This window comes from Equus asinus, chromosome 25 (genome assembly GCF_041296235.1).
Source record: "Equus asinus isolate D_3611 breed Donkey chromosome 25, EquAss-T2T_v2, whole genome shotgun sequence".
In the NCBI taxonomy this organism is placed as follows: domain Eukaryota; kingdom Metazoa; phylum Chordata; class Mammalia; order Perissodactyla; family Equidae; genus Equus; species Equus asinus.
This window is the reverse complement of record NC_091814.1, coordinates 21,710,760-21,782,848: the sequence shown is the minus strand read 5'-3', so window position 1 is coordinate 21,782,848 and position 72,089 is coordinate 21,710,760. Positions and strand designations below refer to the sequence as shown.

At 38.4% G+C, this 72,089-nt stretch overlaps 1 protein-coding gene across 4 annotated transcripts; it reads left to right on the top strand.

Annotated features, from left to right (window-relative positions):
• Positions 1–14,950: 14,950 nt before the first annotated feature.
• On the top strand, positions 14,951–70,044 carry LOC106835730 (interferon-inducible protein AIM2). 4 transcript variants are annotated; one of them, XR_011498088.1, is made up of 7 exons: positions 14,952–15,403; positions 55,580–55,861; positions 60,981–61,064; positions 61,260–61,402; positions 63,504–63,926; positions 66,382–66,590; positions 67,335–69,065. XR_011498088.1 is itself a non-coding variant. In XM_044758429.2 (7 exons), exons 2-7 carry the CDS (start codon positions 55,600–55,602, stop codon positions 67,359–67,361), a joined length of 1,128 nt encoding a protein of 375 aa, XP_044614364.1. In that variant the 5' UTR covers positions 14,952–15,403; positions 55,580–55,599; the 3' UTR covers positions 67,362–70,044. The 4 variants fall into 4 exon arrangements, 3 of the variants coding, with proteins under 3 accessions (XP_014703793.1, XP_044614364.1, XP_070353257.1); XM_044758429.2 differs by having other exon boundaries at positions 66,402–66,590; positions 67,335–70,044; XM_070497156.1 differs by lacking the exon at positions 14,952–15,403 and adding an exon at positions 23,791–23,812 and having other exon boundaries at positions 66,402–66,590; positions 67,335–70,044.
• Positions 70,045–72,089: the final 2,045 nt, after the last annotated feature.

The following is a 72,089-nucleotide window of genomic DNA, read 5'->3' as shown; positions in this document are numbered from 1 at the left end:
GGCCTGTAGAGTTTCTGCTGATAGCCTGATGGGGGTTCCCTTGTAGATTATTGTTCTTTTTCCCTGGTTGCCTTTAATATTCTTCCTTTGTCATTGACTTTTAACAGTTTTATTATCATATGTCTTAGAGAACTTCTTTTTGTGTTAAGATAATTGGATATTCTAGCTTCATGAATTTGTATACCAGTTCCTTCCACAGAATTGGGAAGTTCTCAGTTCTTATTTCTTTAACTAAGCTCTCTGCTCACTTCCCTCTCTCTTCTTGTGGGATACCCATTATCCTTATGTTGTTCTTTCTAATGGAGTTGGATAATTCTCATAGAATTTCTACATTGTTTTGAATCTTAGTTCTCTCTCCTCTTCTACCTGCATCATTTCTAGGTTTCTATCTTTGAGCTTGTTGATTCTCTCTTTTATATGGTCTGCTCTATTTCCAATGCTTTCTAATGCATTCTTCATCTCATTTATTGAGTCCTTCAGCTCCAGAATTTCTGCTTGGTTCTTTTTTAGAGTTTTAATCTCTTTGGTAAAATATTCCTACTGTTCATTAATTGTACTCCTGAGCTGACTGAACTGCCTCTCTGAGTTTTCTTGTAGCTCATTGAGTCTTTCCATGACAGCTGTTTTGAATTTTTTAGCAGTTAAATCACAATCTTCCATGACTTCATGTTTGGTTTCTTGAGGATTTCTATTTTCTTTTTGTGATGCAATGTTACTGTAGCTTTTTGTGGTGCTTGATGAGTCATTCCTCTGCTGGAGCATTTGTCATAGCAAATGCTTTTCTTATTTGGGCATAGCTTTGTTTGTTTTGATTCTAACTGTTGAACTCGTTCATTTTTAGAGGCTTTTCTTTTTGCAGTAGGTGGTCCAATAGCACCAGTTTTTGGTTTCTCTCACTTGTGCTGCCTCTGGTTTTATCTGAGGATAGACACTTTCTACCCTCTACTGCCTCTATCTTGGGAGTCACTGGGACTCTTGTCATCACCACCTGTGCCTCTGGGGGTCACTGATGTCTTGCTGTTGCTAGTGTTGCTGTGGTCACTGGCTTTACCACTGGGGGCACAGGGATGATAGATGCCTCCGCTGCATCCAAGAATCACCTTGGTAGCAAGCATTGCTGCCAGGCAGAAGAGGGAGAGGAGGAAAATGGGGAGGGAGCCAGGTTCACAAGACACTACCTCCTCTGTTGCCTGATTCCTTGTGGCTACAGGCATGGCTGCAGTAGGAAAGCCATAGTTGTGTGGATGCCTTCACTGCTGCTACCAGGTTCTGAGTCTTGACCTTGGGGTTGATATCACAGGGCTCCACCTCTGCCATTTCTTGGGTCCCTGTGGCCATAGGCACCACTGTGGTCAGGAAGTTGGTGTTCTGTGTACACCTCCACTGCTTCTACCAGCCTCTGAGCCACAGCTAGGGGTTGGGATCATGGGACTCTACTCCTTGTTGCTCTATTCCCTGTGGCTGCAGATGCCATCATGGCTGGGAGGCCAGAGTTGTGTGCCTGCCTCTGCTGATGCAACTGGCTTTTCTGGGGCTAAGGGCAGCTGGCATAGCCACCACAGCTGGGGGCCAGGATTGTGGGCACCATGTCTGCTGTTGCCTGGTTCACCTCTTCTGTGTGCTCCAGTCCACCCACCTTCATATGTACCAATGTGTAGGTCTCTCCAGCATCCTGGCATGTTGGGCAATGTAGCCTTGGCTGAGTTATGGATGTTTTACTTGTTGTAGATTGAAAGAGAGTGACCAAGTGAGCCTCTCACACTGCCGTGATGATGACATCACTCTTCCAGAAAAAGGGAGAAGTAGGAGATTCAGAAAAGGAAAGGGATAAAGTAAGTCTTGAAGTTCTCTAGAATTTAAGAAAACATGGAGTCCAGAACCCAGGGAAAGGATGAGCTTTGATGGAAGGAGTTTTCTCTTCCCTGTTGTCACAGAAGGAAGAAGGATATGATGAGTGAACACAAGAAGGGGGGTTTGTAGGTAAGAAGATGTGGGGCTTCACATCCAGGAGCTTCTATTTTCTCACTGAAGAGTGAAATGAAGCCATTAACTATGAATGAGTGAAAAAGTCGTTCCACCTGTTCTGCTCCTAATGACAGTGAAACTAATTTTGCTCATTACTGAGATAATCAACACCTCTCTTATTTGTTAGTGCTCCTTGCATTTTTACTCCTTTTTGGCATGGACGGATTCCTATCCATCTGTGTTTTTTCTTTTCTGAAAGTAGTTTGTTATGGTAGTCAGTAGTTTTTTGATGATATTCAAAATTCTATATGAATAACCTTCAAATCATGCTTTGGGGACAAGAGCTGGCCAGAGTGGTTGACTGTGTGAGGTGGGAAGAATTAATCATTGTGGTTTATAGAGCAGCTTCTTAAAGACTTTGGGGGAGACAGATATATGAGAAAGAGAGAGCATGTGTAAAGCAATGTAGGAAAAAAGGAACGATGGAGATGATTAAAGGGAAATTTTTAGTTTTACCATATGCTGAACAATATATAACACTCGTTTCTGTCTTCAGCACAACTTTTAATAAAATTTATTTTCCTAGTCAAGGCTGACACTGGTGCTCTTACTGGGTTCCAGATAGTGTGGAGTGATGCAGAGGCTACCCAAAGGGCCCCATGCATATTTGGGTTACATTAGTTTTTTTATTGTGAAATAAATTATTCATACTCAAGGGTGTACGTGATATATATGAATAGTTTAAAAAGCATAATTGCACTCATAAAATAAACACTCAAGTTCCAAGCAGCCAGATTAAAATGAGAATACTTCCAGTTCCTTTGCAGACTCTTGGGTGAGCCTCCTCAATTGCATCCTCCTCCCAGCCCCCAGAGGTAATCAGTCATCCCCTTAGCTTGTTTTTATAGTTTTATCTCACATACAACTATCCTTAAATAATATGTTCCCAGTTTTGCTTATTTTTAAACTTTATATAAATGGAAACATATTTTATGTTATTTTTGTTTCCTCCTCATTATATTTTTTGATATTTATCCATGTTTTTAGATGTACAACAGTTTATTTACATTCATCGATGTATAGTGCTCCATGGTGTGGATATGCCACAATTTATTAATACATCCTGCCTTTGATGGACATGTGGTTTGTTTATAGTAATTTTTTCTATTATAAACAATGCCAATAGAATATTTTTGTATCTCATGGTGCAAAAGTTTTTAGATTATATATTTGGAAATAAAATTGCTAAGTCATAGATTATATTCCTGTTCAACTTCAGGGTATACGATATTACTCTCTAAAGTGATTCTACCAGTTTTAGGTTATGTTTTAATTACTAATAATACCAGAGACTTTGCGAACTTGGAGGTAGAGATATTACTTGGTCACTTTTATAGAGATAGCTACAGTGCAGGAAATGGGTGGAAACTTCCAGGCCAGTGCAATTTTGGTTGTGTATTTCACTCTTTGGTTCATTTATTCCTTCCCTAGCCCCCATTTTGAGACAGGAATATCTCTTACCATGTGATGTATTCAGAAGGTGTCTAGGAAGTGAGAATGTCAGAAAAGAAGAGATTCAAAGTTAGAGGCAGAAAAGGAAGGGTACATTGCCTGGCACACATTTTCGAGGGTCTGGAATGCCCATCGAGCACTAGAGAGGAGAGAGTTGACTTGCAAATGTTTTGCTGAGAATTCCTGGCCCCAGAGTTGAAATGCTTTCTGTGGCTAGGAATTCTATAGTCGCTGTAGGATAGATTGTAAGAACTATGTTTTGTGATCTTTTATCCCCAAAAAGAAATGAAATGCAGATTTAACTGCCTGAAATTCTGGTGTCCTGGCACACCACGCCCCATGCTTCCTGGCGTAGGAGTGCCTGATACCTACACACCTTCCGCTCTCTGTCCTCTTTCCCTCTAGAAGGTCAGCCATGAGCCAATCACATTAGAAAAAGAACGTCTAATCCTCACAAGATCCTTGAAAAGTAGGTATTGTCCCAACTTTAGAGATGAGAAAACTGAGGCTCAGAGAGGTACCTTGCCCAAAACTAGATGGTTTCCAGCAGGCAGATTATGAGAGTCGGAGTCACAACTGTGTAATTTCATCTCCTTGTATCTCTCCTTGTTCTTCTGCTCTTTGTCTTGTCCTTTATAACCATGTGGCCCTGAACAAGTGTCTCCTCCTGTCTGAGTTTAGATTACAAAGTAACAGCTCACATAGGTTTAATAAACATTTATTGAAAATTGAAAATCACTATATGGATTTCTTACGTTCGAGTAAGAATGACATTCTGGGCCGGTAAAGAGTTTTTCTCTCTTGATATTATTATTGTTGTTATTGTTTTTATATTTGTTTCTTAAATCTACCCTCACAGCCTCTGGCTAAACTTGCAAGTTTAGCTTGTTCTACAGCTAGTAGTTGCCTACAGTTAGGTAGGTCTTGACTATAAAGCTTGCTCCAGTGTATTGTTGGTTGTCTGTTATTCTGCTTTCATCCTATTTTGCTGGCAGAGAGCATATTTTCCCTCATGATGGTCAGGGTTTTTACTGAAGGCTTTGTCAGAATGTACTGCTACAGACTCACACACACTCTGGCTCTGATATTTGTCTCAGAGAAGCGGTGAGGCATGGCAGCACACCAGCATGCCATTCCCTCAGTCCCTGGGGACACTGCAATCATGGCCTCCCAGGCTCTTTACTTCTCCAGTTACACCTCACCTTGCCAGCAGAGGAGTCAGGAGCAGAGCAAGGAGGCCTCATTCAAATGTGTCGTTCAAATATTGAAATCTGTCTCTATCTTGGAATGGCTTAGGGAGATTCAGTTGCTACCACCTAGGATACACTGGGATCATGAATTGTTCAAACCTTTCTCCTGCACAAACTTCCTGCTGCCTCGCATGCCAGTGCCACCTCACCTGTTTCTTGCTTACTCTCCTGGGCTGGAGAGAAGGGGGTGTTGGCTTTCCAGTGGACTCCTGATACATTGGGAATGTAAAGGCTGTGACCTAAGGCGTTGTTCTCTATGACCAAAAATACTCTAATCCAAAACAACAAATTGAAATAAAAAGAAATCCTAAACTCTTCTCATAATGGTCATGCCACATGAAGAAAAATATTAGGACCTTAGGTTCCAGTTCTTTTGTGGCTGGTTGCCCTGTAATCCTGTGTCTTCTACTTTAAAGCTGGGGAGAGAATCTCAAAGAATAACAAAGATGACTGAAGATGGCAATAGACAAGAGACCAGAAATATTTTGTAGTCTGGAACAGGGGCTGGCAAATTTTTTTCTGTAAAGGGACAGAGTGTAAGTATTTTAGGCTTTGTGGGCCTTCTGTCTCTGTGGAATCTTTATTTTGATTTACAATCCTTTAGAAATGTAAAATCTGTTCTTAGTTTGGGATCCTTACAAGGATAGACCACAGGTGGGTCTTGGCCTGTCGTTTGCCAACTCCAGTTCTATAAATTCATCCTCAATTTTAGAGCAACAAAATATCATAGAAAAAACTTCTAGAGATATAATATGGTAAATGTTGAGAGGAAGCAACGAGCAGGAATATCACGATCAAGCTTGAATAACTAGGAAAGAATTTCTGGGAACAAAATGAGCAAAGAAAAGGAAAGGAAGGACAGAGATGGTGAGAAACTTATTTAAAGAATTAGGGATGTGGGAAAGAGGCAGGGATATGGGATGAGGATTGAATGGAGAATCTTGAACAAAGTAGAGAATCTGGGAAAATGGAGTAAATGAGGTAGATTTTCTCCTAAGCATAGTTACTGGCAAATACACACAAGCCCTGCTGTGTAACAGACCAGATAAGCATGGGAATTTGAGAAGGAATTCCTCTCTATGGCTTATAACTACAGACCCCTTTGAGTCATATGTATCAGATCATAGGCCCTCACTTGCTTTCCTGCCATGTTGCAATCCTGTTGGTTTAGTGCTTGTTTAGTAAGCTTTCATGATTAAAAAAAAAAATGAGGGTAAGAGTGAATCATTGCTCTGGGGTGTAGGTTGGCAGGCGTGAACGGGAAGCACGGCAGTAATTGTGGAAAGCTTTCTGCAGATTGAGAAGTAATCAGTACCTTAAATGCAGTAACGTCAGCCATGTAACTTTAATCAAAAGATGAACCTTTTTTCCCCCAGATAATTGACCATCTGAAAATATTCAAGATAGAGAAAGAAGAAAATCAGAATGTGAACTGAGAGGTAATACATCTGTCAAAGAGACAATAAGGTAATGAATCTTAAATGTAAGACCAGTTTGGAAAACAAACAGGCTACTTATTGCTAAAAGATACTTTGAAAGACAGAGACTTCTAAAAGCGCTAGAAATATTGGACATCACAAGAAAGAACCAATTTCCCCAGAATTATGAAAGAGCACTGAACCAGGAGTCAAACTATTGTGGCTTTAGTCTTTAGTCTGGTCCTTTCTAGACTTGTGACTTCTAATGATTTGACTTCATGGTGGTAGCCCAGGAGCTGGATGGGAGCCAAGGACAGATATTTGTAGGCAGTGGACTCAAACTCCTGTGCTGGATGTAAGAAAGGTATAGACAGTAAAGGCCATATGTCTCAATGACGTGATTTTAAATTGAGAGCCAAGAGGAAGAGTGCTTTCTTACCACTTTACAGCATGGAATTTGTTTCTTTTTCATTTCTTACTTTCCATTTGGCAGAGTGCCCTTGAAATGTAAGATTTGTCGGTGGAGCACCCTGTGGTCATTACCTGCTTTGTAAAATTGCCACAGGAAGATCAGAGAGTTTCTACCTAAAACCACACTGTGTGCCTGGAGCCCAGGTTTCAATACTTGGATAGGAGAGAAACTGAGAGCCCAAGTGTTGAAGGAGGGTAAAGTTACACATACAAAGTAACTGAAAATGTAGAAAATAAAGACAAACCAAAAATAGGCGCTTACAAAAGCACACAGCCTGGTCTCTGAGATCTCATAATTTTCCCACTTATACAGACTGTGCTCACAGGGCACTCACAATATGATTGAGTAGAGTTTGTGCTTGTCACAGCCTGTTGAGTAGTAGAGTTGGGTAAGACTGTGGTTTCTAAACAAGAAAATTACTCCTCAGTCACTTGGGGATTAAGTGTCTTAACTGGAATTGACAACATGGCTTGAGGCCTCCCTCAAGAGTTTATATCACTTTATACAGGCAGTAGAGAATCTCACTTATCTTGAATAATCCTTTAACTTTCCACTGAGTATGTGGCTCTTGGAGGAAGAGGTTCTTATGATGTGCTGGATTCTGGATGAGACTCTCTGGTTTGAATCCTGACTCTGCCCCTTACTATCTCTGTGACTTTGGGTAGGTTACAAAACGTCTCTCTGCCTCAGTTTCCCCATCAGTACAATGGGGATAATCATAGGACCTGCTGCATGGAGTTGCTAGAAGGATTAAATGAGTGAATAGAAGTAAATCATTAGAACAGTACTGCTAAATAAGAATCAGTTGTTGCCGTCGTCGTTTTTCTGTTGTGCAGTTCCTCCTGTTTGAGCTTTTGTTGGACTAGAACACAGTTGTTCATGTTCTCAGACATTTTAAGGTCTTGACTCACGTTCCTGCCGCTTTATTTGTAGCATATTCACAGCACTAGTGTCCATAACTAGCCTTTCCCTTCCAACAGTCACAGCTACATTCCAGCCTTTTCTCTTAAGCTGGAGCTCTTTCCCTTCACCTTCTGTCCATTGATTCTTTCTTTTCTTCCCTGCAATCATGCCCTCATCTCACTGGCAATTTTGCACATTAGTCTGATCTTCTAGATCTGGCTCAAGAGTTACAGTGATGTATGGCATGTGCAGTAATGTATAGCATGGTGACTAGTTAATGCTATATTGTATATCTGAAAGTTGCTAAGAGACTAGATCTTAGAAGTTCTCATCACAGGAAAAAAAAATGATTTGTAATTATGTGTGGTGATGGATGTTAACTAGATGCATTGCATTGTGCCTTTTGCAATATGTATAAATATTGGCTCATGAAAAAAAAAAGAGTTATAATGATGAAGATTTTTTTTAAATTGGTGTAGGGATATTAAATACCTAACACTTTTCACAGCCAGCAACGTGGCAGGAGAGGACAGTTTGGTTTAGGATCAAAAGACAGAATAATATCTCTGACAACAACACAGGCAGTTAGAGAGGGGAGGAGAGGTGACAGAGCAAGAGGCTCTAGGATCCTTGTGTAAGAGAAAATGCATATATCTTGTCTTCCCAACAGAAACTGTAACAAACTAACTGAATTGCATATCTAATAGAGAACTTATAAGTACACAGTAAAAGGAATTATTTTAACTATCTTTTGCACACAGAACTCTGTACATCTTTTGGTAGCATGTTTTCTAAGGACAAAAAATAACTCAAGGAAATCTTAAACTTCACTCAGCAGTTTTATTGTTGATGTAATTTTGAAATTATTGTATGTGTATTGTAGAATAAAGCAAATAAGCAAAATTGTTGATGATATGAGGATCCAAGGTTTTCAGTGTATGAGAAAAGAGAAAAAATAGAGAAACAAAGTTACTTGGGGGCAACCCTATAATATCAAATACGAGTTGGAAATATCAATATGAGCATCAGGTTATATATAATATAATCTACACATAATATATATAAAATATCACGTGTTATATACAGTATGATCTATTTAATCTATATGTGCATATAATCTATGCAGATTATAAATGTATTTATATAATATTTTATGTAGTATAATTTTATGTAATATAAATCTATATTATATATACACACAATACATATATACATTTACATATATGTGTGTGTGTAGAGAGAGGCAGAGAGAGAGAGAGAAAATGCAAGAATATGCTCTGTCCAATGGAAGAGCTTAGAAACCATTATGCTCTGGTAGCAGTGAGCACACCTGACATTCAGGTATGGTTTTCTAAAATACCATTCTCACTAAAAGTAACTAGGCTCCTTAGAGAAATGGCAAGTTCTAGGTTTGAGGCAGGGAAAATTTAAAGTGAGCTTAAGATCTCTTATTGTAGCAGAATGCAAGGAAATGCTGAAGACTAATTGAGGTCTTGTTAAAAGGATCCAGATGAAGGGGCTCTCACTGGCTAAGTTTGGGACAATATGAGCATCAAAAAGAATGATGTTTGTGAATGATCATATCAATAGTAATATCTGAGTCCATAACGATACTAAAAAAAAAAAACGAAAAACAAAAACAAAAAAAGGAGAAACTGAAAATAAAAGCATATTTGCTACAATGAAGATTCTTAGTACACAATTCCTTATTCTGAAAATTAATAGTTAAAAGGAAATAATTAAACTTACCTTGTTTGTATTAGTCTGGATGGGTAGGTTATACTATAATAACAACTTCAAAATCTTAGTGGCTTAAAACAAGAGAGTTTCTTTTTCACTTTCACTATATGTCTGTCGTGGGTTAGCAGGTGTTCTGATCCTCATCATCCTCACCTAGGGATGCAAAGTGATAGAGACTGGATAATTTAGAATATCGCTGGTCTCTGTGGCAGTGGAAAGGAGGTGCTGGAATGTACATCACGTGTCTGTTTATATTTCACTGGCCCAAGCAAGTGATGTGACCATGTCCAAATTTAGGAGAGTGGAAAGTTCAATCTGGCTATGGCAGATTGTATTATTATTTTAGGAAATAATTTGCTCCTGTCCTCTACCCCAGGAACAGAGTAAACCTCTCCCACCCCTGATTTTGTGACTTGCTTAAGCTGATGCAATGTGGGTGGAAGTGACAGCATCCTGGTCCAAGGCAGAGGCTTTAAGAGGAATCTCCTGCTTTCACTCTCTCTTTTGCCCTCATACCATCCAGCAATTGAAGAGCAGGCCCTCATCATCCATTACTTCTTCATTCAGACTCTGTGTTTGAGAGACATGTGATACTGATCTAGAGCCTGGAGCAAAATCCAGTGGAGCCCCTGCTGAGCCAAGACAAATCTCAGACCTCTGAGTAAGAAGTGCTTGTTGTTATAAGCCACTAAGATTTCAGATTGTTTGTAACTGAAGCAAAAGCTAATACACTCCATCATGTACTCAGAAGGAAGAAAAGACCAGAATATTGGTGACTAGTCTTGCCTTTTAAAGAAGGAAGTGTTGTGAGTATTGCAGAAGACTACCAGCTAATAAATATAGAAGGAATGATACCGCTAGAAATCTCATTTTGTTATCCTGAAATAATTGATTCACGTAAAAATTATCAATGAATTTTGGAGCCATTAGATGAAAGTTTGTTAGGAAATAGAATATTTGGATGAGGTCTAAGTATCACCCTACGGATTTCTTGTTCTTTCAAAAAGTTAAATGTACCTTTAAAACAGAGCTGTTCTTATCAAACTCTGCCTCACTGATAGTGGACAACTTGCTATTGTGTGCCTCCTGGTGTAATGCAATATGCGGTAACTGCACTGCCTTTGAAATACCCTTGTCTAAAACGTTTCATCTGTATTCAATCAAGACTTTACTCTAGACTCCCAGTATATAGGGAACAGAGGACACATAGAAACATGTTAAACACCACTGTGAGAAACAACTCATCAGGACTTCGTAATTTTCTAAGATGATTGTTCGAGACTCTTCAAAAATGCACGTCATGGGGATAAAAAAGCATTGTGTGTGTGTGTGTGCCTGTTCTGGTTTAAAAGCAGCACAAGATATAAAATGAAGGTAGTGCATAAGCCTTGATTGGATTCTAGTTTGAAAAAACTAACTTAACTGTGAAAGCATCTGTTGCTCAGTTTGGGAAATTTGACTGTGGCTTGGATAGTGGATGATAACGGTATTTTTGATAATATTCCTAGGTGTGATAATGGTATCACAGCTATTTGGAGATTTTTTTCTTATTATAGGAGACGTATGCTGAAATATTTAGTGGCTAAATATCATGATATTTAATGTACTTTCAAATGGGTCAGCAATAAATTGTACAGATAAACACAAACCCATATCATATTTGTAATTCAGGCAAATGTTAATATTTTTTGAATCTAAGCGATGGTTATACATGTGTTCATTATCTTATTAATTCAAATTTACATTTGAATTTTTTCATAATAGAAAAGCTGGAAACAAAACAAAGCAAGACATTCTGGGTGAAATTCAGATTTGTACTCAAAATTTCTACTTCTGTCATCCTGATCCAGAGGTCGAGCAAGGTAAATGTGGCTTTAATTTCTTTTCTTTTCCTTGCTTCCGAGCCATTTTATTTCGAGGATTCTGAGCCTGAATGGTTGCTCTTGACCTTCTGCATTCTCCTTCTTTTTTCCTTGTACAAAGAATCATCCATTGATTTAGGGAAGGAGATCAATAATTACACTTTACTTGACTTACAGCCGACCTGGAGAAACCATATCTTACTGGCGAGCCTGATGTTTCTCAGTTTTAGAAGAAACATTGTAAATACAAAATGCATGTGCTTGGCCTTGCTGTGTTCTTATTTTTCCTATATTGCCACCACTCCTGCCTCATAGGATGAGGCATTTCTATTCTTCCTTAAGGTAAGTTTCATCTTTGCTCCAGAGCACATCCTTTCATGATGCCTTCAAGATCCCAATATGACCTTCTGTTACCCTCACTTTTCACATAATTTCTTTTGACCCTTGGCCTTCAGCCTAACACATACACATATACACCCTCACACATGCATATGTCTGTCACCTCCATTTTTAAAAATAATTCATTTTTCTGCCACCTATGAAGCCTCTCAAGATGTATTGACCTATCTCTGTTCTTCTTTGACTGCAAAATTTCTAACGACAGTCTGTGTAAGCCATTACCATTTTCTAGGCACTTATACATTATTCTTATTTATTTCTGAAGCAACTCTTGCTAAAGTCACAAAAAAAGCAACTTGATATTCAAATCCAATTTTCTATTTCTGTACTCATCTATATTTCTCTTTCTGCAACTTTCTAAAAAAGTATTCAGCACCTCTTCTATGTTAAATTTTTTTCTGTAGTGTCCAGGGGACCTTACTACAGTTTCAGAAGAGCAGTTAATGCCAGGTGACTGTAGAAGACCTGAGGTGCACAGACCTTTTCTGAGCAGGACCGGTAACTTTATTGGACTCTTTCCTAGCAAACCCAAGGCCACAGGGATTCTCTTAAATCAGACTGCTGTCTTCTTCCAGCCTCAATTTCCCTCTCTCCACTTTAAACCCTTTGTGCTCCTGTGTGTTTTTCTCTTTTCCTCATTCTGTTGTCTTATACCTGGACTCTTTCTCAGCATGGTCTTTCATTCTGACTCTCTGTTTGGGATGTTCTCTTAGCTTTGACTGGAGTTCCTCCCATCGTACTGTCTCTTGGGTCTCTCTATCTCAGATTCATGTGTAACATCCTGAGGTCCATTGGTGTTTCACCCTTGTGTTGTATTCAGGTTCCTGGAACACTGCACTTTAGACAGGGCCAAGTGTAGTGGACACCCACCTTTCTGATAAAAGGGAATCATACCCAACTGTGGTTTTACCTCATAAATGTAGTTCTTATGGCTTCTGGTGCCTCGCCGGTGGCCTCCATGGCCAATACAGAGGTCAAGCCTAGAATTGCTTATCTTGTGCCTGCAGACCCACTTCTGCAATTCTAGGGAGAGGGTATGACTCCTAAGTCATCTTTGAATGTCAGTGAAGGTACAGGCACTGACATTTTGAGGAGAAGTTTAAAGATGGCATTTCTTTTGTCCTGCCTGAAAGAGGAGACTAAAAAGTATATTATACTCCTGCACGAGAAGCTGGATAGAAAGGTCAAACTATGCAGAATCCTGGCTGCCTCATGTGAACTTTATGAAACCACTTTCCCAGTCAGACATGGTGAGCACGACCCTTCTCAGGGACCACTGGAAGAGAATGATCAGGCATCTACTATAACATTGATTTGTCTGTTCTAAGATTTGACATGAAATTATATTTCCTCTGCAAAGAAATCTGAAAAAATAATCTCAGGAGCCATGAAGATCCAATGGGCTAATATTGTAAACTGATGAAGATCGTCTTTGTCCCAACAACCTGGGTTCATGATAATCCTCAAGACCACACCTTTCGTGTCCCAGACAGCTTCACCTGGGCCCCTACCAGGGGCAACTCTAGAGGAAGGGATTACGGAATCAATGCCAGTTGTGGAAAAGTGGAGAAGGAATTTCCCTTGGACATTGGTAGCCTCAGTCCTAGAGTCTGTGCCTCTGAAGAGCCTGGTGGTTCCATAAAACACATCCCAAGTAAGAAATTCCCTTGAGAAGTAATGAGATAATGGTCAAATTCAGGCCTACCTACCCCTCCTTCCCAACCTTCCTAAGACTATGGGTTTTGGATACTGGTTCTTGACTATAGATCCATGTAAAGTTGGATTTCAAACCATTGGAACCACTTCGTATATCTGGCCTGTCCAGTGGACCCGGACATCTACTGAGCCCATGCACACACTACAGGGATCACGTCTGTGAGATCTCACCCATAACACTGTGGGGCTGGTCTTTTGCCTCCCATATGGATTCCTACTGCACTGAGATATTCTGGCTCGAATTATATGCTGCAGTAATCCCCTAGCATACCATGATCCTGCACTTCACCTAATTATACTCTCACCAGCACCACCTACTTGTTTCACTTGTATCTGGGTGTTAACAAATCAGATAGTTCATTAGGGAAAGGTCTTCTCACGACAGGATGTAGAGTTGCCCTCACTGTGGAATGTGGCTGTCCTTTCATTATGTACACTGCTTACTCTTGGAAACAGAAGAATAGCTCCTCTAGGACTATATGGATAAAATTTTCCATCTTAATAAAAGTTTGTGTGCCTCACACTATCCTGTTTGGATCTTTGGTCTCCTCATGAAGAAGGATGGAAATTTAAACTGTGATGGTATTTATAGAGCCTTACATTATGACAACATGTGCCTAATATCCATTCTCACTCTTCATTAAATTTTATACAGCTGTGAGGCTGGAGTATTCATGAAACTCAACCTTGTACGGAAAAACAACCAATAAAAAGCAGGAGTGTAGTGAACAAGCAAAGTCTTCCAGACACTCTTAGGAGAACTGAAATATTAAGTAATGTATTTCTTTTCAGAATATAACTTTAGTATGTCAGCAGTTAATAGATGTGATTCTTCATAGTCCGGTGGGCTGGGAGTGACTGCTATCCAGAAGATCTATCAAAAACTCATCACCCTGCACCTCACTTCACACAGTCCTTGGTCTGTCTGAAGTCAACACAAATCCTGGTGACTACATGTGTGAGATCCCACAGGTCTAATTTCTGGATGATATATTCTCTGAACAGGGTTATCTCCATGATATAAGACATGATATCCTCTGTATTTGATGGTAAGCCCCAAGACTCAAAAAAAATAACCCATTTTTGGGTTCGAGGGCATTATTGGAAGATCATCCCCAATTAACCACCTCACTGTCCATTGACTAATTTCCTTAAGAAAGATCAACTTTACCTGAAACTTAGCTACAGCATCAACTTTTTTTTTTTCAGGAAGTTTTCTCTTGACCAGATCTTAGCCTATTCTGGGTCCCACCGTTGGTGTAGGGGGAGGTCCTAGGAGAACCAAGGTATTATTTTATTTGCTCCCAGCCCTGGAGCTGGGAGATTATTTAGATTTCCTAGTAGGCCTGCCCATGCCTCCTCTAAGGACCTCCTTGTGGTCCTAAAGTGATCATGCTTTTTACCAGTATCTCTTCCAGCCACTTCCACTGCCCTGTTTTCATAGCAAGATTTACCAGCTCACTCATCTAAACCTCACTCAAGGCTACAAGAATTTATTGACCCACATGGCAGACAGTTAAACAGAAATGCTCTGAACCGTAGTTTTCAAACCTCACTGTACATCGGAATGATCCTGGAGAACTTACTAAAACACAGCTTGCTGGTCCTGTACCCCACCCCCACCCCTGCCAGTTTCAGCTATATTTGGTCTAAGGTGGGGTCTGAGAATTTGCATTTCCAACAAGTTCCCCAGCGATGTTGATGTTGCTGGTCTGGGAGCCACATTTTGAAACCACTGCTCTATGTGTTGAGTCCCTTAACCTTTGACAAGCAGAATAAAGGAGGAGTTCTTTGCTTTCATTTCCCTATATCTAAAATATCTTTGGCTTAAATCTGAAATTAAAAGGAGGAAAACGCTTCAGGCTTGACTGAAAAAGGAAATAGAAAGCTAAGAACTTTGATGGGAGGAGCCTTAAAATCCTGTATTACTCATGTCCCTTCTTTCCCAGCGCTTAGCACCCACTTAAACAGCAAGAGCTAGTCAAGTATCCAAGTGAAACCAGCGAGTGACACTTTTTTGTTATCTTTCAAAACCTCTTCTTATCATGTCCCGTTGTTAATAAATGAAGAGTTTTACCTGATAGATCTTTCTACCATAACAAGACAAATAGCCGTCTCTGAAGCTTTGACTCAAGGCCTGGTCTGTTGTGGAAAGATTGCACTGAGGTAAGGCCTATGGGAAGTTTTATAGAAATAGCTCTGGGGCACCAGTTGCTAATCAGAAAATTAGTTATGGGCTTCTGTGGTGAGAAAAAGGGTTAGTATTGACTAGATTCCGGAAAAGGAAAAGCCATAGATTATCTGATTCTAAACGTTCAGTTGACTGAGGGAGTAGAACTCACTTTTTATTTCACCACAGCTGAGACCTTAACAAAAGGAAATGCATTTGGCTGAGGCAGGAATTCGAATAGATTGTGCTGGGGGTTGACCTAGACTGAGTCTAAAAGGAATTCTGATTTTCTGGGTGTAATAGTCTGCAGGTGTCTTATTGACACGAGTTTATATTTAGAGGCTTTTGATTTCTGGCTGAAGGAGGGAGAAATTTAAGGGCTGGGCAGCAGTTCCTAAGAAAAAGATGAGAACAATGGCATGTAAAATGTCTGTGAAGTAATATTAGGTTAAAAACATTGCAGTCTAAAACTGTGTTATACATTATTCTTATAATTTAAAAAGTACTTAGCGCATAAACTCTCACTCCACAAAGTCAGGCAAGAAGTATGGCTTTTTAAAATTTTTCTGTTACACATTTTAATTTCTATTTCTTATAGTCTATTAGATGGTAGAAAATTTATTTCAGTTCCTCTAAGATTGGACGCCATTTTTCCCACAGTCACAGCTAAATTCTAGAGTTTGAGCAACCAGTTAGATTTGTGTAATAACTATTCTTTAAAATTTGTTGAGATAGCTTTTATAGCCCTATTAAATATATAATAAATATTTCTAAATGTTCTATCAAATGAAAGCTGCTAATTGTGTTTTTCAATTCTTCTGTATTTTTGCTGAGTTTTTTTGGCTGCTTAAAATATAACGTATTGAAAGGAGTGTGCTGTAATCTCCCACTATCGTGGTAATTTGCCAACTTATTCCTGCAGGTCTATCATTTTTTTATATCTGTTGAGTCTATTAAAAATGTGCATACATGTTTAGAATTGTTATATTGCTTTGGTGACTTTAACCTTTAGTCATTGTGTAGAAACTCTGTTCTTAATGGTGCTATTTATCTTAAAGTCTTCTTTGAGTGATGTTAATATAGCTATACTGGCTGTATTTTAGTTAGTATTTGCCTGATATCTCTCTTCCCTTTCTTCCCTTTTGAACCTTCTAGTATTTTCATGCGTTAGGTAGGCATGTTGTAAATAGCATGTGAGCTGGATCGTGTTGTAATCCAATCTGACATTCTCTCTCTCGCTCTCCTTTTTTTTTTTTTGATCAGGAAGATTGGCCTTGAGCTAACATCTGTTGCCAATCTTCTTCTTTTTGCTTGAGGAAGACTGTCCCTGAGCTAACATCCATGACAGTCCTCCTCTATTTTGTGTGTGGGATGCCTCCACAGCGTGGCGTGATGAGTGGTGTGTAGGTATGCACCCAGGATCCAAACCTGTGAACCCCAGGCCACTGAAGAGGACTGCGTCAACTTAACCACTAAGCCACCTGGCTGGCCCCTGACATTCTCTTTTAACTGGCAGATTTAATTTATATGTATTGAGATAACTGATAGATTTGGATTGGTGTTATTATCTTATTTTCATATTGTACTTCTTTTTCTATGTTTGCTTTCTCCTTTTTAAAAATCTTTGTCTAGGATCAGTATTTATATCTCTCCCTTGATCCTTGTTTCATTAGTCCTGTGTCATGAATTCTGTGGGACAAGTCATTTTCTTAAAGTCCAAGTAAATTGCTTCCAGATGTTGCTTTTTGTCTAAATATTTAGCAGCAAGTTCTCTATCTCTTTTTTTAACTGATGCGACATTCACATAACATAAAATTAATCATTTTAAAGTGAACAATTCTGTGGTGTTTAGTACATTCATAATGTTGTGCGAGCACCACCTCTCTCTAGTTCCAAACTGTAACAAGACCTCTTTTCCTTTGTTCTGTAATGTATTTTATTAGGCCTTATGCATGTGGTGAAGGGTTTGATCTCAGTTTTCTGCTTGGCACAGACCACATTTCTCTAATCTGGAGGGGTGGGAATTGGGGAGGGACAAAATGTCTTCCAAACTTTTTGATTTTAGGTGGACAGATTTTGGGTAGCAAAGTATATTAAGGCTAATGATTGCTCTTTTCAAGTCATTTCCATCGGCTTCTCACACTCTGGCAATAGATTGACTGATGGTGTCAGATGTTTTTTTTTTTTTTGCAAATCTTTGAAATCTGCATATTTTTCTTTAAATGAGATTTTGAGGTCCATAGACCCTGGTACACCATGCACACAGCAAGAGGATCTGAAGGAGCATAGAATTTAGGCCCTTAGTGCATAAGTGGTACCCCAAAATTTGGTAATAGCTTAGATTCTTGTTCTCAGAGCTTCCATCGAATAAGATCTGGTAGGATGACTCCTGAGGCAGGTCTTATATGGAAGGAGGGCCATGGTCTTGGTCTCAGCCACCTGCCCAGAGGTCAGGGAAGAGGCTGAAGGGAGAACCCCACTTGCTGCCACAGCCTCTGTCCTGTGGTCTAGTCACTGAACAGCTCTCTCCCATGTCTTAGCAAAGTGACTTGGCCTCTTTGGAGGTACAAACGACTTGGAGTCCTGAAATTTTCTCTTCTTCACAGCTTTTGCAATGCGATTTCTTTCCTCTTTCTCCATGAGGGAAGTTAGAGCATCAGATCTCAGTGAATTTCCTGCATCTTTGGAGGTCTACTTGAGGCAAGTCAGTAAATATTGAGAAAAGCATTGTGTCACATACCCTGAGTTGAATTTTTGTCTCTATCATTCAGAAGCCCAATCATCTTACTTTACCTCATTTATTTTTTCGTTGATCTGATCACCACCTAACACATATTTTTATTTGTTTCTCCCACTTGAATATAAGCCCAATTTAAGCGTGAGATTTATTTGCCTCTTTCTTTTACCTGAGGAAGACTGGCCCTGAGCTAACATCTGTGCCAGTCTTCCTCTACGTTATATGTGGGTCACTGCCACAGCACGGCTGATGAGTGGCGCAGGTCTGCACCCAGGACCCAAACTTGCAAACCCAGGCCACCAAAGTGGAGCACATGAACTCAACCACTAAGCCACAGGGCCAGCCACTTTTGCCTTTTTGAACTGTATATCCATTGCCTAGTATGTCTCCTGTCGTGTTGTCATTAGTATTTATTGTATTAGGTTTGTTTCCTTTTTATTTTTTCCTTTGTTATTCTAAGTAACACTGAAGTGAACATCTTCACATTTTCACTATACATAACTCTGATGTGGACATCTTTTGAATTATTTCATAAGATACATCACTTGAGTGCAATTGTTAAGTCAAAGGTGTAAGTATTTTTTGACTGCTGATATGTGTTAGCAAATTGCTTTCCAGGATGTCCTGCGAGTTGTGAGTCTCCATAAATATATTTGTAGTTTTTAACTTTGCTAATTTAATAGGCATAAAGTGATAGCAGTAATTCAATTTCAATTTCTTCTTAGATATTTTTACACTTCCTCTGTATACCCTTAATCCATCCTAGAAGAGGAGGAATAGCATTACTTCCATTTCTCTAGACTTAATTACTTAAGAGGCATTAAGTATTATAAGCCTTTATATCTAGAAGATATTTGGCTGTTAAAGAAGAACTATTTAAGGGCATCTGGTTAATGGGAAAAAATAAAATGGGAACTAATTTATGCCACTTCTCATTTTTCTCTGTTATCTTACATGTATATCATCTTTTTTCTGAAGCCTGAGTGAGATCACCACTCATGTCTGAGTGTGAAGAAAATTTTGCTGATTTTTCCTTTTGCCATAAAAATTGTGCCTCTCTTTAGGTTCCTAACTGGTACTAGCAGACTTAAATTTTTCCAGAAAGAAAAGGGCTAGGGAGCTTTCCAGAGAAGATAGAGCACCTGACGGAGGACTGGAGGTTCAGAGGTAAAGCACTTATGCTTGCTGTGTGTGTGTGTGTGTAAGAGTGAAGGTGAGGGATGCTGAGAGAAGCTAGGCTGAAGGGAACCTGTGGCAGTTATGATTTGTATTCAACTTAAAGTAACAGAGACTCGAATGAACAAAAACAAAAAACATTGGCTTAAACAGACATTTAATGAAATGTTTTATTTTTGTTATATCAGATATAAACCACTCAGGGCTGGTCTAGGAGCTTTGAAAGCCACCTGGGACCCAGGAGACTTCTTTCCACTCAGTCATACTTAGGGTGTGCTTGTCACCTCATGGCCAGAACATGATGCTCCCAGTTCCATCTTAGTGTCCTATTCGAGGCAGTAGAAGTAGGTGGGCAAAGGCTAAAGGGCAAAGGGCACAAGGCTTGTCTGTGTCTCCACTCCCACCGCTTCACGAGCTCCTCTGCAAGGCTCTCCCACAGCTTTTGCTTGGTTAGCACCGTATCACATGGCTCTCCCTATATATCAAGCAGGCTGGGGAAGGTAGGAGCTGTTTTTTTGGGTTTTTCTCTCTTTCCTTGCTTGTAAACTGGGGACACTGAGACCATATAGGATGCTTTTAGAAAGAAGGAGTGAAGATTTAACACTGAGTAGTATTCAGTAACATTGAGCTGCCACAGAAGAGTGAGTTTGTCAGTCACGTGGCCTCCATCACCATGAGGTAAGGCAAGGTTTAGAATAAACAGTAAGGGCTGGCCTGGTGGCCAGTGGTTAAGTTCACACACTCTGCTTTGGTGGCCCAGGGTTTTGCTGGTTTGGATCCTGGATTCAGACATGGCACTGCTCATCAAGCCATGCTGAGGAGGCGTCCCACGTAACACAACCAGAAGGACCTACAGCTAGAATATACAACTATGTGCTGGGAGGCTTTGGGGAGAAGAAGAGAAAAAAAATGAACATTAAAAAGCAACAAGAGTTCAGGATGATTAAGAAGTTTTAAGTAGATTTCGTTGTGAATGTATTTAATGCTGCTGAATTGTAGACTTAGAAATAATTAAAATGATAAATGTTATGTTACATATATTTTGCCACAATAAAAAAGAAAGCAACAGAAGTGATGAGCATTAGTTTGGGGGAGAGTTCTAAACTTCTCTGGATAGAACAGAAGTGGAGGACCAAAAACGTAATATGATGGTTCTTTGAGGTAGATTAACTGTGGCAGCAGTGATAAAACCCTTTGAGGGAGAGTAAACAAAGATTCCCCGTGTCCATCTGTGGTTCCCCTCCTGTTCCTCTTCCAAAAGATTGAAGAGTGTCTTCTTAGATGCTGACCGTTGCCTGTGGGCTCACCCCTCCTGCCCTGATGATCCATCTTGCTAAATGTATCATGCAGAGTCTTCCCCCTCACGTCTTGAGGAAATCTGACACACGACTTGTGTTGGTAGGAAGAGTAGAGGCTGTTGGAGTTGAGATTGGTTGAAGCATTAAGTTTTTAAAGACTTTAAGGAAAAGTCTAAATTCTACCCAGTTTCAACTGTAGGGCACACTGCTTTCTTGCATATACCACTTTCTTGAGGACTTGTTTTGTCTGACCACTTGGTACAGTTTCTAAATACAGGTTGAAATTGCTCTAGATATGACTTCCCATTTGCTTCAAAGTAAAGCCAGAGGTCGGACAATGGCTTATCAGTAGGCGCAGGAAACATCCTGGTTTGCTTGGTTTATGACTATTGCCCCAGTGTAATTATTAGTAACACTTCTTTTACTCTTAAATGGGTTCCAGTTTGGAATAAATTATATGGCTCTTCTACCTCTAAGGCCCTACATGATCTGTCCACCCCGCTCCCAATGTACTTCTCTGACCTCGTCTCCTATCAGTTCCCTCTCCTTGCTCTGCTGTGACTACACTGGGCACCCCACTGTTCCTTGAACACATGGGTGTACTCCTGCCCTACTGCCTTCACATGAATTGCTTTCTCTTTCTAGAATGCTCTTCCCCAGATATCTGCATAATCAACTCTGTCAAGTCTTTGCTTAAATTTTACCTTCCTAATGAGATGCAGACAGACCAACCGATTTAAAATGGCATCACTCAAACTCTCCACATTGCTGATCTGCATTATCCTCTTCCAGTGTTTCGTATTTCAGTAATATACTATATTACTTACATATATGTCATGTTTATTGTTCCTCTCCCTCAGCTAGAATATAAGCTTCTTGAGGGCAGGGACCTTGTCTTTTTTTTCCTCAATATAGTGGAAGAGCTCAGATGCTTCATGCAAAGCAGGCACTCAGTATATATTTGTTGAATGAATGAATGGAAGAATGAGTGAAAACTTATGTGATCTGTGGCCCATTTCCTCAAACACTTGCCCAATGACTAGCTGGCTATAAAGAGCCACGGTGTTAACAGCCATCAGTGACTTACTAGTTTATCCATAAATTGGATATTTTTTGCATTTTTATTTCCCATAGGAGTATTGGAACATTTTTTATAGCATAGGATTTGACCGTTTTATAACAGACTAGTTTAGGGGAAATTTGGAAGACAGGTAGGTCTTCAGGATCTCTAGGAATAATCCCACAGAAGCAACTGTCTGTTTAATCTAAGAGAAAGGCCAATCCTGCAGTAATGGTTCTAAAAATAAAAAGGTATTGACATTGGCACAATACTATGTAGGTTATAGAGCTCTTTCAATTCCACTGTCTTATTTAGTCTTCACGACAACACCTTCTGTTATCCCTATTTAATTTATGAGGAAACAGAGCCCAGAGAAACTAATGACTTTCTGAAGGATGTATGTTTAGTTAAGTGGCAGAATGGTTAAGTGCCATGGTGCCTTCCCACTCCTGGGTCAGCGACACAGTTTTTCTAATATTCCTTTCTAAATTATATCACAGTACTCTTTCATTAGCTGTGCCTTTTGGGGTCTTGTGGGATAGCATATAAGAGACAGAGAATGTTCTGACCCACAGCATGCAAGAGGATGTCATCAGGGTCTAATATGCAACTGGACACCATGGGAGCAAGGCCACGCACATTTTTAATTCAGATCCAAATGGACATTTTATACAAGGTTTGATAAGAAAGAAAAAAAGTCTTTCTTTAAGACATTCACAGTCTGCTCCAAGTTTCTTTCTGCTCTCACAACCATGACAACTATAAGCATAATAATAATAATAATAACCATATATGAAGCACACTGTGTGTCATGAACTATTTTAATTGCATTACATGTGTTCATTTATATCTCACATTGACTTTGTGTAGTAGATCTATTATTAGCCCATTTTTCATAAAAGGTCCAGAAAGCACATATGAGCACATTTCACGGCATAGAAATGGAATTTGAACCCAAGTAGTCCATGTTGCAGAAAAGGGCTTTGCAGTAGAAATATGAGCCACATGTATGAGTTTAAATTTTGTAGCAGTTACATAAAAAACGTAAAAAGAGACAAATGAAGTCAATTTTAATAATGTACTTGGTTTAACCTAATATATTAAAAATAGTAATACTTCAGCATACTTTCACTGTAAAAATTATTAAGATGATATTTTACATTTTTGGTGCTAAGTCTTCTAAATATGATGTGTAATTTACTCTTATAGCACATCTCAACTTGGGTGCTAAATTTTCATCAGAAATACTTAATCTGTGTTTAGATTTCATAAAATTTGTAGTTGAAAAAGTAGATTTACATATCCAAGTTATTTCAATCATACTTAAGTTTTCCAATAACTGACTTGAATATGAATCTTTAAATGAAAATTAAATACAATGTACAATTCAGTTCCTCTGTTGCACATTTTGAGTGCTCCATAGCCACCTGTGGCTTGTGGCTGCTGTTTTGGGCAGAGTGACTCTAGAGTCCACATCCATAACAACATCACATTGCCAGGGGAGAAGCCTCCTGTCACTTAATTGTCGCTCTGCCCCAATTGCCCCATCCCTGAGTAACCTCTTTCCATCTTCTTCTCATGAGCATTTTAGATCTTCTGACATTCAGCCCATAATCTTCATCTTCATATTCAGCACTAATGTTCAAATGCCCTGAATTACATAGATCTGACATTCTACTTGGGGAAGGTGAAAAACTATACAACAAAAAGAACATGTAGGTTTTCCCTGTTAGTTCTCTTTAATATATAAGAAAATCCAGGATGAGGCAGGGCTATAGAGTACCAATCCTGGGGGAAAATAATAGCCAGAATAGATTTCATGTCAGATCCATTGCTTAAAGAGGTTCCAAAATAACTCCTTAAATTATGGTGGAAACCACCCTCACATCCTCTTTGTGTAAATGTGGGCAAATTTGGGAGAGGGAGATGGTTTGTAAGAAAGTGAAAAGTGAAAGAAAGCTACCTCTAGAATTTCCTTTCATGTTTCAGATTCTATCTTCAGGGAGGAAGTTCTTGCCCCTCTGCAGCGAAGAGGACATTGAAGTGAAAACAAGAAGAAAGGAGAGATCTGTGAGGCAGCTGAAGGGGGCAGGGTTTAGGAGCGAGTTCAGCTTCACTTGTGTTTCAGTCAGTGGTAAGCAGTAATTTAAAATCCTAGAAAATGATTAGTTCAGTCACCTTATGCATATATGCTAGGTCCAGAACCACAAAGTCATGAATTGAGGACTAAGAAAAGCTGCCTCCATCTTCTCCTCTCCAACTGCTCCCTTGCTGAGGTGGACAGAGGAGATGACTCTCTCTGCAGACTCACCCAAGGCAAGCTTGGCTGCTGTGACTCATGGTCTCCCTGAGATGGACACTAAGCTGAGGACTATTGTAAGCCCAGGCCGACATAGTAGACTAGGAAAATAGAACATGGTAATTGTGAAAACTCTGAGTATATGCAATATCATCCAACTAATGTGGGATGAAAGCAAATGTATTACCTGTTCTGCCTGTAGGCGGGAGAGTCTACCACAGCTAGATTACACCTCAGCCTGGGGGAAGGTAGATCTGGAAACCAAGTGGAGATAGATCCACTGCCAATAATCTCATCCTCATGAGGCATCCTTTAGATTTTACAAAGATTTTCACTTCAGTTCTCTCCCTTGAGCCTCCCCAAAACGTCATAGAGCAGATATTATTATTAGCTGGTGTTACAGATGAGGACTCTGAGATTAGAGGGATTAGGGAGCACATTCAAGGGCACAAAGCCAAGAACCAGGTCTTCGACTTCAGCCTCTTCTCCACTAAAGCCCCACTGCAGGCTCTATAGGTAAAATGTATGACAAAGCATGTGTGTATCCTGACTCATTGTTGTTGAGAAACAGTTTATACCCCCTAGGGCTTAGAGATAAACACAAAGAGGAAATTTCAGGAACGGTTTTATAGTCACATTTCTACTTATCCCTGCTTCTACCTTTTGTAATAGGAAAATCTAGGACTTCATCCAGTTCTCTCCAGCCTGATCTGTTGTCACTCTCCTTCCTAATTCATGTATTCCTTCTTTCCTTCCTCTCTCTTTCCTTTTTCTTTTTTCCTTCCTCAAACATTAATTAAATGTATTCTATGTGTTAGGCTTTGCCATGAACATCAGGAAAACAAAGATGAATAAAATATTGTCTTCATTTTAAGAAATGCATGGCTTACAAGGGAGATAGATTAAAAAGCAGGTTGCAGTAGAGAGAGATGTGGTGGCACAGAGGAGAGAGTGTTTTATGGGAGAAGGTAGAGGGAGCTTGGGGAAGGCTTCAGTAACATGGAGAGTCAAATGAGTGGGGTCTAGAGTGGTGAGTAGGAGTATCTTAGGCATTGTGAGATAGAGAAAGGACAGTCCATTGTTCTGCAAAGATTCTACTTATAATGATGCTTGCTGACTTTTGCTAGGTTTTACCTACGAATTCGCTGTAAGGGTTCCTAACTTGATTGCAGACCATGGGGCCCTAGCTGAAGCATAAGCAATTTCCATGGTAGAAGCCAAAATGAAAGGTCAGGACTAGCAGTAAGAATTACCTTCTACTTTCATTTTTTTTTAAGCCCAAAGAAGGCATTATTAAGGCCAATGTGCAAATGTAAACACTGATGGGGAGATAATTTTTGAGGCCATGGTACTTCCTTGCCACTCCTTCAATCAGTCTCCCTTGGTCCAGCCTGATCTTGTTGCTAGGATCTGGCTTCCCTACTGCTGGATTAGAATTCTTCTTTAGGCGTAGTGAGGCCTGAAGGCTAAGATTAAGTGATCCTCTGGCTTTTGTGGGGAATGTGGGAGGAGCCCAGAGCTGTAGGAAGTCCTTTGCCAAGGAAAGTCAATGTAGCACCTTTCAGCATGGAAATGTGGGTGTTTGGTTGCTCATCTGAGCAGGCAGCAGCACACAAGGCAGGCATGGTTGTGCTCCTGCTCTCGAATCACGTAGGTGATTTGAAATAAGATAAGTGATTCACAGAATCACACAGAGAGTGACATGATAGGTCTCGTGGCCTTTGAGAGGAAAAGAAATACAGCAGGTCTAGGACAACCTTGTGGAATGTGGTTCTGAGTTGCACATTATAGAGATGGGTCAGACTCTCAGATCCTAGGTATTTCACCTACATCTCCTTTCACCTCTGTTCCACGGTGTCCGCCTGGTCCTATGGCCACTCTCAGGAACTTTTTTCTCAGGACAATAAAATTTGAACATTTTCCTCTGTTACCATATCTTATCTGTCTTTCTGACTATCCTTCCTATTCTGCCCTTTGTCTCCTTCTGCCTCATCCAGATCTGCAGTTTTTGACCTGTTTTCTCAGTGCACGTTAGCCCCACCTGTCTTCACTGCTTTTTCTATTAAAGTTGGATTCCACGGTCCAGAACTTCAATAACTCTTCCTCATATCCTTAATTTTATTTTTCAACCATCCTTCTGTTGCAAGACCCCAACTGTCTGCCTTGTTTGAACTTTCTCTGGGGTTACTGAGCACTGATGGAAAAAATCACAGAACCATGAAGCTCGTGTCACTATATATTTACGATTCTCAAACTCAGCTGAGTCCTCACTTCTCAGCAAACTAAAGTAGCCTCTCCTTATCATCCCCTTTTTTTCCCCGTGCATAACATTCGTCACAAACAGAAATGATCCTGGGAGTTTGTTTGTTGATTGATCACCTTCCTCCATTGAGGTTCTGTGAGGAAGGGCCTTTGTTTATGGTACTCTCTCCTCCATCACCAGCACATGGTACATAGTAGATGTTTGTTAATCAAATAAACAAGTCTCAGTTAGATGTCACTATCTCTAGGAAGTGTGCTGGAATCCCTTTCTCTTATCAAGTCTGAGTTAGGGATATTTTTCTTAGCATCCTGGGTTTATCCATCATAGCATTTTTCTTTTTTCTTTTTTTCTTTTGAGGATGATTAGCCCTGAGCTAACTACTGCCAGTCCTCCTCTTTTTGCTGAGGAAGCCTGGCCCTGAGCTAACGTCTGTGCTCATCTTCCTCTACTTTATATGTGGGACGCCTACCACAGCATGACTTTTGCCAAGTGGTGCCATGTCCACACCCGGGATCCGAACCAGCGAACTCCGGGCCGCTGAGAAGTGGAACGTGTGAACTTAACCACTGCGCCACCAGGCTGGCCCCCCATCATAGCATTTTTCACACCATATTCTCATGACATATTTACTTACTATTGCCTTTTTCTAGACCAGCATTGTCATAACTTTTCACAAAGCTGGGAAATATTCTATATCTGTGCTGTCCAATACAGTAGCCACCAGGCACATGTGACTGCCAAACACTTGAAATGTGGCTAGTGTGACTGTGGAAAGATGTTTTTACTTTAATTTAAGTTTAAATTTAAATGGCCACATATAGTTAGTGGCAACCGTACTGGAGGGCACACATAACTCTAGATTTTAAGCTCTGTGAGGTAAGGGGCTGTCTGTTTAGTTTTCTGTTGTATTTCTCAGGGCCAGCACAGTGCCTGGCATACAGTAGGCATCCAGTAAAAAGAAAGTTGGGCTTATAATCTGTAGATTGGGTGTCTCATAGGGGTTGATCCCTTCTATAGTGAGATGGAGGTTGAATGTGAGAAAATTCTATTGCAAAAGGACATGGCTATCTGTGCCGATGAGTTTAAGAGATTTAAATTAGTACTGTGTATGTGAAAGATCTTCAAATGTGAGCCAACAATAGCTGCTAGGCTTAAGGTAGCTGATGTTGTGCTAGAAAATGCCTCAGCTCTGAATTATACCATAGAAAATTTTTTAAGTGTATTTTCATAAGTTGTCGGAAGATCTACAAAATAAGAAAAACGAAGGAGGTTCTTCCTGGGAATGAAACATTACCTCAGAATGGAGCAAGCATCTCTTTTATTTTTCTTTTGTGGCAGAGTGTTTGTAGTGCCTGCAATTCTTGAGTTAGAAAATTGATTTTCCAATTTAGTGATGTGAGCTAAGACTTAGAGTTCACGCCGTATAACAAACACTAATCTAAGTGTTTTATATGCATTAATTTCTGTGATCCTTTAGTACTGTTATCATCCCAATTTTACAGATAAGTGACTTGCCCGATGTTACTCAGCTAAGTGGGGAAACGAGGATTTGAACCCAGGCATTCTGGTTCCAAAGTGCACTCTCCTTTGTATTGCCTCTTGTGTAATCACTTGAGCTCTCTCTCTTTACTTACCATAACTCTAAACAGGTTTGCTGTGGCTCTAACGTTGTGTATGCGTACGTGTGGTGAGAGTTTCCTTACACTGGTGGTTCTGTGTTGCAGCCTGGAAGGTGAGGGGACTGGAATGAATAAAGAGTGAGATGATGCAACTACGGTCCAGTGGAAAAGAATTCACCTTGGAATTAGAAGCCTCTTTTCTCACTTATGGAGTTGTGGGAAATATCACTTACCTCAGTTGATTATTAAAATTACATAAAATATGTATGTGAAAAGGTTTATAAAGTATAAAGGGGCTTCCTTAGGATGGGTGCCTGAGAATCTAAAATGTTGTCACAGTGGCCATTAAGAAATTCCAGGTCTCAGAGATTACATAGTTATAGGACTTAGGGTTGGCCTAAGATTTGGAGAGAATTCTGACTTTTCTATGTCCTGCAGTTCAAAGATTCATTCTCTTCTAGGGTGAGAGAGATGCATAAGGACTTTCCTGCAATTTCAGATTTTCTGTGTCTTGGAGTTGCCTCAATCCCAGAGCAACCCAATGTCTGGGAAATCACCCAGATTGCAAGCAGAAAAGAGATTTAAGGATGAAGGGAGTACATTTTTTTGGTCACTAAAGGCACATGCAGTCCCTCATAGCCCATCCAGGAGATGAAAGTCACTTGTAAACCTTGAAGCAGCCCGTTTACGTATATCTCTGCTCTGACAGCTGCTAATGCCTGCAAATAGTGACACCTGTCTTCCTGGCTCGTTCCAGCTCTGACTCTAGCTAGCAGCACTCTCTCACCGTGCTGGGTCTGCCTGAGAGTACCACTTGCTGTTCTGGCTGTGATCATACTTCATGGCAGACCTAGTAGGCCACAGGAATTATGGAAAGTTTGGAGCCTTATGAAGTTATCGCTGCATTATGAAGCAATAATTTTCAAATGTCTCCTAATGCTGGAAAAGGAGAATGTAGATAAGCAGCATCAAAATCCATAAAAAAATTTGAAGTGAAAATAAAGGACAATTAATTTATTAAATCCTGGATTATTATTCCCCTGGTATACGTAGGACAACCGGCATTTATTAAGCTCATACCGTGAGCTAGCCGTTGTGCTAGGCGATATTCACGTATTATCGTATTTCTCTTCACAGCATTCCTGCAAGGTAGACATTGTATCTTTATTTTACAGATGAGACTCAGAGAAGCAAGTAACATGCCCAAGGCCAATAGCTTGTGAATGGAAGAACCAGGATTTGAAGATGTGTAAAAATTTTAGTCTTTGCCCTTTCCAGTACATGGGGTTTCCTCTCTTGAAGCTCAGATGAGAAAGTGTGGGCAACTGGATAAGGGAGGATCTTCTCAGCATGGAGTAACAGTGTGGATGAATAGCATCAGAGTTATACATTTGAATCAAAAGAAAGCTTATGTTGTATCAGGAACCAGCACTGTTCCCTTTGGTAGTAGAGCATTCTTAGAGTCCAGACCTACTCTGCCGAGACAAATTACAATCTGAGTTATGGTAATGGGAGATTTTATAAAAACAGACAGCTGTGATGTCTGAAATGTTATTGAAATTTAATATATAAGACCTTGGTGCAATTCTATACTCTCTGCAATTTCTTCTAAATTTGGTCCCCTCCTATCACCATTACAGCCCTGATTTGAAAATGAACATGTATAGTCATCATAAGAAATGATTCGAAGCTGCGATGTTTTTCTTTTCAACGTTCTTACCTCCTTCTTAGGGACTTCTTGATGGTATATGATGTACGATATTGCCAATTAAGTTATTAAAATTTTAAATGGTTCTAGCCATTACAGATTTCCAGAGATCTGTTATGCTATGTTCAGGGTGGGTCTTTCCACTTCAAGGCAAGTGTGGTAGCTTAATGATCTCGAGTTACATACACTTTTGATAGACGGAGTAAACGAGGTTGCTTTCAACATAGGCCATAAAGGAGGAAGCCAAAAACAGGTGCAGATTATAATAGAGACCGTTCTAGGGCACTTGGCTGGGAAAATAAAGACAACAGAGGGCATTCTCATGTGAGCAGAGACCCCGTAGGTTGGAGGGGCAGACACTGGACACGAGGGCTCTTCCTCTGCCTCCCTAATCCTGAGCTTGGGCACAGGCAGAATTTATAGCTCAGCTGAATCCTCATAAAGTGTCTCAACACAGAGCTCACACAACCACCACCAAGTGCCTGAAGTTGACATAATAAAACTCTTCTCCACCCAAGCTCTACTTTTTTTTCCTGCCTTGGAGAAAGAGAAAGAGGGCAGATTCAGAGTTTTCTGCTCTTTGATTTAGATTGACTAAATAAATTATGGTACATTATAAAACATATAACAAGATATCACTTTTTCCATAATTATATTACTGCGGAGCCAACAAAGAAAATGATCTGAAAGTGTCAGAATAATTGTCTGGATGGTGGGGTTATGAGTGTTGCTTTTTTTCTACTTTTGTTTGTCTAAATTTTCTGATTTTTCAGTAGTGATTTAAATTGCTTTTGTAACAACAACCACCAAAAGAAAAAGAACTGAGCTTAATGAAAGAAATAATAAAAAATATATATTTTTGATATTCAGGTTGCTTTACCTCTTTTGCTAGCATAAGGAGCCTAGAACAAGAATAACTGGCTGAAAATAAATTAGACACACGAAACAAAAAGGTAGAACAGAATCTTCAATTTTGGAAAAATTATTTTAAAATTGTAAATCTTAAATAGTTGCAAAAAACTTCATAGTATGCCATGTTACCCATACATAAAAACAACTCACTGAGAATATTTGATTTCTTAAAATTGTTAAATACTGGATAGATACACAAAATAATATTTATAAGCAAATATTCAAGATGCAGAGGTGTAATAGCACAACAAATACCTGTATGTATAACACGAAAGTTATGAAATAGAATATTATCATTATTTCTGAAGCTCCCTATATGCCCATCTAGTCCCATCCAATTACCACTCCACTATAGTAACTACTGTCTTGAATTTTGTGGGTTTTTATCCCTCTGCCTTCTTTTTAAGTTTTGTATCAACAAATAACATATTATTTAATTTGTACATTTTATACTTTAAATAAATGGAATCATTTTATGTATATTATTCTACAACTTGCTGAGATTTGTTCATGTTATTGTTATAACTGCAGTTCATTTTCACAGTTGTATAATATTCCACTGCATGAATATACCACAATTTATTTGTCCATTATACAATTGATCACTTTTTTTTCTTGAACAAACAATACTGCTAAAAAGTTTCTCTGGGATGGGGAATACTGTGTCATGGGGTATGTGTATTTTCAAAATTAATAGATAATGCCACATTATGTTCCAAACAAGTTGTACCCCCTTATACTTCTACCAGCAGTGAATAAGATTTTCTGTTTATCCACATCCTCACAAATATTTGGATTTGTCATACTTTAATATTTGTTTCTCTAGTGGTTGTGAAATGATATCTAACTGTGGTTTAAAATTTCATTCCTTGGTTACCACTGATGAATTTAAGCAACTTTTCATATATTAGTTGCCGTTTGTATTTCTTCATCTGTAAAGTACTGCTCAAGTCTTTTGCTCATTTATCTATTGGGTCATTTGTCTTTTTCTTATAGATTTATAGGACTTCTCTGAATATTGTGGATACTAATCCTTTGTCAGTTGTATGGGCCTGCACATATCTTCTCCCAATTTTTGGCTTGTTCTTTCTACTTTCTCTGATAGCTTTTAATCAACAGAAGCTCTCAACTTTAATATAATATATTTTATCAATCTTTTCTTTCACGGTTTTCATTCTGTGTCCTTCACGACTCCACCATCATGAAACCAATATTTGGATTTGGAAAATCTATGTTTTCTTCTAAAAGCTTTATCGTTTTGTCTTTCTGGTTTAAGTTTTCAGTCTACTTAAGATGGATTTACTGTTTCTTTTTTATTTCATATGGAAGTAGGAGAATTACTGTTAATATAATTGTTGCCTCTCAAACATGCACTTACACATTTGATGTTTTCTTTCTATGTCCTATAAATTTATGAAAATTAACTTTGTGATTTTTTTGTGCATATTATTTCTGGTCCTTTGAGTTTTGAGATGTCTACTGTGTTAATCAATATATGTAAGCTTTCTCTTCCATCTTTGTATTTTCAACCAATCTGGTGTTATCTATGCCTCTGTCTGAGTGAATGATAAAAAGCTGGATAAGAACAGAAGCCTGTGGCACACCTCTCCAGACTGTTCTTCCAAGATGAATTCTATTGACAAATCAAAGCTCAGAGGTATACCTTTTAAAGCAGTTACAAATCTACTCATCAATATTATCAACTTATATTTTTCAAAGTAATCTGCAGCAACTATTAAATTCAGTTTTTTCCCCCAGAATCTAATGTGTCTGGGTGTGCCATCCCACTGTTGCTCAGGGATTTAAGATGCCTTTTGCTATTATATAGTGAGGCAGAGGAATTGAAATAACATGCTGGACTTTGTGGGATTATATATGCCATCACTGATATCTTTTTCTATTTGTAAATGTCATGGAGGAGTGTGTGTGTGTGTGTGTGGGGGGGGGTCTGTGTGAATGCCTTTCTAGTATTTTATTTATGCAGAAGCAGATTGGTAGTTGCTCTGGGGGAAAATTACCTGGGATCAAATTCTGACTCTTCGCTATATTTTTGTAACCTCGGGCAAGTTACCTATCCTCTTCACACCTTAGTTTCTCAGTCTGAACATGGATTCCATAATTGTTCCTATCTGTAGGATTGTGGTTGGGCCTGGAGAATACTGGGATATGAGGATTCATCCTCTTCCTCTCAGCTTCCTGATGAGTGTTCCCCATCCCTCCCCATCTTTCACCATGTTCTCCCCCTTCTCTAGAAGATTGGAACTTCAGCCTGCTTCAGTCTGATAATATGAGCTGGGCAGAGAATGGGAGCGAGTCTCTAATCTGTGTAATTGTGAGGCATGTTTTCTGGGGTTTAACCTATGCCTAGTTAGGGCTAAAACTAATCTGCTGTTACAAACTCTTGCTGCGTAAATATTTATGAAATTTAGGGCTTCTTGTGTATATTATGTGGGAACTTAGTGTTTTCAGATAATGCAACATGGTGAACCATTTCTTATGTCATATTCTTCTTGAATACCACTTTGGTGGCTAGTCTCTTAGTTTTGTTTGTTCAGATAATATTTTCACATTTTACTGTTAAAATTGTGTTAGGATGAATAGCCATCCATTTAAATCTGAGTTCACATCTTTATTTCCTAAGGTAAGTGTCAGGAAGTGAATTGCTGGGTTATAATTATTTGCTCTCCTTTTTCAAGAATCTTTAATTCACTATGACATCCAGACTGACCAAAGAATTTCACTTTAATCATTTCCTTCCTTAATTTGAACACTAGAAATAGGGCTATCTTGAGGGTGTATGTGTGTCTTTTGCTTTCTCTGCCTCTGTTATGTTACATAACTTCAGGGACACTATTCTCTTTCTATTCCATATATCCCATGTGCCCTCGAAGCCCCTTAATGATAGAGCATTTTTATATAGGTGACATCAGTGAAAATGTCTACCTCCTAAAAAGGACCTTTACAATGGAGGGAGACAAAGTCACATCTTTTGCTTTGGCAATCATTGGCATTTTGATGAACACACACAAACACACACACACACACACACACACCATTTGCTAGCACCTCCTTTACACTTCAGCCCCCTAAGTTACTTTCCAAATAACCAAATAACCAGCTGGTTTCCTTGATTCATGCTATCTTACAGATTGCTCAAAATACAAAGGATACATGTAATGATTGCATTTTTTGAGTATAATTGAATCATCATCATCAGTGACATGCTGTCTACCCTCAAGCATATAGGATGGTCTGATAACTTGTGAATCTTTAGTGATCACAGGCGTTCCTCCTCACCTTCCCCTATGGGAGTAGTGGAAAGGGACCTAGCCTATAATACGAAAAAGGAAAGACAGAGCCCACCAAGGTATACCATGACTAGTGTATCACTGTGGACTGACTCTGCCCTGCTTCTTTCAGGGGTCCTAAAGCCACACACAGTATTATTTTGACAGAAGAAAAGCTTTTCTGCCCTCCATACTTATGAGATCAAGAATGGCTAAATATAGAAAATTTAATTTTTATCCCATCATTCTTTTTGCTAGCTGTATTGTATAAGTTACTGATTATTTCTTGCCATCTTCCTAAGTTTAGCCTCTCCTTAGGAGCACAAAGCCAAGTTCTGGGATTGAGGTTTCTCATTTAACAAGGATTTCTCTTTCCAGCTTCCAGCCTGTGTCTTTATTCTCATGTTTCTATTAGAAGAAGAAACTAAAAGGGAAAAGTCACTAGGAAGTTACTCAAGAAGAGGGATCCTGGGAGCGATTTGAGTTTAGTCTTTGAGACCAAGACACTTCAAGCTAATGTGGTTAATTAGAGGGAGTTTTTAAAGCATCAATTTACAAGAGAATTTTACCCCAAAGAAGGATCAAAGATTATTGTCCTAGTGGTTTCTTAGAGTTGAACTGTGCCTTACACACACGTCTGATGCCGACACTGACAAAAAGACCTGTGTCCCTAATCACCATATCAGAGCACTTGATGAACAGCTCAAAGTAAAAACAAACAAATAACCTTCAAAAACAATCTTGTAGGAAAGATAGTAAGAATTTTCACTGAGTATTTAAGGTGAAGTTTTGGACTCGGTCTAAAGTGGCCCCAGAAAATATCTAATTAAACTTTTTTATTTAGAGATTGAAAAAAGTGGAGGGCAGGGAGTTTAAGTGGCATGACGGCAATTACAAAGTTATGAAATGTGAGGCAATCACATACTTCTAGCAGTATATAACGAGGACTGCTTCTTAGACTTACAATTCACGTGTTATTTTTACCTTCTGGGATGTTTCTGAACTTAATATCCATGTGCTTTTCTGGTATATGTCTTTACATTGTGCTCCAGCTCTTTATTTAAAGAGGCAATGTTTATGAATAGGACTGAAATGAAGAGATGAGTATTGTCTTAGGTTGGTTCCCCAAGAAACAGACTCTGTGCTTTGCCTGGGAGTTTTGCTGGAGAGCACTCTTGGGAGCAGTTGAGAGGAGAGAGGGAAGCAGGTTGGGCAGAGGGAGAAATTGACCTGCAGTGCAATTGTAATGGGGCCACAGCCAGTCTCCCTGAGTACTCTAGACTTGGGGTGGGCTCTAAATGTCCCTAACTGAGGTGAGGGGACTGGTACTTCAACCTCTCCCAAGGTGAGGCAGCATCCTTCAGCATTGAGCAATCCCAGGAGACAAACTGGGATTCGGGAGGAATGAGCTGGGGGAATGAGGGCTTTGGTTGTGGGGTCGGGGGATATGGCTGGTGCTCTACAACCTATAGTCCAGTTACAGTTGTGACCTTGTGATCATGGGGCTCAGGGGAAATGTCCTTAGGGGCCATTTTTGCTTGGGTTGGCACATAGTTTAATGAACTAAGCAGAGTGGCCCTGTGTTTTGTTTTGCATTCAGCTATTCTCAAAATAAAAGAAGGAAGCTAGGGAAAGAACTTCTTAAAGGAGAGCCAGATAGCGAGACTGAGTATGGGAGCCTGGATGTAGCAGAGTTGGATAAACAACCCCAAATAGGGCCCTCTTTAACATGACCCCAGCTCTATGTTTATCTGTGGTGCTTCTCCTTTCTGATCCATCTTGGTTTTTATCCTCTTGAGTACTGGGTTGTACTTCTTCACTTTGCCACCAGGGAGCAGTGTTTTGTAATCTTTAAGAGCTTGTGCTCTGATTTCACGAAGCTGAGTTCAAACCCTATTTCTACCATTCACAAGCTGTGTGATTTTGGGCCATTCACATAATACCTCTAAGCCTGTATTTCCTCATCCATGAAATGAGGATAATAATAGTAATTACTTTCCCTGGTTGTCAGGACTATTAATTGAAATAATACTTGTAAGTGCCTAAGTCAGTGGCTCAGAGATAGCTGGTCACCCAGGCCAGAAGCTGCTGTGAAAACCTTGTCTATCTCATATGTATGACAATCCTTAGCCAGGTTTTCTTAAGAAGGATGCTGTGTTTTCTTTGAATAAAGGACAAAGGAAGGAAGATAAATGTAGTAGGTGTGATGATGGACTAAAATCAAGTGTGAGAATGGAGATAAACTTAAATACAGCTGTTCTTAGCCATCAATACATAGGAAAAAAAGCTGCAGCTGATATTTGGATAGTACAGTTTCATTGAAGCTGAGGCTTGGTGGGGGGACATCATTTGCCTCCCTGGAAGCATATGTTTTGGGATTTAATTGGGAAAACCAGGGCAAAGCTGTAGGTCATTCCCTTGACGTTATGAACCAACAGACCCAGCTGACTCATGAGGCTCCTGGTGCTTGGAGCACCTTCATCCCATGGTTAGAGAGCATGTTCCTTTACTGAAAAAACATCCTGGCCACATGGTAAGAACGACATAGGATCCAGGTGTCAGAGACACAACTCTTATGTCTCACATACACACACATCACTCCATTTTCCAGAGCCAGTTCAATCACCACCAAACCTCAGCTAAGCCTGATAATGTCAAAGTGATCTATGCCTTTTCTATCCATCCTCCCCCTCTTCTTGCCCACCTGATGTCCCAAGCCGGGCCACTCTCCCAGCTTACTACTAGTTGCCGTAACTCTTTCCGTCATTTTGTAATTTTCCTTCATATACATTGGTAAATGAGAAATAGGAAAGGAACAAGAGTAAATTGGAATGTTTCTGATTATGCAGAAAACCTGAGGGATCAAAGGACCATTTGGCACTGCAGAAATCTACCCAACTGTGCTACTTGTTCCTATTAAACTCAAAAATAGACTCTCCAGAATGAAGGAAAAGCCTGGGGTTGCTTTTCATAACCGACAAATGGTATGATAGATTATTATCGTTAAAAATTAATTAATAAATGATTAATATAAATGTTGGGATATAAATAGCAAAATCACCATTCTGATCCCTCTGTTCTTGTCTTCAGATACCCTTCTGCAATTTCTCACAAGGACGATTCCTTCAGACAGGCTTCTCCTTGATGTTTAAAGGTTAATTTAGTGTCGTGTACGCTGATCTTTTTGTTCTTTTGGTAATCATTTTAATTTTTTTATCACAAACTCACCTGACTACCATCATCCCTGCCATCACCCCTGACTCAGCTTTGTCACTTGTATTGTCAATATGACTGACATCGACTAGATGTAGAGGTCAAGGAAGAGGGAAGAACTGGAGAAGACTAGAGGTTTGGAGCCTAGGTCCTTGCGAGAATTGTGGTTCAATTAACAGTAAAAGTGGAGTCAGGATGAAAAGGTACTTAAAGGCCTAAGATAATCACTGATTTAGGATATGTTGAGTTTGAATTTTTGATTATACATCTATATAGAAATGTTTGCATGTATGCACATCAGATTTTTAGGGTGGCAGAGTGGTGGTGGGGTTGTGGTGATTTGGGTTTGGAATTATTTTTTACATGTGGTACGTGAGAATCACATATTTAACAAATGTGCATTGAAGTCTTACTACATTCCACTCCCTGCAGTGAGTTTTTTTCTTTTGCTTTTAAACAAGTTAGATCTGTCTGCCCCTACAGTTTACATTTCAGTGAATAAGGCAGATAAGGCATTAGGCCTCATAAAACAATATTATAGTAATAATGCAGATGATATCAGTAAAAATGGACCATGCATGTTGGTTGAGTGCAGTCGATCTTTCAGTTACTTTGCTTAGTACTTTAAATGCATAAACTCTTTATTTTCATACCACCCACATGGATTAGGTACTGTCGGCCTTCAGGAGGTTAAGAGACTCGCCCAAGGTCACACAAGTTGGTGGAGCCAGGATTTTAACTTGTGTGTGGCATGAGAGCCCATGCACTTCTTTGCACAATATTGCTGAGTGGGAAGTCCTGGGTACGATGGGAATGAGCAGTACGAGCATGTAACCAGGACTTGGGTTGGGGAGATAATTTTGGAAAAAGTGAAAGAAAAAGAGAGACCTGGAGGTGAATAGGAATTAACCAAATAAAGGGAGGATGATGAATCGGAGGGCCAGGGATGGTCAGCATAGCCTGGAACTGAGTGTATAGGGTCAGAAGGATGCCGGGACAGAGTCAGAAGAATGTGAGGAAAGGCCTGACTACAGGGCACTCTAGATAAGATGGCCAGAAGGAGAACAGAAAGACAGCCACACACCACAAACAAAGGGCCCATGTTCCTGTGGTGGAAAGAGGAAGAGACTCTGAGAATGAGGCAACCGTATATGATTCAGAAGCTGTGAAAGCTTTAGAATATACTCTTAGGCTTTTGTTATTGCCTTGTCCGTGTTGCCTTTTTACCTATTCTCTGTTTCATACATTGTGCCTCAACATAAGCAGAGTAAACTAGCCTAACAATCATGGAAGGAGGGGTAAAATTTGGAGGAAATGAGTAATTACCTAATGGAAATGAATAATTACCTAGCAGGATTTGCTAGGTCTGACTCCATCCTTCTTGAAACTCTCTGTCTTGGCTTCCAGGCCCCCACAGCTGTTGCTGCTTTTCCCTTCTGCTCGGCTTTCTTGGCGAGTCTCCTTCGCTGACTCTTCCTCTTCTGCCCGACCACTTACTGTCTGAACTCCATGTGGCTTCAAGACCTTCCCTCTTCTCACTCAATATGCCCTATCCTGACAATCTCATCCTGTTCCACAGCATCGGTTCTGATGTGGTCCACATTATTATCTGGATTTTTGGCCTTTCATCTGTGCTTCAGGCTCACATATTGAACTGAACATTTTCATTTACATACCTTGCAGGCACCTCAAACTCATTACTTTATGCCCTAAAGCCACCCTCCCTTCACCTACGCTCACCTACTCCTTCTCCAGTGCTCCCTTTCTCTTTAATGACCTCATCATTTACCTACTTTCCTAAGCCAGAATCTTGGAGTAATTCTTGACTTATCTCTTTTGAATGGGTTTATGGTAGACATATGTCATATTCATGGCTGCCCAACGTCTTTTAAATAATTCACATGTAATGATGCCCACCTCCGCAAACCAGATGTCAAACTCTCAGTTTCTCTTGCAGTCCACATAGATACGTGTGGCGTAGGCTTACCTGCCACATGCTTCTGAGTGAGGCTTGATTTGGAAATCAGCAATACGAGAACCAAGCTCTACATGGGGCTTCCAACTTGCTGATAATGCCAGCTTCAGAGGTGTGTGGGTTTTAGGTGACAGCAGTAATTACAAGGTTGAATTCCTGATACGGAAGTGGCATTAGTACTATAGATTTTGTGATTAAAGTGAAGTAAGGTCTCAACATCCTGTGTGCCATGGCAGAAGCACTGAACTTACTTATTTGGAACAGTTTTGCTGCCTGATTTGGAGTGTGTGCATGTGGGTGGGGGGAGGAGGTGTCAGAAGCATGGTGGTGTTCTTTTCTGTGAGACTAGACTCGACTTTACTCCTTCAGCCTTCACAATAATCAGAGGGGTTGATATTTTTTAAAGCCCCTTTATATATATTTACTAAATCATGTTGTTAAATCATACTTAAAATTAAATCATACTTAAAAAAATCACATTGTACAAATTTTTTTTAAAAAAGTAGAATAAAAGAATAGCCAGTCAATTCTGTGGTTTATAGTAAGAATCTTGAGACTGTTTGAGAATTCGATACTGTTGTTTCTTCTCTGGTAGAAAATTTAGCTGTGTGTTGATCTATGTAAGAGGTATAGGGAAGGATGTGGTGAGAAAGAACTAGAAATGGGTGGAGTTTGGGGTGTGCAAGGCCTACCCTTCTAGGGTTTGTTTATTTGATCTGTCAGGACTCTTAAAAAGGGTTTCTTTGTGTTGGTATATCAAATATATAAATTATGTCCAAATATTTCAAGAAGGCAGAGCAGAATGATGGAAAGAGAATAGATATTTTAGCAGAAAACAACTGAGTTTAAATTCTATCTCCACTACTTACTAGCTGGGTATCCTTGAGCAAGTAGCTTAACTCTCTTAATTTCAGTTCCCTTATTTATGAGGTGTGGCTAAAATATTTACCACACAGAGTTTGTTATGAGGTTACATGGGATAATCTGTGAAAAGGATCTACCACCTAGTGGCCGAGTGGTAAAGGTTAGTCCTCTGCACCAGGGGCAGTTGGGAACCCGAGTGAATGTATGGAGTATTGACTCTAAGTGGGTGGTCCATGAAGTATTGACTATTCCATTCTGTTGACCTGGGATTCCACTTTTGGATTCCCACTTATTGAAATCTGATTCTTTCTGAGAGGACCAGCCCAAGTGCTTTTCTTCCCTAATGGATCCTTCCTCAATTCTCTTAGCTGGAAGTAATTAATTCTACTTCTGAAATACGATTATATTTTATTGCAGGTCATATTTGGAATTTTGTATAAAATGTAGATCCTTGGATGAACCAGTGGGAAGGTACTTTAATGAACATCTAATACAGCCCCATATGTTTATATTGAATCTTTATTGTTATCAAATTAATATATTACTATAGGTCAAGATTCAAATGGTATTGCGAGGATGATAAAGAGCAGCTCCCTGAGCCACACCTGCACACTCCCATCTCCCTTACCAGAGGCAACTACTGTTAGCCTCTTCTAATAATTTGTTTTATTCCTAGTTTTCAGTTTTAGCCATTCCATTATCTATTGATTTTCTGTGATAGAAGATGAAAATTTAGTTTTCTCACACTCTTTTCATACATCATGAGAGCCCCGCATCTCACAAATACATGTGATTCCCTTTCCCCATTTTCCCAATACAGTCATTTCACAATTTTTGGCTAAATCAAAGTTTGGTGTTTGATATTACTGTAACTATCTAAATAAAACTCACAGGTAAGCCATGTAGTGTATTATTTGTTCATTGACTTCCTGATGCATCTTTAAATTTTTTTTTTCTTAAGTCAATGATACTTCAATAATTTGTTCAATATTTATGTCCTTTTCACTAGTCCTTTCTAAACTGCCCAAATTATAAAATACCTCTCAAAATAAATTATATGCTTTATCAAGAACCATTCACCACCTGCAGTACACACACACATACCACACACACTCTTTCGTTTGGGACTAATCCTCCCTGAATTTTCTGTCCTCTGGCTTCAGTCTGGACAAACTGCTCTCTGGTCCCGCACAGGTCAAGGTTCAGGGACTTCTCTTCACCCTCATCCTGGGGATTCCCTGCTTAATATTCTTCCTTCCTTACATGTACATGTAATTAATTACCAGCTGGGTATAGAACATCAGGCTGGAACTCGTTTTCCTTTAAATGTTAAAGGAATTGCTCCCCCGCCTTCCAGCTTCCAGTGCTGCTGTCAAGAAGGCCAGTGCCAGTCTTACTCCTAATCTTTGGATGTGATCTATTTTTTCTCTGGAAGCATTTAAGATCTCCTCTTTCCTTGGTATTTTGTAATTTAAAAATGCTGTGTGCTTTTGTATATGTTTTCCCCCGTTCATCAAACTAGATATTATTTCTTTGATAACCTTCTTTCCTCTATTTTCTTGGTTCACTCTTGCTTGAGCACCTACCAGCTGGTTATTATTCATCCTGGCATAAACCTCTAAATTTCTTATCTTTTCTCTCCTTTTTTTCCATCTCATTATTTTTTAGGTACACTTATAAAGAGGACTCTTCAACTTTATCCTCCACCACTCTATTAACTTTAAATTTTTTCTGCTATCACATTTAGGAAATACATCTCTAAAACGTCTTCCATTAATTTGTTCATTTTTCATATTTATTACCATTATGTTTTTGTTTTATTGTTTCATCTCCCTGATGACTATGTATATGTATTTTTTTCTTCTGCCTCCTGCTTTGTCTCTGTTTCTTTTAAGTTCCTTTTTCTGTGTGTTGTTTTCTTTTAGGTCAGAAGTTTTTCTGGATGTGATTCAGGTCTATTTACTCATATTTAAGAGTGAAAAGAGCACACACGCACACACACAAACTGATTGGAATTCTTTGTGTGTGGACCAGGTTTATTTATAGATTGGTTTCATTATAGGATTAACAGGAAAGGGTCTAGATCTTTGTATTGTGAGACCCCAAATGTCCGTAACTATAGTGATTTTTCTCTTCTTGGACCAGTGAGCTTGGTAGGATACTCCAGTCTTCTGCTTGTCACATAAATGTGTCTGTGAGTACTCCAAGAATCAAGGAGGAAAGGGCTTGGAGATCCCGCTTCCATCTTTGTAGACTTCTACTTAAACTTTCTTTTTCAGCACGTTGCCTCCACTCCATCCTCTCTGCCTGGTGTTCTGCAGTCTGATAATGCTCTAATTACATTTCTTTGGAAAATAAAGCTGGAGGATGAGTACTCATCTGGCTGCCTAGGGTGCAGGAGTGTGCCTGTTCCACACGTGACCTTCCAGAAAAGCACTTGTTCCCACCTTCGCCCCTTAACCCACTTTTCATGGAACCTGAAGGCTCAAATCACTAAGCTTCTGTGGGGTTGTGTGGAGTGAACATAACTGGTTCTTACTGGGGTCTCTCTCAATAGAGAGCTTTCTCCCATTTTCAGTTATCCCTCCTCCATCCACTTTCCACTTTCGAAAAATGTGATATGAATTCTGGTATGTTATTGTCTTCTCTTTGGTACTCTTTAGCCTTTGTGGGTTTCGCTCATTCATTCAATGGACAGACATTTTTTGAGTAGTTTCTATATGACTGGCACTGTTTCATGTGCAGTGGATAAAGCAGCAGATAGACAGAAATCCCTGCCCTCACAGGGCTTACACTTTAGGAGTGGAAGTCAGAGAATAAACAAACAAGTGAAATGTATAGTGTGTCAGATGATGGTCAGTACTATATGTGAGGAAAAATACTATATAAGGAAGGGATAGAGAACATGCTGATAAGAGAAAGTCTCACTGATAAGGTGTTATTTGAGCCGACATCTGGAGGGAGTGTGAGAATGAGCTGTGCAGCAGAAGATGCAGGAGGTTCTGCAGCTCTTGGCTGATTACCCAAGATTGGTTAGTGCTCTTCCTCCATAGATGCTCCCATAGCACCTTGAGCATACTTTAATTATAGCACTTATCATCATGCAGTGTTGTAACTATTAAATTACATGTCTGTTTCTAGGACTTGGCAGAGCCACTCAACATCTGGGACTTTGTCTTATTAATTTTTGTATTCCCAGGGTCTAATACATCCTATTAGCTATTCAGTAAATGCTTTCTTCCAGCTGTATTGAGGTATAATTGACAAAGAAAATTGCAATATATTTAAAGTATACAACATGATGATTTGATGTACATATACATTGTGAAATCATTACTACAATGAAGTTAACTGACACATCTATCAGCTTACGAGGTTGTGTTTTTTTGTGTGTGTGAGAATGCTTCAACTATATTCTCTTAGCAAATTTCGAGTATACAATATAGTCATGCACCTCGTAATGATGTCTTGATAAAAAACGGACCATAGATATGAAGGTGGTACCATAAAATTAGTACCATATAGCCTAGGTGTGCAGCCGGCTATTCTGTCTATGTTTATGTACATATATTCTATAATGTTTGCACAACAATGAAATCACCTAACAAGGCACTCCTCAGAATATATCCCTGTTGTTAAGTGATACATGTCTGTACAATATTAGCTATAGTCACTGTGATGTACATTAGATCCTCAGAACTTATTCATTTTAAAAATGAAAATTTGTACCCTTTGAGCACCGTCGCCCCATTTCCCGCACCCCCTTGCCCCGGCAACCACCATTCTACTCTGTATTTCTAAGAGTTTGACTTTTAATAATTTTTTTTAGATTCCACATATAAGTGACACCATACAGTATTTGTCTTTCTCTGTCTGGCTTATTTCACTTAGCATAGTGCCCTCCAGGTTTATCTATGCTGTTGCAAATGGCAAGATTTCCCTTTTTTATGTCTGAATAATATTCCATGATATGTCTGTATACCACAGCTTCTTTATCCAATCACCTGTTGACAGGCATTTAGGTTGTTTCCATGTCTTGGCTGTCGTGAATAATGCTCCTAGGAATGAAAGATATCAAAAAGATATCTTGTTGAGATAATGATTTCATTTCCTTTGGTTAAATATCCAGAAGTGGCATTGCTGGATCACACGGTGATTCTTTTTTTGACTTTTTGAGGAACCTCCATACTGTTCTCCATAATGACTATAGCAGTTTACATTCCCACCAACAGTTTACAAGCGTTCTGTTTTCTCCAAATCCTTGCCAACCTTTGTTATTGCTTGTTTTTTTGACTGTAGATATCCTAACAGGTGTGAAGTGATATGTCATTGTGACTTTGATTTGCATTTCCCTGAGATTAGTGATGGTGAGCATATTTTCATATACTTATTGGCCATTCATATGTGTTTTTTTGAAAGATGTTTATTCAGGTCCTTTACCCATTTTTTTTGAGGAAGATTAGCCCTGAGCTAACATCTGCATTCAATCCTCCTCTTGTTGCTGAGGAGATTGACCCTGAACTAACATCTGTGCCCATTTTCCTCTATTTTATATGTGGGACATGTGCCAGAGCATGGCATGATAAGCTGTGCACAGGTCCGTGCCTGGAATCCAAACCGGTGAACCCTGAGATGCCAAAGCAGAGTGTGCAAACTTAACTGCTATGTCACTGGGCTGACCCCCTTTATCCAGTTTTTAAATTGGATTATTTGGGTTTGTTTTGTTTTGTTTTTGCTATTGAATTATAAGAGCTCCTTATATACTTTTGAATGTCAACTCTTTATTGGATATACAGTTTGCAAATATTTTCTCCCATTCTGCAGGTTGTCTTTTAATTTTGTTGACTTTTTTTTCTTTTGCTTTGCAGAAGCTTTCTAGTTTGATGTAGTCCCACTTATTTTTTGCTTTTGTTGCCTGTACTTTTGGCATTAGATCCAAAAGTTCATTGCCAAGACCAATGTCAAGGAGCTTTCTCTATGTTTTCTTCTGGGAGTTTTATTTTTCAGGTTTTATGTTTAAGTCTTTAATACATTTTGCGTTGTTTTCTGTGTATGGTGTAACATAAGGATCCAATTTCATTCTTTTGCATATGGACATCCAGTTTTCCCAATACCATTTATTAAAGAGACTATCCTTTCTCCATTGTGTATTCTTGGCACCTTTGTCAAAAATTAGTTGACTAAGTATGCATAGGCTTATTTCTGGGCTTTCTGTTCTGTTCCATTGATCTATGTGTCTGTTTTTGGGCCAGTACCATACTGTTTTTATTGCCATAGCTTTGTAATATAGTTTGAAATCAGGAACTGTGATGCCTCCAGCTTTACTCTTCTTGCTCAAGATTGCTTTAGCTATTCAAAGTCTTTTGTAATTCTATATAAGTTTTAGGGTTTTTTGTTCTATTTCTTAGAAAAATGCCATTGGAATTTTGAAAAGGATTGCATTTGAATCTGTAGATTGCTTTGGGTAGTATGGACGTTTTAGCAATATTAATTCTCCCAACCCATGAACACAGAATATCTTTTCATTTATTTGTGTCTTCTTCAGTTTCTTTCATCAAAGTAATAGTTTTTAAGTGTACAGATCTCTAACCTCCTTGGTTAAATTTATTCCTAAGTATCTTACACTTTTTGATGCCATTGTAAATGGGATTGTTTTCTTATTATTTTTTTGGAGAATTCATTGTCATTGTGTAGAAATCAACTGATATTTGTGTGTTGATTTAGTATCCTGAAATTTTACTGAATTTGTTTATTAGTTCTAATAGTTTTTTTTTGTAGAATCTTTAGGGGGTTCTATCTAGAAGATTATGTCTTCTGCAGACAGAGACAGTTTTACTTCTTCCTTTATGATTTGGGTGCCTTTTAAATTTCCTTCTTGCCTAATTACTCTGGTTAGGACTTCCAGCACTATGTTGAATAGGAGTGGAGAGAGTGGATACTCTTATTTTGTTCCTGATCTTAGAGGGAAGACTTTTAGCTTTTCACGTTGAGTATGATGTTAATTGTGAGCTTGTCATATATGGCCTTTATTATGTTGAGGTAAGTTCTTCCTAGACTCACTTTACTAAGAATTGTCAAATGCCTTTTGACTATCTGTGGAGATGTTTGTATGATTTTTATCCTTAATTTTATTAATGTGTTGTATCATATTTATTGATTTATGTATCTTAAACCATCCTTGCATCTCAAGGATAAATCCCACCTGGTCATGGTGTATGATCCTGTTAATGTACTGTTGAATTCAGTTTGCTAATATTTTCTTAAGGCTTTTTGCATCTATGTTTATCAGGGATATTGGCCTGTAATTTTCTTTTCTAGTAGCATCTTTATCTGGCTTTGGTATCAGGGTTATGCTGGCCTCATAAAAGGTTTGGAAGTGTTCCCTCCTCTTCAGTTTTTTGGGAATTTTTGAGAAGGACTCGAATTAATCCTTTAAATATTTGGTAAAATTCACCAGTGAAGCCATCTGGTCCTGGGCTTTTCTTTGTTGAGAGATTTTTGGTTAGTGATTCAATCTCCTTATCCATTTTTGGTCTGTTCAGATTTTCTATTTCTTCATGATTTAGTCTTGGTAGATTTTATGTTTCTAGTGATTTATGCATTTCTTCTAGGTGATCCGTTTTGTTGGCATATAATCACTCATAGTAGTCTCTTTGGATCCTTTGTATTTCCATGGTATTAGTTATAACATCTCCTTTTCCACTTATAATTTTATTTATTTGAGTCTTCTCTCTTGTTTTCTCAGTTAGTATAGCTAATGGTATGTCAATTTTGTTTATTTTTCAAAAAACCAACTCAGTTCAATGATCTTTTCTATTGTCTTTCTAGTCTCTATTTCAGTTATTTTTGCTCTGATCTTTGCTATTATCTTCCTTCTACTAACTTTGGGCTTAGTTTATTCTGTTTTTCTTCTTCCTTGATGTATAAATTTAGATTGTTTATTTGAGATCTTTCTTTTTTCTTAATGTAGATGTTTACCACTATAAATTTCCCTCTTAGAACTGCTTTTGCTGCATCCCGTAGGTTTTGGTATGTTGTGTTTCTATTTTCATTTGTTTCAGGATCTTTTTTGATTTCCCCTTTTGATTTCATCTTTGACCCATTAGTAGTATGGAAGCATGTTGTTTAATCTCCACATATTTGTGAATTTTCCAGTTTTTTCCTGTTACTGATTTCTAGTTTTATACCATTGTGGTTGGAAAAGATGTTTGATATAACTTCAGTCTTCTTAAATTTGTTAAGACTTGTTTTGTGGCCTAACATATAAACTTTCCTGAAAAATGTTCCATATGCATTTGAGAAAAGTGTGTATTCTGATGCCATTGGATGGAAATGTTCTGTATATGTCTGTTAGGTCCATTTGGTCAAATGTGTTGTTCAAGTACAATGTTTCCTTATTGAATTTCTGCCTGGATCATCTATCTGTTGTTGAAAGTGGAGTATTGAAGTCCCCTACTATTACTGTTTCACCATCCATTTCCCCCTTCAGATCTGTTAATATTGCTTTATATATTTAGATGCTCTGATTTTGAGTATATAAATATTTACAATTGTTCTATACTGTTGATAACTTGAGTCCTTTAACATTACATATGAACTTATTTGTCTCTTTTTACCATTTTTCACTTAAAGTACATTTTTTCTAGTAAAAATATAGCAACTCTTGTGTTTGATTTCTATTTGCACGGAATATCTTTTTTCATCTCTTTGCTTTCAGGCTTTATGTGTGCTTAAACTGAAGTGAGTCTGTTGGAGGTAGTTGATTCTTTTCTTGTTTTATACATTCAGACACTCTAAGTTTTTTCTTGATTAGAGGATTTAATTCATTTACATTTAATGTGATTACTGATAGAGAAGGGCTTACCATTGTCACTTAATTAATTGTTTTCTGGGTGTTAGTAGATCCTTTGCTGCTTACTGTCTATGTATTCTTGGACAAGTTATGTAGTTTCTCTGATTTGCAATTTCCTGGTTTGAAAATGGGGATAATAATATCTGCATCAAGGCATTATTGAGTAGATTAGTTAATTAATTTATACTAAAGTAATCACTAATCACATGCTATGTGTCAGTCATGTTCTAGATGCTGGGAATACAATAGGAAACAAAATAGACAAAGATCTTTACCCTTACAGAGCTTACAATCTAGTGAGTGGAGACAAATAAAGAAAATGAGTAAAATATATAGAATAAATAGTAGACAGAAAGTGATAAGCTGAATTTTTAGACAGGGAATTTCTAGAGAGTTAATTCAATAAATATTCTTCAATAAATAGCTATTGAATATATAATTGTGTACCAGATACTATTCTAGGAGGTAGGAGTGCAGCCATGAACAGCAGAAGCCCCTGCCCACACAGCAGCTCCATCCCAGTGGAGACTGATGACTAAGAATTAAACAAACAGCGACAGAGTATAAACTATAACGTCAAGTAGATAAGTGCTATGAACAAAACAAAACCCAGTGTCAGGTAATAGAGAGTAAGAGTCATGGGTTACAAAATGTGCCCAGGGAAGGTTGAGCTTAGAAGAGGACAATCGAGCAGAAATCTAAATAGAGTGAGGGAGCAAACTGTGAAGGTATTCTAGGTGAAGAGAGGTAAATGATTTAGACAAAGAAAATAATTGCTAATATTGGAATTATAAGAGAGCTAGATATATGGCAGACAGGTACCTTCCAAATCATAGCCAATAACACCAGCCTTTTAAAAAAAAAAAAAAAAACGGAATCATTTCACACTCTGCACAATAAGAAGGCAGTTGGCATTAGAAAGAGCAGAGAGCCTGGATTCAGAAGACTTGAGTTCAGGCCTTTTTATGTGCTTTCATTATCTGTGTGGCCTCAGGTAAGTTATTTCACTTCAGATACCTGATTTAATCTGTAATAATTGGGAGGTCATCATAAATGAAAACTGATGCGTGTCAGGCACACCTGCTGAGTATTTACACCCTCTGTTCTCCAAGCGATTGTGAAAGGTAGGAATTAACATCCTCATTTCAGAGGTAAGCGGGTGCTCTCTGGATGTTTCCTTTCCTTTCCGTCTTCCAGGCTCTATGTGAAAGAGTTTGTTTGTAAGATGCTGTCCAGTGATGAGCTATTATGCATGGTCCAGTATCACACTTCTCATACGACAGTGTGTATGGACTCTTGGGGTCATGAGGCTACCAAGTAGATCTGAATTCATTTTCTTTGGTAAAAATTTTACCCTATGACAAATACTTAAAAACATTTTTTAAGTTAGCAGATATTATGGAATAAAATGCAAATTTTACATTCATAAGATAAAAACAAAACTTCAGAGAAATAGCTGAGCCTTAATTTTCTCACATGTGAAATGCATTAAAGTGTGATGATCTTCTTATACAAGAAAGTTATAAAAAGATGAAATTCTTATGGAGAAGTAGGAAACATGCTGAATTGATTCGTTAATGTATCATAGATACTCAACACATGTCAATTTCCTTTCTTCCTTTCATCAGTAGGCCTGGGACATTTGGGTAGCTTTATCATTCCAAGTGTTTTAAATGTATTCCTTATTTTGGTAATAGTTTTAGTTTTCACTTATGAACTCTACATGTGTAAGCAGAGTTTTTCCAGTCATTATCAGCCTATAGGAGAAAAATAATAAGGGCATACTGACAGTAAGAATTTAGAGTGTATTAACATTGACTCTACTGATGAGAGTATTCAAATGCCTCTAAAAGACACAATCAGTTATTCAGCTCATCCCTGGAATGGAGCCCACTTGATCATGATGTATGATCTTTTTAATGTATTGTATTTGATTTGCTAGTATTTGGTTGAGGATTTTTGCATCAATGTTCATCAGTGATATTGGCCTGTTATTTTCTTTTTTTGTGTTGTCCTTGTCTGGTTTTGGTATCAGGATAATGTTTGCTTCGTAGAAAGAGTTAGGAAGCCTCCCCTCCTCTTCAATTGTTTGGAAGAGTTTGAGAAGGATAGGTATTAAGTCTTCTTTGAATGTTTGGTAGAATTCACCAGGGAAGCCATCTAGTCCTGGACTTTTATTTTTTTGGGAGATTTTTAATTGCTGTTTCGATCTCCTTACTGGTGATTGGTCTATTCAAATTTTCTACATCTTCTTGGTCCAGTTTTGGAAGATTGTATATTTCTAAGAATTTATCCATTTCTTCTAGATTATCCAATTTGTTGGCGTATAGCTTTTCATAGTATTCTCTTATTATCTTTTGTATTTCTGAGGTGTCCGTTGTAATCTCTCCTCTTTCGTTTCTGATTTTATTTATTTGAGCCTTCTCTCTTTTTTTCTTGGTGAGTCTAGCTAAGGGTTTGTCAATTTGTTTATCTTTTCGAAGAAACAGATCTAGGTTTCATTAATTTTTTTCTATTGTTGTTTTAGTCTCTATTTCATTTATTTCTGCTCTGATTTTTATTATTTCCTTCCTTCTGTTGATTTTGGGCTTTGTTTGTTGTTCTTTTTCCAGTACCTTTAGGTGCACTTTTAGATTGTCTATGTGGGATTTTTCTTCTTTGTTGAGGTAGGCCTGAATTGCTATAAACTTCCCTCGTAGAACTGCTTTTGCTGTATCCCACAGATTTTGGCATGTTGTGTTTTCATTTTCATTGGTCTCTAGGAATTTTTTTATTTCTTCTTTGATTTATTCATTGACCCAATCATTGTTCAGTAGCATTTTGTTCAATCTCCACGTTTTTGTGGCTTTTCTGGTTTTCTTTCTGTAGTTGATTTCCAGTTTCATACCTTTGTGGTCAGAAAAGATGCATGGTATTATTTCGATCTTCTTAAATTTATTGAGACTTGTTTTGTGGCCTAATATGTAATCAATCCTGGAGAATGTTCCATGGGCATTTGAAAAGAATGTATATTCTGTGGTTTTTGGATGGAATGTTCTGTATATATCTACTAAGTCCATCTGGTCTAATGTGTCCTTTAAGGTGAGCGTTTCCTTATTGATCTTCTGTTTGGATGATCTATCCATTGGTGTAAGTGGAGAGTTAAAGTCCCCTACTATTATTGTGTTACTGTCTATTTCTCCTCTTATGTCTGTTAATAATTGCTTTATATATTTAGGTGCTCCTATGTTGGGTGCATAGATATTTACAAGTGTTATATTTTCTTGTTGGATTGTTCCCTTTATCATTATGTAGTGCCCGTCTTTGTCTCTTATTACAGTTTTTGATTTAAAGTCTATTTTGTCTGATATAAGTATTGCTACCCCTGCTTTCTTTTCTTTGCCATTTGCGTGGAATATCTTTGTCCATCCTTTCACTTTCAGTTTGTGAGAGTCTGTAGGTCTGAAGTGTGTCTCCTGTATGCAGCATATACATGGATCTTGTTTATTTATCCAGTTGGCCACCCTATGGCATTTGGTTGGAGCATTTAATCCATTGACATTTAAAGTAACTATTGATAAATATGTATTTATTGCCATTTTGTCACTTTTTCTTTTTTTTGGGTGTTTTAGTAGTTCTTCTCAGTTCCTTTCTTTTTCTCTTTCTCTCTTCCCTTGTGGTTTGATGGCTATCTTTAGTAATATGTTTGATTTCTTCTGTCTTACTTTTTTCCTGCTTGTTATAGGTTTCTGGTTTGTGGTTACCATGAGGATCCTATTTAATATACTATGCATATAACAGGCTATATTGAGTAGATAGACTCTTTAGCTTGACCTCTTTCTAAAAGCTCTACTTTTTCACTTTCCTCCTCCCACATTATATGTTTTTCACATCATATATAGTCTTTTGTTTAGTGTGTGTATATCCATTACCCTCTTATCATTGAAATAGGTAATTTTAGTACATTTGTCTTTTAACCTTCATATTACCTTCACAGGTAGTTGATCTGCTGGCTTTACTATGCTTTTACCTTACAAGTGATTTTATTGCTTGTTTTTTCTTCTTGTTGTTTTGGGTTTTTTGACAATTTTTTTTTCTTTTATCTCTATTTGTGGTCATTACTTTCCCACTTAAATAAGTACCTTCAGCATTTCTTGTAGAACTGGTTTCTTAGTGATAAACTCCTTTAATTTTTGCTTGTCTGGGAAGCTCTTTATCTCTCCTTCCATTCTGAATGACAGCCATGATGGATAGAGTATTCTTGGCTGTAGGTTTTTTTCCTTTTAGCACTTCAAATATGTTGTGCCGTTCTCTTCTTGCCTGTAGGGTCTTGGCTGAGAAGTCTGCTGACAGCCTGATGGGCTTCCCTTTATATGTCACTTGTAGCCTTTCTCTTGCTGCTTTTAGGATTCTCTCTTTGTCTTTAATTTTAGACATTTTGATTATAATATGTCTTGGTGTGGGCCTCTTTGGGCTTCTCTTGTTTGGAGCTCTCTGTGCTTCCTGAACTTGGATGTCTGTTTCCTTCCTCAGGTGAGGGAAATTTTCCTCTATTATTTTGACAAATAAATTTTCTGCCCCTTTGTCTCTCTCTTCTCCTTCTGGGACCCCTATAATCTGAATGTTAGCACGCTTGATATTGTCCCAGAGTTCCCTTACACTGTTCTCATTCTGTCTACTTCTTTTTTCTCTTTTCTGTTCTGCTTGGGTGATTTCCTCTAATCTTTCGTCTAGCTCGCTGATCCATTCTTCTGCTTCCTCTACTCTGCTATTGAGTTCTCTGGTGAATTTCTCATTTTAAGTGTTGTATTCTTCATTTCTGATTGGTTCTTTTTTATATCTTCCAGTTCTTTGCTGATGTGCTCACTGTGTTCATCCATTCTTCTCTGCATATCTGTGAGCATCCTCATCATATTTTGTTTGAATTTCTTGTCAAGGAGGTCGCTAGTTTCTGTTTCACTTAGTTCTTTTTCTGGTGTTTTGTAGTGTTCCCTTGCTTGGAAAGTATTCCTTTGCCTCCTCATTATGCCTCTTTCTCTGTGCTATTTTCTTTGTACTAGGTGAGTCGGCTATGTCTCCTGATCTTGGAGAAGTGGCCTCATGTATGAGATACCTTATGAGGCCCAACAGTGTGCTTCCCTCTCGTCACCAGACCATAAGAACCAGGAGTGACCCCTTTGTAGGCTACTTGTGTTCTTCTGCTGTGGCAGGGTTGCTCCCACTGCAGGTACCCAGGGAGTCTGATCTTTCCTTCCCTGGCCAGCTGTTTGTAAATCCGGTTTGGAGGGGCCTCAGCACTGTTGGCTACAAAGTCTATTAGCACACTCTTATTGCAAGTGTCCTCTTAATTGGGTTGGTACCCAGTGTCGCTGGTTGCTAGGCTCAGGGGTATACAGTTGTCATAGGCCTGAGGCCAACAAGGCTGATGTCAGTTCTCCTGGGAGTGCAGCTGAGGAGGGCTAGCCCTTGGCATGGAGGCACTCAGTTGTTTCAGGCTTTGGAAGGTGGGGTTGATCCTTTTTATGGCTATTTGTGAAGCACAAGTCTTCTGCCTCTGATAAGCCTCATCTCCCTCTGGACCACATACACGGTCAACACAGTCCTGGTCCGTGCACACTTCTCAACCCCCTGGAGCATACCCCACCGCCACACTGCAGAGGCCCCACCTCTGCCCCAATGCCCCCCACAGTTCACCTGGTCCTCACACAAGCCCTGCCTCACAGAGGCAGACACCCTTGCCTGCCTGTAGAGGATCAAGGCACCCAGTCAATGCAGGCTGAAAAGTAGCCTGAGGGCATGCTGTTAGGTGGGGCGGGACCTTAGGGTGGGTTGCCTGCCCTGGCTGAATTGTATTACATCTGTGCTCTAGTGGGCGTGGCAGATCCCTTGGCTAACAGGCCAAGGGATGAACCTCAATGGCCCCCACTGGGGTCCGTATCAGCACGCCAGGACCAGCTCAGAACAACGGCCCCCACCAATGTCTCAGTCTCCAGAGAGGTCCCTCCTCTTACCAAGATGCCCCCAGAGCCCACCAGGTGAGTCTTGTTTCACCAAAGGATTGTCAGCCTTCTCTCTGGTGATTGTAGGTTGCTGCAATGAGTGAGTTTGTGTGTGGGCCCTTCAAGACCTGGGTCTTTTTAGCTTTCAGCCAATAGCTTTTCTGGGGCTATCCTTGCTGCAGTTAATAGCCAGCAAAGCCAGACAGTAAGACCCCTGTCTCAGTTGGGCTGAATCTGAAGGATGCTTGTAGCAGTATCGGCCCCGCTCCGGACCTCACTCCTCCAAGGATGGCTGCGTACCTTAGGGTGTCTCCTGCATGGCCAGCTGAGAAGCTCTGCTGCTCCCAAAGGTGGCTTTTTTCCTCTCCAGCAGTAATTACTGCCTCTTCTGCCTTCATCAGGACTGTCCCTTGTTGTGAGGGTTCTTTTCATCCAGTTTTCGGTTTTCAATCTGGGATAATTCTTCCAAAAGTTGTTGTAACCTGGTTGTGTTCACGGGAGGAGGTGAATTCAACATCTGCTCACACCGCCATCTTGATGAGATCTCTGTCCCGGTACTTTTTATAGTCACTCATCCTTTCCTTGTGATTTATAATGTCACTTTGATTATATACCACCTTTTTGTGTATGTGTGATTCTATTTCCAAATTCTCTACTTCTTAGTTGATTTTTCTCTGTTCCGCTATCATATTGCTTTAATTATTACATATTTATAGTAAATGTTGATATCTAGTAGGGGTATTACTTCCTAATAAACATCTTAAACTTGTTTGGGGTATTTTTGTCTTTACTGTTTCATACAGGCTTTAGGATCATCCTGACGAGCTTTACAGCAAGGCCTGTGAGATTTTGCATGAAGTTTATAGGTTAATTTGGCAAGAGTTGTCGTTTTCATTTTATTGAATCTTCCCATTCAGAATATTGCATATATCTTCATTTATTTAGATCTTTTTATAAATCTTTCAATGCAATTTTTTAATTTTCTCTTTAACAGTCTTACATATCTTTTGTTAGATGTTCTTAAGTCCTTTTTCATTTTGTTGTTATTAGAAATTGTGCTTTTTTATTCAAGATTTTTTCTATTGAAGTGTTGCTGAAATAAAAGAATGCAGTTTTTCTATATTAATCTTATATCTAGAAACGTTGCAGACTTATTGTTTCTAAAATTTTGTGTGTAATTTTGGCTATTGCACATAGACAGTAAAATTACTACAATGTGGTGTTGGCAACCAGGTAGAGAAATCGATAGAACAGAATAAAGAATCCAGAAGTTAACCCACTTATATGTGCACAACTGATTCTCAACAAAAGTGCAAAAGCAAGTCAGTAGGGAAAGGATAGTCTTTTCTACACATGATTCTGAGAAAACTCATATCCATGTGCAAAACAACTACCCTTGAATCATACTTCACACCGTATATAAAATAACTCAAAATAGTTAATAGACCTAAGTGTAAAAACCCTGAACTATAAAATTACTATGGGAAAACATAGGTGAAAATCTTCTGACTGTTAGTTAGGCAAAGATTTCTTTGATATGATACCAAAAGCACCATCCATGAAATGACAAACTGATAAATTGGATTTGATGAAGTGTACCAAATTTCACCAAATTGTGTACTTCAAATATACACACTTTGTTGTATGTCAGTTATGCTTCAATAAATCTGTTTAAGAAATAAAAGTGGAATGTGTCCCATTCTCTAAGAATCCCAGACGCACTGCATAACCTTGGAAGATTTTCTTTCGTGACGGGGTGACCTTCTTGCTTAAGAAGTTCTTACTCATATTTCAGCTAAATCTCCTTTGCTATACAGTAAATATTTTGGTTATTTTCCCTTTAAAAATATGTTAATAACTCATCATGCTTTATTTTGAATGCAGAATTCACTTTTGGTGATGTAATGTTAAATGTTTTGAATGTCTTATAGGCTGATCCCAAAGTTGTGAGATGGAGAGTAAATATAAGGAAATCCTCTTATTAACTGGCCTGGATAACATCACTGATGAGGAACTGGATCGATTTAAATTCTTCCTTCCAGATGAGTTAAAAGTCTCCACAGCAAAACTAGAAAATGCAAATAGGACAGAGGTAGCAAACTTGATGATTCAAAATGTTGGTGCAGTGTCTGCAGTGACGAAGACCATACATGTTTTCCAGAAGCTGAATTATATGCATGTGGCAAAAAGTCTTCAGGAAGAGAAGGAGAAAGGTAATGTGGGAGTATGCTCGCCTTCCTGGTCCCTGTCTCCGTCTAGTCTGGGCCTTTCCTTTCATGATGTCAGTGGTATAAGGCCCCTAGTGCACGTTGTTGGAATGTTTTTGCTAACTTAGTACACTGCTCCTTTGCTCCCTTTTACTGAGAATTGCTAGGAAGTGTTTGTTGCAAATCCCACAAATTATTCATGTATTTGTTTGTCATCCCTTGTCCAATTTACCATTTCATAATCTTTTCACTTTGCCTGTCTTTGCCTGCAATTTACTTTGCAATGGACATGGACATAGGACTTCAATGTTAAGTTTTTAAAGTACCGTTTACCCAAGTATGTAATGTTCTCCAATTTTTCCGAAGGCTTGAAGGCAACATGAAGAAATTATAGCACTGGAAAATCATAAACTGGGACATTAGACATATTTCCTCCTCCATGTAGTCTGTCCATTCCTCTCCTTGTCCCCAGCCTGTTAGGGTCTGAGTTATTCCTCTTTTCTTCAGGTGGAATCTTCTATTCACAGATCCTCTCTTTTAAGTGAGGGATCCTCTCTTCTCTCTAGCTCCTACCACTGATGACAATATAAATTTCCCACAACAAAGACTGTTTTCTAAATATTATTCAATAAATCACTGAACATCTCCATCTGAAATATCTGCATTTGGTTTATATTCCTGATTTTGTTCCCTAAGAGCAATTGATATAGCCTGGCTTTCTAGCTAAATGACTAATAAGAGCCAACAAAGGAGTATCTCACCGGAAGACTTTTCCACATGAGTGTCTCCAAATACGACAATTTTAGGATTCTATGAACCACTCTAACAGCAAAAATTACAGCAGCTTTTATATAGTATCTGTGTGTGTGCAGCATGGATAACATGGCTTCTCACACGTGATTTCTATGATGGATAAATGATGACATGTAAGTGCTGACATAAGCACATAGTGCTACACAGATATAAGTAGTATTTAAGGCACTTTACAGAAGGGACTGATTAGGTTATGCATTTCATCTTCCTCTGCTGAAGTTAGAATGTATCTCTTAGAGATGACCTGAAGGTGGCAGTGACTACATGTAATTGCTCCAAGTAACCAACAGCCTGTGTTTTTCTGATTCGGGACAAGAAGCAGGAGTCTAAAAGTGTTGACGAACATAGGCTGAAGATATTTAGGAATATCTTTTATTTTTGCCCCCAAATCAAGAATTCATTCTTCTTTCTGTCCAGGAGAGCACCAAATTTCCCCTACTGCAATCTTTCCTCTATTTTGTTGTTGTAATGATCCTAGGATTTTATTATCCCCACTAAGTAAAAATAATCCAGTTTGGGACCAGGTTGGAAACTTAAGAATAACTAGTGGCTCTGTACCCTGTGCAGGAAGTCAATTAAATTCCTGTCTTTAAACCAGTTTTTGTTTTCTTTTCTCTAGGTTTCATCTTTCACTCTTATTGAATGTTCTTTCTGTATAACCATTGTTTATCAGCACACAACATGCTCTATCTACTCGTGACTGCATCTCATGGGAGGTAGAAGAGATCTGGCAAAATCTTAAATGGAGGCAGTCAATACTCAGTAGATGGGACAGGATTTTATAGAAGGAGAGAGAAAAAATATGAGGACACTTAAGGCTGAAAAAAGGCAGCTGAGAGAGAATGTGCTCAATGCCTATAAAAGTCCTGTAAGATTAAAATAGAAGGCTGAAAAGATAAATGAAATAATAAATTAAAATTTGCACATGAGTATTAAGGAAAATGAGAGCTATACAGTGGGCAGATATGCTCTTTCACAAGTATTTCCTTAGTACCACTCTGTAGGAGATGAGAAATGACTGATGTGACGTGGTAGAATGGTATGTGATTCCCTTGGCCATTCTTGAATCTGTTTCCTCTCCTTGACTGTCAACATAGAAAGGAGACTTAATCTGCGTACCTCTCTGAAACATCTATTTCGTGGAACTAACTGACTTTTGGAAGGTTAAGTTTCACTTATTCCTAAAGCAGAGCTCTCTGTAATATCCCTGACTGACAGTCAGTCACTTTGTGTTCTTTGAATGATAGTGATAGATAACTCACTACCCCATAAGACAGCTCATTCTGCACTTAAATGGCTTTAATCATTAAATCATTCTTATTTCTAGTAAATTCAAAGTGATTGTTGTGTTACTTTCACCCAGAACTGCTGAAGTTCCATCAGAAACAACATCCAATAATTTCTCAGCCTCTCTTCTACCTGAGAGTGCCTTAAATAATTGAAGGTGGCCATCTTGATACATGGTCTTTTTAAAGATCAGGACTGGAAGTTAGCTTTTTGTGATGAAAAGTAATTTTACCTTTGACCTAGGGGACTCAAGCCAGATTATACAGCTGCATTATGGTGGCATTGGTGAAGGGCCAGCATGCCATCTACCCATCCATCCATTCATCCATTCAGTAAATATCCTTTGAGTTCCTAATAGGTTTATGTTCTGGTAATACAACAGGGAGTTAAAACAAATCCAAATTTATAAAATATATTATATAATATAAATATAATAAAATATATATATATTTATAAAATTTATAAAATATATAGCTTATACTCTAATTCAGGAGGTAGATATTTTTCTTAAAAGCAAATTAATGGATATAATAAACTGAGGTAAGTGCTCTGACAGAAAGGAAGATGATCCATCAACAGTGCATGTCAAGAAATCCTAACAAAAGCCAGGAATTGGAGTTAGTGCTGGTCAGATGAGGCTTCTCTGGAGAAATGATCCTTGAGCTAAGCTCTGAGAAATGAGTAGAAGTGAAAGGTGTCTTCAGTCTGAGGGAACTCCATGTGAAAAAGGCCTTGTGGCAGAAGGTGTTGACTTACTTAAGGACTTGAAAGAAAGCCAGCATGGCTGGAGTACAAAGAATCGCCAAAGGGTGGTATGAGATGCCCTTTGAGAGAGACAATGCAGAGTCTTGTAGAATGTGATTAGAATTCTGTCTTAGTTTCAAGAGAAATCAGAAGTGATCAAAAGGTTTTAAGCAGGGGCGTGAGACCAGATTTGCAGTTTGATGTGCTCACTATGGATTTGTGTGGAAAAAAAATTTAGGGGCCAGTTTGACTTTGGGGAGAACAAATATTGCTATAGGTCAGGAAGAGGGAATAGTAGTTTTGATTAGTTCCTCAAATGAAAATAGAGGGAAATATATTGAATTGAGAGAGATTTGAGAAGTATTAAGGGTTGATGATAGACTGGAAGTGAAAGGTTAATGAGTGGGGATCATCAGGGAAGATGCTTTGGTTTCATTCAAATAATTAAGGTTAGGAGGGTGAAATATACATATATAAACATATATACACACATTACACAAATAAGTGTATCTTTTTGTACATGTATATATTACTTTTTATTGTAGTATATCACCTGTACAGAAAGTACACAAATCTTAGTAACACAGATCAATAAATTATCAAAAAGTAAATACAGCTCAAGTAGAAGGACCTACAAATAGAATACACAACTAGGTACTGGGGGCTTTGGGGAGAAGAAGAAGAAAAAAAAGTAAATACAAGGAGGTAAATTTCTTAACCCCCTGAATCTGGGCATAAGCATGTGACTTGCTTTAGCCAATGGGACACTAGTAAACATGGTGAAAGAAGAGGCTTGAAAAGTGCTTATACATTGCAGTTTGCCTTCTCTTATTGCTGGGAACCCTTCTGTCCTCATGTGAACCAACCTTGCTTAGCCTTTAGAGGACGCGACACCACAAGGAGTGAGGCCCCAGTCGTGACAGTCTTCCCAGGCATCCCAGCCAAGGTCCCAGACGTATGTGTGAAGCCATCAGATCACCCAGTTTCACCTGAGCCAGCCAGGATCAGACAAACTTCTCAAGCTACAGAACTATTAGAAATAATAAATTTTTGTTGTTTTAAGCCATTAAGTTTTTGAGTGAATAATTATGCAGCAAAGGTTAACTGGTACACCTCCCTCCAGCCTTTACGCTATTATTATTATTATATATTTTACTTCGATATGTTATAAACTACATAAGACATATCATCATCATTATTGTGGTATTAAACTGTCAATATTCTTTTATATTTACCTATATATTTGCCTTTCTTTAACGTTCTTCATTCTTTCTTGAAGTTCTTGCTTCTGTATATCATTTCTTGCTTCCAGCCTGAAGAATTCACTTTATTATTTCTTGCAGTAGATTTCTGATTATCATGTATTCTCCTAGAGCTTGTCTGAAAATATCGACATTTGTCTTTCAGTTTGAAGATATTTTCATTTGGTATAAAATTTGAGATTTGCAGTATTGTTCTTTCAGTGTTTTAAAGATGTCCTTATAGTATCTTCTGGCTTTCATAGTTTCTATTGAAAAATCAGTTATTGGTCTTATTGCATTTACTTTTAATGTAATGTGTCTTTTTCCCTTACTACTTTTAAGATTTTCTCTTTCTTTTTGTTTTACAGCAATTTGACTGTGATGTACTGAGTTGTTTTCTTGGTAAATTTTCTGCTTGTGGTCTTTTAAACTTCTGACATCTGTGTGTTGATGCCTTTCGTCAGTGTGGCAAACTCTCAGTCTCTATCTCCTCAAATATTGTTTCTGCACCATTCTCCCTCTCTTCTCCTTAGGGAATTCCACTCACAAACAAGACATATTGTATATGTCCTACATATTTCTTATCCTCTCTTCTGTTTTCTTTTTCCTTTGTGCTTCTCTTTATAAAATTTCCATTGACCTATTTTCCCATTAACTAATCCTGTCTTCTGCTATATTTACTCTTCTCTTCAGTCCATGCAATGTATTATTAATATGAACTATTTCATTTTCATCTCTATAACATATGGTTGGTTCTTCTTTCACAGATGGCAAAGCTATGTTGAAATGGTTCATTTTTCTCACTGTTTTGAGCATCATTTCCTTTACTTTCTTTAGCATGACAGTCACAGCTATTTTAAAATCTGTGTTCACTAATTCCATAATCTTGTCATTTGTGAGTTTGCTTATATTACCTACTTTTGTTTTTGATCATTTCTCTTCCCTTTAGGAGCTAAGCTCATTGATTTTTCTCCTTTCCTGGTGTTTTCCCACTGCTTGTGAATAGTTTTTCCACTTTTTGTAATTGTTTTTCATGGCAGGATTTGTTCCTAAAAAGCAAGCCCACAATCGTCAGAAGCAGAATGTCTTCATGTACCTGTATTCCTGTACCTATATCTCTGAAGGTATTTACTCTACTGCCATGATAGGCTAGTGCACCTGCATATGTGTGTGTGCGTGTGTATGTAAGTAAAGCTCCAAAAGAGGTTTTGATTCGAGATCATTTCATTTAATTCCTGAGAGAAAATGCTAGTTAAATGTTCTGAGCCACTTATGTTCATCTCTTCTGGGTTAACATGTATTTATTTATTTTTAATCAGTTGATAAGAAATACAAAGGGAAAAAAGGAACACAGCAAGTGAAAAAGAGAAGTCAAACTGAAATGAGTCCTGGTGCCTCTGCAGCTCCCAGAAATAGTGTCGTGGAGCAACACATTGCACCAGAAGTCTCTCCTCATGTTAAGGTACAATGGGGCAAGTACAGTGGCTTGGTCTTTGTAAGAGCATCCTCTAGTCACTATTCTTGCCATTTTCCACATTGGAGCTCTCTGTTTATCTCATAGAGTGCAAGTAAAGAAAGTGAGGCTATAATATGAAAAGTATGTCTAGGTAACAAAAAGAGAAATTGCTTCAGATTCATCAGATTAAATACTTATTGATAGCTCCCAGTCTCTGCCAGGCCCTGGTCACTTTAACACATTGTTGCAGGTTGGATTCTATAAGAGGAAAACTCTGGGATAGAGAGTTGTTTTCAGGAAGTATATTTTAGGGTGCTCTCAAGATTAATACCTGTGGGGGAGTGAAGTAGGAGAAGAGGGAGAATTTTAACTCCAGTGTAGTTGCGGCAAAGACTTCAGCTTAGGGGTTGCAGCAAAGATCCCAAAAGGAGCTCAGGAGCTGGAAGGGCTTTCAGTGTTGTTATGATTTGGATTGAGGGGGAGGATCTGTATACACCTGTGTTGACTGAGATGAGGCAGCCCTCCTCGGACAAAAGCAATTCCTGGAGAGGGTCCTAGCCTCTGAAGAATGATTACTTTGTTCCTAAAGCAGAGAAGCAGGAAACATCTGGAGGCTCACCAGAGGATTCACCACACACATGCAATTTCATTTCCTATGAAGCAGATATTGTACCATTTTATAGATGTATGAGCTATGAAAACTGATTATATGTCCTACCTTCTCTTTGTCTAGAACAGTCACTTTCTCTGGCTTGTTCTAGAACCTTGTGGAGTTGTCAGGGAGACCAGATTCAGGTATAAGTGGTGCCTTCCAGTGATCAGTAATGCAAATGTGTATTATCCATCTATGGATACATGGTACCAAAGAAAAGAAATCTTGGAGTGGACCTAAGTGAAGCTGACGTTTTCCTGAATGGGTTCAAATAGAGACTGTTGGTGTTGTCCATCCAAGACCTCCTTGTGAATAGACACTTTCCTGCACTCCAGGTCCCATTAGAGATCCCACTCCAAAATTCTTACACTTAGCCTTGTATGCCTCTGTTTTTTCTGTATTCCCCTTTGAATCTGGATGGCAAGTTGCTTTCTAAAAGTAACATTTGCTTCTAAAATGGACCACCCAAAATCTCTTATCTCTGTTACTTTGGAAAAGCACAGAGAAAAGAATTACCTATAATCCTATCCCCTAGAGAAAGCCATGTTTGATCTTGGTAAATATCTCTCCAGTCAGCTTGTGTGTGTGATTTAATTGTTTATTTATCCAATAAGAAACACATTATATATTCCATTGAGGACGTTTCCCTTTTTTGAGTCAATTATAACAGTTTATCATATTATTTCTCTAAAGCGGTTTTAATATTTATAGTATTATTTATCTGACTATACCATATTTTATTTAACCAAATTCCTATTTTTGGATATTAAATTATTTCAATTTTTTATAATTACAAATAACAAGATGCAATTGTTTTGTATAAACCTTAGTGCATAGTTCATTATTTCTAAGGGTAAATTCATAAACATAGAATTGATTCTCCTTTTTAATTCTCCCTTTAACTCACTTGTAGGATCTCTGACATAGGTCACTCCTTTTTCTCACGTTTAACTTAATCTGTAATTTTATTATGCTCGTGTCCATCTCTGGGAATTTGGGGAGCTCTGTGCAGGCTATTGAGCTCCCTTACTTTTATACCAGAATAAAGTGAGTATTCAAGACAGTATTAGATGGAGGAACAAGGACATCTTATGCCCTAATGTAGTGGATAGAAGAAGACAGAATCAAAGTCACCTGTTTGGCTTAGTTAGCAATGCTTTGGAGATCTGATGGGCTCTTCACATAGAGGATAAAAGCAAAGGTTCAGATCAGGGAGTCTGCCTCCAAAACCCATTTTGCTGTCTCATCTGAACACAGGACTTGAATTCTTCCCCATGCATTCTCTTTCTATCTAGATAATTCTACATCTCAAAATCTTCCTAACTCCTCTATATCTTTTCCTTTGATTCCACTATCTTTGGCTGACTTTCTGAGGTTTAACGTTGTAAGTGAAGTGAAGTTCCCTCAATAGCACCTACTTTACTCAAGCTCTTGTCTTTCTTCTGTTGTCTTCAGCCTAAGCAGAAACAGATGGTGGCCAAGCAGGAACCTATCAGGAAAGAAGGGTTGCAGAAAGGCTCTATGACAGTCATGGTGCTGAAAGCAACGAAGCCATTCGAATTTGAGACCAAAGAAGGGAAGCAAGAGATGTTTCACGCTACAGTGGCTACTGAGAGTGAATTCTTTTTTGTAAAAGTTTTCAACAAAAAGCTAAAGGATAAATTCACTCCAAAGAATATAATTATAATATCCAAATATTATTGGTACAGTCATTTCCTAGAAGTGAATAGTGTCTCACATGTGTCTGATGCCAAATCTGACCAACAAATCAGTGTCCCAAAGCACATTATCAGAAAAGCTGGTGAAACCCCAAAGATCAATAAGCTTCAAACTCAGCCCCGTGGAACAATTGTGAATGGGGTGTTTGTAATCCAGAAGGTAAGTTTCTATATATAATTTTATAGTTATTAGCAAAAATAGCTTATTCTCCACTATCAGCTTGAAGAAACTTTCAAAATTATCCATTTCAAAGTCTGTTTATATAGAAAAAAACTGAAACAAACTCCAAATAACTAAAGAGCCACAGAATGTGCCAAAACTGAAATACATTGAAAGTATTTTCATTCTCAAGAAGCTGTCACATTCCTATTTCAATTTCATTTTATCCTTGTAGCTTCTGAAAAAGAGATTACTTCATACATAACTGATGTTTGTCCTCTGGGTTATTTTTGTACTTTATATATATGATATTTAAGTGACTATTTTTGTGAATACAAAATTGCTATAATTGAGTGGTAAATCAGATTAATTTCCCTGGAAGACCAATAAATAGAGAAGGATTAAAGAATTGTGATTAAAAGAAGAAAACAGAGGAAAGAGTTAGTTTGAGGAAACTTATTAGAAGTGAGATAGAGAGCTTAATTTTTGTTTAAAGTCAAATTGATAGACAATCGTGTTTTTAAAACTTTAAGAGAAATTAATCTTGAAAATCATGCAAAATGTATTCAGTTTTTCTAAAATGCACTTCTTTCAGTTTGAAATATTAAACATTATTTTCTAGAACAAACAAAAAAGAAATGAGAAATGATAAAGTATTTTGACTCTGAGCCTCAGGGGAACTAGCCTTGTGTGACTACTTCTTCTTGTCTAGGATGGGACCTGGGGAACCACAAAGAGGGAACTTGCTGACATTTCCTCCAGGTGCCTTACCATAAGCTCTACTATCTTGGAATTAGTTGGAGGGGCACTGATAAGGAGAATCTATCCTTCTCGAAATTTCAAGCCAAAAATGACCTTGTGTAAGAAAGTCATATTCTTTACCCTAGTCATGAACCTTTAATCTGGCCATCCAATTGTGGATGCACAAATATATATTCATTTAGCCCATTACATTAAACCTAAAATACTATCAACCTTCTAGATAACTGATCAATACCCCACTCTCTTTTGACTTGGACTTGAGTGTGAGTTATTTGTTGTCCTCAATTCTTGTAGGGGAGAAAAACTTTTCCCTTCTTCCCCTCTAGGTTCTTTGGCTGGTCTAATAATTAAATTGACATAAGACAGATTAGCAGGAGAAAAACAAATTTAATTTTGTATGTATGAGAGTCCCATAAAAAATATTAGACTCAAAAAGAGCCAGGCAATTAAGGCTTATATAGAATCCTGAGCTATGAAGAAAGGGGAGGGAGTCTGGGGCTTCAAAGGGGAGGAAAACAATTCACAGAAAAATGAGGAGAACACATTTGGTAAATAGATATTTACCCTACCATGCAGACAAAGTTTTTCTTATATAAAAACGTGTCTCTGGGAATATCTTTCTTCCTGGTACAGGCACCCTATCTAAATTCTTTTAGGCCCTTAACAGAGAGGTAAAAAGCTTTTCGTGACTCGGCTGGGTCTTAATTGCTTTCAGCTGAAAACAATACGCATATCTAAGTGGCACAATTTGTGGTGGCTTATTCTGCTCCCCCTCATTCCTAACTCTTATTTAGACTCTTTTCTAGGTTTCGAATCATTTGCTCATATCTCTCCTGGATTTGTTGCTTTAAGTTACTCTCCTCTGTCAGGGAAGAGGAAATTTCCCCCTTAAATCTCTTGAGTTCTTGTGCTGGACTAATGACAAAATTTAACATAAGACAGATTAACAAGAGAAAAACCTATTTAATTTTGTGCACACAGGAGACCATAAAAATGATGCTAAGAGAGTGACCAAAAGGCAGGCACCTTTATATATTTTTACACAAAGAAACAATAAGTTTGTGAGGATTTTACAGGAGAAAGAAACTTAGGTTTGGATGCTTACTTAGAAAGGAATTTAAGCAGAGTTTGGGTTTAGGGTAGTAAATTAGTAAAAGAGTAACAAGATTTATTTATGCAGGCTCCTCGTCCTAGTATGAAGAGGATGCCTTTCGTATGGGAGATTTATTTCCTCTTTTGGGGGGGGACAGAGACAGGAGAGTCAGAGTGCCCTTTTTGTACTTGCTCAAGTAACTTTAATTCAAAATAATCAATATTCCACTGTGGCACATCTTGGAGTGGCCTGCTCTGATCCCCAACACTTCCAACTCCCGAGTCTTCTTTCCCCTGCCTCTTAGGGCTACTGGCCCTGAAGAAGCCCCATCTTCTCCATCTACCAGTTGTTGGCTCTCACCATTATCCTGTCTTCCTGAGGGAAGAGAGATTGGGACTGGAAAGATGGACACAGGAAGCAATATACTCTAAATAAAACATAGCTGTCTCCTCTACTTGAATTTTCTAACATCTATTAGATATATACCTGCCAGTTTCAAAGCTGGGTTTTTTCCCTTTATATTTCTTTCTTGAGGCTGTTGCTGGCACTTCTGATGTCTGATGGGTAGTGGTGTTCCTCAGTCAAATTATCAAAGGTTAGATGTTGGTTTTGTTTTGCAGAAAACAGAACGGAGGAATCGTCAATTATTTGACCTAAGTGACAGTACAGGGAGGATGGAAGTATTGGTGCCTGGAAAACAGAACAAAATCGAATGCGAAGAAGGGGATAAACTTCGACTTACGTTCTTTGAGCTATCAAGAACTGGAGAAAAACTACAGCTGAAATCTGGAATTCACAGTTTAGTTAAGGTGGGAACTACAAGGATGAAATTGAAGTCTCCAAGGGGATGATATTTTGTGTTTGCTTTCAGAAAGCTGGACAGGGGCCTTTGAACAGGATATGGTGTGAAAAACCCTAATATGTAGCACACCTGCATCTCACAAAACTTAGGAACATCACTTTTAGGAAATACAGATCCTAGATACACAATTAAGAGGACATGGGCTTCACAAGACAGAGAAACACACTGTGTTATCCACACGACCCCTCAAAGAGATCATTGGTAACACTGTAAGTCTAATGCAGACAGTTTGGCCAAAGTTGGGCAAATTATTCTGACAGACGTATATAAAAGTAGACATAGACCATGTACACCTTGAAGACACATTTCACAGAGTCAATCCAGCCATCCTAGCACCCACCATAGCCCAGGGGAAAACCCTACTCCTTCCCTTTCATCACTGCTTCATACCCATCCTACTACCACTACTTGGTCCCCCTTCCTATGTCTCAGCATTGTTTGCACTGACTGCTGCTCCCTTTGTAAGAATGGAGGTAGAGACTATGTGCCCTTTTTAAGTAGGATTGTATATCTCAAGGCAGACATTATCTTCAGGACAATGATCAAGAGTAAAAAATATACTGTGAGGGAAGGAGATAATTCTATGAGAATAAAAGAAAGGTGCACTTTAGAAGGACAGAGTCACTATGAGCAGAGGAGGAATAACTGATTAGCTGCATCTCAGGCTATGTATCTTTTTTTCTCCATCCAGGTTATTAAGGCAAAAAAACTGAAATGAAAGGATCAATTGAGATCAAGCGGTTTAAAGAACATTTAATTGAAGAATATCTGAGACAGTATCTTCAACCAGATTGTAAGCAACCCGAGAGCAGCAGTATACGGACTCTGTCCTCTCATCCCCTAAATTAGTCAAGATGGGATGATTGCTGGATAAACAATTCCAAGGTGTTAACATATTGTTGCCATATAGGTTTATTTCTCATTCATTGCAGTCATGTTTAGTTTTGGGTAAGGATAGGGTTCTGCTTCATGTAGATGTTCAAGGATGTTATAGATGTTCAATCTCTGTTGAATGAATAAAATGGTTAATGGAAAATATGTAATATATGTAGTTACACAAGTCAATACACTAAGGGTATAAATAACCAAATTCACAGGAGAAAAAATATGAAAAGCTTGTAACATGAAAAGATTGTCAACTTCACTAATAATATGAGACACAGTTAAACAATGAGTAGGACTCTACTTCTACCGAGAATGCAGAAAATGAGAAAGAGTCTTGTTCCCATGCTTACAACAACAAAAGATAGCCAGATGATCTGCAAAATCACAACTTTTTCTGAAGCCATCTGAGGGCTGAGGCTGCAGTGAGTATCTAATTAAAATATCTAAGAAGGGAAACCTCCAAAGAGAGAAAAGATGAAAGCACTTGTTCATTTGGGGGCAGATGATAGATACTAGATACCCCACAAGATAGAAGAATTCAGCTAAAATTTTTAATGAATTGCTCAAGGTTGACCTTGAAAGTATAGAACAACAGGAAGCCTCAATGACAAGAAGAATTTGCAACTGCTTGAAGGCACTTCTCATTGGATCTCATTGGATGATCATGATAAAGATTAGGGACAGGCATGGAAGAGGGAAAGATTAGCCACTATAGGAAAGACGTGAAGCCCTTCCTGAATCCTTCCCTGCAGAAAAAAAAAGATTTCTAGGGGAAGAGAAGCAAATTCTGCCATTTTCCTACATCAGCAGAGAGGGACAAGATCAGAGGTAAAAATCTCATCCCTAAGACTCAGGGACACAGTGCCTGCCAAAGACTGAGGCTGAACCAGGAAAACAGAGAACTCGCCCATTACTCTTCCTGCAACCTGCTCTTACCACCAGACTAAACAAGCACCAAATAGCAAGTCCCAACATTTAACTGCTGGCAGATGGTCAAGAGCATGTAAAAAAGCATTTTATTAGGTTCACATGTAAAAGGAATACAAAGTTGATGGTGTAGCACTAGAGGAACTTTAAGCATGTGGTGCACTGAGAGTAAATAAAAACAACAAATGTCAAACCCAGATCTACTCCTGTGGAAATGAATTCAACCACCAGAGTAAAGTCATAGCAAAAAACAATCCCTGTTCATTTCCAGGCATAAATACTATTTACCTCAATCTCTACTTTCACAGATGGCTTTCAATAAAAATTGCAAGACATACAGAGAAATTCTGTCAAGAGACAAATCAATCAAAAGAACCAAAGTCAGTTATGGTATAGGTGATGGAACTTTCAGATGGGATATTTACAATAGATGGACAACATGCATCTTCAGATGGACAATTTCAGTAGGAAAAGGAAACTAAGAGAACGAATGAAATGGAAATGCTAGAAATGAAAACCATGGTTACACAGATGAAGAATGCCTTTAACCAGATCATTGGTAGACTTGACACAGCACACGAAAGAGTGAATGAACTACAGATACTACAGATAGTAATATAGAAATTATTCAAATGGAAACCAAAAAAATGAAAAAAAAACCATAGCATATCTAAGAGACATGGGACAATATGAAGCAGTTTAAAGTATCTCTAATTGGAATCCCAGAAAGAGAAGATACAGAGAATGAGGCATTATGAATATTTGAAAAGAGATGAAGGCAAAGAATTTCTCAAAACTAATAGCAGAGTCTGAATTACCACAGATCCAAGAATCACAGAGAACACAAGAGAATAATAATAATGAAATAATGATAATAAGCCACACACACACTTAGGTATGTCATATTCAAACTTCTAAAAGGCAAAAGTTGAAGTTGGAAACTTGAAGACAGCCAGAGAGAAAAAAGACACATGTACAGACAGCAGATTTACAGCAGACTTCTTGTCAGAAACTACTTAAGCCAGAAGACTATGGATTAACATCTTTAAAGTTCCAAAAGAAGAAGACAATTTTCAAACCAAAATTCTAAACCCAGAAAATAGTCAAACATGGAAGAGAAGTAGACATTTTTCAGACCAACAAAAACTGAAATAATGTGTTCATAGTGGAACTTGAATTAAAATAAATGTTAAAGGAAATGTTTTAGGCAAAGCAATATAATAACATACAGAAATTTAAAACTATACAAAGAAAAGAAGTACAGTAAAATAAAGGTAATATAACATTTATGTTTTCTTATTTTTAAGTGTTCTAGAAGACAACTGATCTTCAAAAAGAGGGGTAGGCAAAATTGTTCTGTAAAGGACCAAATAGTATGTATTTTAAACTGTGTGGGCCACGTTACAGATGCTGACCTTTGCACTGGCTAGAAAAACAGCCATAGACAATCCACAAATGAATGAGTGTGTTTGCATTCCAATAAAACTGTATTATGGGCACTTAAATTTGAATTTTATATATATATTTTTTATGTCACACAATATTCTTCTGATTTTTTTTCTCAAACATTAAAAAGATGTAAAAATTGTTCTTAGCTTCTGGGCTGTACAAAAACAGGCAATGGGCTGGACTTGCCCCATGGGCCGTAGTTTCCAATCCCTAGTCTGAAGCAAAAATATTAGCAATGTATTGTATGTTTATAGAGTAAATAAAAGTAAAGCATTTGACAATAATAGCACAAAATACAGGAGGGAGGAATTAGGATTATACTCTTGGAGAGTCCTTATACAACGTGTCAAGCAGCATGATACTATTTGAAGGTAGATTCTGATTGAAGATTTTTGAAGATTTTTAAAAATTTTTTTTCCTTTTTCTCCCCAAAGCCCCCCAGTACGTAGTTGTATATTCTTCGTTGTGGGTCCTTCTAGTTGTGGCATATGGGACGCTGCCTCAGCGTGGTTTGATGAGCAGTGCCATGTCAGCACCCAGGATTCGAACCAACAAAACACTGGGCCACCTGCAGCAGAGTGCAAGAACTTAACCACTCAGCCACGGGGCCAGCCCCTAGATTCTGATTAATTAAAGATGTATATTCTAAACTCTAAGGCGATGACTACAAAATACTTTTAACAGGGATATAAATAATGACACAATTTTGTGATATTGGAGAAAAGACAGCCATCTAGACTGACAAATAAATAAAAAACAATAAGAAAAGTATACATATTGAAGTATATGAGAAAGTCATTTGGTTTAAAACTAATTTGGCCTGACCTTGTTTTTCCAGAAAGGCCTGATGTGGCCTGTCAATCATGCATTGTACATCTGCTTTAAATATTTACTAGCAAAGAATGATGCCTTTAAAGGTAGGAATGTATGCCTCCCCCCATATGAGCATTTGTTTCAAGACAAGCATTCCTCCCCAGAAACAAAGGGTCAAACCTACCTGCTGTTTACATCTTGTGACCTGCTGTGCTCATCTTGTGACCACGACCTGCTGTGCTAGCAAAACATCTTTTGACTGTAGCAAAAAGAGATATTCCTGTCATATTTGATGTATGTTCCTTGTTCCAAGATGGTATATAACCACGCTGTACATCTCACATCTTTGGAGTGCTTCCTCCTTTGGTGAAGGTGTTCTCCTGGGCTATATGGTCCCCAGATAGGCTCATATAATGAACTTACCCCAATTTTTATTTATAGATTGATTATTGATTATTTGTGTCAACAAAATGCAACAGAAGACAGCAGAGAGTCCAAGAATAAGCCACATACATACAATTTATTGATTTTCTACAAAAGTACAAACACAATTCAATAAAGAAAGGATAATTTTTCAACAAATAGTATTGGAACAATTGGATATTTGTGTTAATAAAATAATGAACTTGGTCCATACCTCACCGTCTCTACAAACTTAATTCAAAATGGATCATTAAGTAAATGTGAAACCTAAAACTATAAAACTTCTAGAAGAAAACACAAGAGAGGTGGCTGGTCCCATGGCATAGTAGTTACATCTGATGCGCTCTACTTTGGTGGCCTGGGTTCAGATCCTTGGCACAGACCTACACCACTTGTCAAGCCATGCTGTGGCAGCAGCCCACATACAAAATAGAGGAAGATTGGTACAGATGTTAGCTCAGAGTGAGTCTTCCTCACCAAAAAAATAAAAAAAAAAGAAAACAAGAGAAAATCTCTGAGATGTTGTTTTAGGCAAAGATTTCTTAGATATGACACAAAAAGCACAACCTTACATAGGATAAATTTTTGATAATTTAAACTTCATCAAAATGAAAATGTCTTTTCAAAAGATATCTTAAAGTCATGAAAAGGCAAGTCATAGATTGGGACTTAATACTTGCTAGTCACATAGCTGCTAAAGACCTCATATCCAGAATTTACAAAGAACTCTCAAAACTCAATAATATGAGAACAAATAACTGAATTTCAAAAATAGTCAGAAAACGATACATGGGTGGCAACTAAGCACATGAAAAGATGCTCAACATAATTTATCTTTAGAGAAATGCACATTAAAACTACAATGAAATACCACTATGTACCAATTAGATGGCTAAAATTTAAAAAGATTGACCATAACCATTGCTGATGAGGAGGTAGAGGAAGCAGA

Bases quoted from the DNA above. Each gene is read 5' to 3' on its own strand.
- LOC106835730 (XM_044758429.2), top strand. From the start codon at position 55,600: ATGGAGAGTAAATATAAGGAAATCCTCTTATTAACTGGCCTGGATAAC. The intron at 61,065-61,259 runs GTATTTACTCTA...ATTTTTAATCAG, and splicing joins CTGTACCTATATCTCTGAAG to TTGATAAGAAATACAAAGGG. The intron at 66,591-67,334 runs GTGGGAACTACA...TTCTCCATCCAG, and splicing joins GAATTCACAGTTTAGTTAAG to GTTATTAAGGCAAAAAAACT.